A 72,089-nucleotide genomic window follows, 5' to 3' on the forward strand; every position below is an offset into this window, starting at 1 on the left:
TCACTCAGAACTTGTACAAAAGCAGCTTTGGGGTCAGTTGCGGTGGCCGCTTCGGTGGCTGGAACGGCTGGGACATCCTCTCAACGTCAGCCTCGCCGCAGCTTGGCTCGTCCCGAGACAATCTACGTCACGATTGTGGCGGATGTGACGTGCTCTCCGCTGGCTGCTATCCGAGCGCTTGCCAGGGTGGGCAGTTTATAACAAAAAACAATACAGCTATCAGGCTCAAATTATTAACGTGCGATTGTCATTTACGGATGTTGTGTATCGTATTCAGCCTGCTTCTGAACACGACGCGTACATTTCAAATTTCGTTGCAGTATCTCATTAGCGTCTCATCCCAACCTGGCGGTGGTTTTGATCGAGACTGGGGGCAACTTTTATCATCCGTTTGCTCTACTGACTGCCAGCTCCATGTTTGGCCCAGTTGGGAGGGCTCTCCGGGAGTCTCGGAGAGGTCCCGGGATCAAATACCGGACCAGACGGATACTCTTCAGCTGCCAGCCACTAGTCGCCTAGAGGGTACGGCTTGCGCTCCGTTTCAACTGGAAGGCAATTTATTCTACACGTAAATCTTCTCCACTTCGAAATCTTTCCCTAAATTAATTCTTTCGTGCCAAACAATTCAACGTTGGGATTGTGCCACCCGACTGAGCGGCCTGGGCGTCACTGCTCCCCCCCAGAAGATCATGTGACATTCTCACGGCATCGGATTGGTTTAGAACGGCTCCTAGCGTCCTCCGCGGTTCATCGTAAGATAATGGGGAGTACTGGAGGGTAAACTCCCGCACCCTTCCTCTCGTTCCCTTCTTTTCTCCCCATCCAAGAGGTGGCTCTCCCGCTTTCGGAAGAGCCGACTCGGTTCCCATCGCGATTCATCGACGATCACGGGCGGTTGCCAAGGTACGGGAAACTTAATTCGTTCCTTTCTCTGACCACTTCGTCCCTCCCAATCTTCCCCAAGGTTTCCTTTTTTTATCCTCTTCGCTTCTTCCTTCCCTGACCGCCACCTTCTTTCCACACGTCTACACCCTGCCGGACGTCGGCGTGCGTCCAACCCGCTAACGGACATTAATCTCTTCCCGCGCTCTTTCCCTAAAGCGGGGGAAGCAACCGCTTATCTCTTGCAGTGTTGTGCGGAAAGGCGTTCGAAGGAACGACGTTCCCGGAGCGCGTTCTTTTTTAGGAGGAACGGATGAACGCCACCGTTCCCTTTAGGGTCGGTGGAAGGGGAACTCCTTACATCTTCGAGGGAACGGCAGGAGGAACGACGTTCCTTTCTACAATTTTAGCCGAACTTAGTAGGCATTTAGGTTTTCATTAACGACTATTTCAACCTCCGAATTCAAGGGATGAAAAGTGTCCAACTGCTTTATTTACGAATATCCGACGCAACATTTTAATACAATACGCAAAGGTAACGTGAAAGCAACGACCCGTTCCACTCTTGGACATCTAAAGGGAACGCGTTCCTTTTGAGCCATTGGAACTCAGTGTAACGGAAACTCGTTCCAAGACTAAAAGGAGCGGGAAACAAGCTTTCGTTTTTTTGTTGGAGGAACGTGCACAACACCAATTCCTCGCAGTTTCTGAAGTTCCCAGTGCTAACTCACAGGACGACTATGATCAGCGTCAGCTACTTTGTGCTACATTGTCAAAGCTAACGCAGCTTCCAGTGTGCAGCAGTCCCGCACTGCTGCAAGAGGAGCACGCGGCTTTGTCTTTTGCGCCTCATTTGCATGCGCAATTAGCTTTGAAAGAGTTGTAGCACTGTGGAGGCTAGGCTAGCTTTGACGAAGTTACGCAATATAGTTGACCTCGAGTATATAGACGTTTTCAGGCAGCTGTGCATGGGAGCCACAATAACCGACCTTCAGTTTTTGTTGACCTCTTATTCCTTTCCCATCACTTCATCATTGCCACAGCAGGACAGGTCATTGCCACTTTGAGTTCTACTGTGTCCTCCTACCCAGCATAGGCCTTCGTGGAGTCTCGTCAACGGTCGCTTCAGTGGCTCGGCATCTCGGTAAAGACAAGAGAAGGTCGGCTATGGCGGCTCAATCTGGCGCGGATTTCCGTTCACCCGTAAGCTGAGACCAGAAGCTCCGCCTCCAGCCCTTGCCAACGCAAGTGTGAACGCGCAGGCACGCGCAACCAAGTACTGCGGAAGCCATTCTAGTCTCAGCTTAAGGCTGAACGGAGTATAGCTGGTCACGCTTCTAAGCTGAAGCTATTAGCGAATTTAGGCGTGTTCTTCTGCAGCGTGGTATTGCTTGCATCTTCGGAAGCTCACCCGTAAACAGACACGTGCAGTCGGTGAGCGCGCTGAAATTCGAAACATACCAATATTTTTAATTATTTGGGCTCAGTGCCGTAAAAGGCTGAAAGCCCTTTACGGACGCGTTTTGCAGGCTGCATGGCCGAATCGGCGACCGGATATGACGTAGCCATTGACTTTAAAATTTTTCCGAGCGCACATCAGCTGGCTAAAGGGCGATTTCCTTTGTTTTGAGCCGCCTGCTCAATGGACGCGGTTACGCTAAAAATTGCGAAACAACGATCGGATGCGCTTGAAAACGCCATCACTGACCGCCCTATCCACCGTGGTGCATGCGAAGCGTGTCACGTTTTATCTCTCTTTACGACGGCAAAACCACTCAAACGCAAAAAAAAAAAAAAAAAAAATATTGAGGGTTTTAAATTTAAAGTGTGAAGGGCGCACACTCCAAAATCACGTTAATTAGGGGGAAAAAACAAAACAAAAACAAACAAACGTGACAGTGATTTAAGGATTAAAGCATTAAAAAAGAAGAAGCATGCGTTTAAAAAACAGATTAAAAAAAAATGCACTAGACGAAAGGTGGCACCCTACCGGCTCGCCTTGGGATCGAACGTAAATTAGTGAAGCTTTTCGCGTCTTCTTTCTCCGTCCTTCGCCTCCCCCCCCCCCCCCCTTTCTTTCTTTCTCTCTCTCTCTCTCTCTTTTTCGTCTGGATATATCGACGTTGATATTCAAGAAGATCTTAGGACGGAAACTGACAAAATAAAGAAAGGTAAAAAAAAAAAAAAAGTCGAAGGGATATAATGAAGGAAAAATATGATACGGAGGACGGCAGTAATAAACGCTCGCGCGGCGAAGGCGGAGGCACACGAGCGGCGACTGCGGCAGTGGGGTGCGCGGTCAGGCGGGCCCGAGCCGTCGTAAATCGGGAGAACGAGAGCGGGAGAGATCGACCGACGCGGCTGCGCGCTCTACGGGAGGCATGAACTGACCTGGGACGCGGTGGTCCGCCGTCCCCTGCCTCGGTCTTCGTTGATACTTCGTGGTGCCGATGTTGGAAGCGCAGAGGAAACGACAGCCCGATCCAAAGAAAAATTCTTTACGCGTGGACCAACTTACTGTTAGTAAACGAATACCCATGTTCAAAAAACACTGGGGCACCGCAGGTGCGGAGGTGCCCGGTTTTCCCAAAAGCGAACGACCCGCGCTTGCGCCGTCCCGCTGAGCAACGTCAGAAAGATGACTCGGTGTGTATAGGTTCAGCACGTACCGGAGAGTTCGAGTTGCCGAGCGATGAAAGTTTCGCTGGCGTGCCTTAAACAGCGGTGCCTGTGGTAGAGTCTCTGACAAGGTGGGAATGGCACGGAGGATGCTTCAGCCGTCCCGCCTCCAGCGCGGGCTTTTCCTACTTTCGAGAACGCTTCGACGTTTCGTACACCTCAAACTCGTGCGCTCGTCCAAAGCACGGCAGAAGACACGGAGTCCGTGCTAGAGGCCGGGCGTTCGAAAGACACTCCCCGCCTATCTAATCCTGCCAGTGACCATAGTTGGAAGGCGTCTCAGATTGGTGTGCTTAGCGTCCAGCCATTCCGCTTTCTCATTGAAAGTGGTTCCAAAGTGGCAACAAATGATGTCCTAGACAACACCCGACATCCTCAGGACGTCCTTGAAAGGTACAAACGTCCTCAAGGTTTTCAAGACGTCCTCAGGACATCCTGAGAACGTCAGTCGCTGGATCATCCTAGAAACGTCCTTCCGAGGACTTATTGAAAACGAACGATACAAAGTTAGAGGTAATATATACGTCCTGAATTTGATGGCGTTTTTAAACAAATAAATGAATGAAATAGCGGCAGTATACACAGTTCACGTTCACTGCTTAACTAAATTTCACATACAAATTATTACATGTAGTTGCGTAAGTTTAGGACATCTTTTAACTATAGTTTTGATCAAACCATTCTTTAATAAAACCAGGACGCACTACAATTATTATTAGTTTTGTACTTGCGCAGTATTTCGAAACTCAGTTGCATTGGCAACATTCTATCTAGGTGGCGCAAGCTACCGCCTACTACAAGGTGTAGTAGGCGGTAACGCAGAGGTTGATGATAAATAGCGCCGAGGTTGATGATGGCTTGATAATGTGGATGCTTGGGCTAGATGGTAATATATGTTTGGATGGAGCAGCGCAGATACAGTCACACTCACAGGCACACAAGAAGGAAACAAACTCGCAGCGCTGATTAACAACTCAGTCATATATTTCTTCTTCCTCATATCGTCATCTTCTCCTCCTTCGCCGTTAATGAGAACATTTAAAATTTTTAAACACCAGAAACCAAATAGCCAATAAACATTAATAAATAAATAATAAATAAATAAATAAATGACAACTAAAAAGAAATAAAACTTAAAAAATAAACGAAATAATTTTTTTTTAAATTTCATTTTTTAATTGTAATTTATTTTCTAAAAATATTTTTAACTTTATTTTTATTTTTTTTAATTTTCTTAGTTTTATTTACTTTTAGCTGTCATTTATTTATTTATTATTTACTTATTAATGTTTATTGGTATTTGGTTTCTTGTGTTTAAAAGTTTAAAATGTTCTCATTAACGGCGAAGGAGAAGATGATGACGATTTGAGGAAGAAGAAATTATATATCACTGAGTTGTTAGTCAGCGCTGCAAGTCTGTATATCTGCGCTGTTCCATCCAGATTGATGATGGCAGCAATGCAAGGCAGGAGACAAAGGTTAGTGTGTTTTTAAATGAATTCTTCTAAATGGCGGAAAGCAATGAACGGCAATTTCAACGGGAAAGATGCCGGCGCGTAAACGAAGGCTTCGAGCTTTTCAACTGTGCGAAAGTAGACTCGGTAACAAGTATATCTTCCTCGCACGAACATTAATTGTGATTTTTTCCTAGACCATCTTAGTTTTCTGCTGTGACTGTCATCGCAAATCAATGTTTCAGGGGCAGTGAAATCAACTGTTGAGTCTACAAACAAAGCTGACGTGGAGACCATCATCAGAGTGTAGCTGCGCCACGCTGGAGAGAAGCTGAAAAAGCTGCAGTCAAAAGCCAGAGATGTTCAACATGATGGTATTAAGTTTCTCACATGAGCTGTTTTTATTAATAATATTTATGGAATTGATTTTTTTTCTAGATCCCCTGACTATTCAGACTAGTGCTGGCCAAGATGCGAAGTCAGACTGCACGTCTGGTGCAGACATTGAAAAAAGTCATGTGTAACATTTGCTCTGCAATAAAGTATTTCTTGAACAGTATTTCTTGATCCTTTGTTTGCAATAATGAATGGCACGATCATGCTCATAGTTACAGGCTAAGAACATAGCGCAAAGAAATACGCAGAGGAAAAAGCCGACAGGATGCTGGAGGGGAGAGGTTTTTTTTTCTCCTCTTCAGCATTCCGCCAGGCCCAGCTTTCTTCCTCCTTTCCCTTGCCCTATGTTCTTAGCCTCTCACTGACTAGTGATCTAGAATTAGTGTGTGAATTTCACTTTAGAATAGTGCACAACAAAGCATTTTTTTTCCTGCAGGCAGCTCTTGCAGGCATCTTCAGGTTCAAAATCCAGTTGGAGAAAACCTAGAAACAATAAAAATGAAAGCATCCTAACAGCTCAGTGAACAGCTGCACCTGCAGTGTATTGTCCTAAAAATGTACTAGAAAAATCCTTGGCTGCCCTCCTGAGGACGTTCTGAGGATGTCCTGAGGCCGGACAATAGGACGTTTTTGGGATGTTTCCAGGATCATTGGAGGACATCCTCAGGACATCATAATGTCCTCAAAATGTTGTCCTGAGGACATCCTGGGGATGTCCAAGTGTTTTCTGGGGTTACTTGAGACGGCGTGTGATTTTGTCGTATGTCGCAATCATGACGGTTGGTCGTGGATGTTCGAGCAAAATGGTGTCGCTGTCGTGGTGGTGTCCCAAGTCCTGGCTGCTTCTGTGGACTGTCAAGCTCGAGAGCGACCAGCTGGGGGGGGGGGGGGGGGGGGAGGGGGGGGAGCTACTGTACACATACACTCCGGGGCTGTGCCTCCACCGCCAGGATCGCGACATGCAACAGCACATCACTTATATGACGTCAACAAGCGGAAATCGGACTAGCACATTTCATGACGTGGTGAACACACCAGTCGGAGACGCGTTCCAGGTACTACCCTACGTAGCAAGCGTTGTAGAAAAATCGTTCACGTTACCCACTCAGGTTACCCGCGTCCTGTATGTGAAGGCTTACGTACACTCTGAAACAAAATCCGGTCGTAAAATATCTTTAAAGATGGGGTCGTACTGCTCGTAAATCGTACAAAAGACAGTCTGCCAACACGAGTTATAGCAATATCCGTGTTTCGAACGCCTGATGGCAATGAGTTCAAGGGGACACTTGGCGGGTGCAACATTCGAACCACGAAGATTGCGGTGACTTGTGTTTGCAGACTGTCTCTTTGCATGCAATATGAGAAGTGTGACCCCGGCTTTAGGGTTTCTTCGGTCTCTTCATATTTTGCACCTTAAAAGGGTTCTTCGTGAAAAACCTACAGACGTTGCTTCAAGCTAGTTTTTTTTATGCGAAAGAGTTTTTTATCGACCAGTGCCTTTCCAATCCGTTTGGGGGCGATAGTACTCGATGCGAAACCGTTCTTTACGAGCTGAAAGGGTTCTTGAGACGTCAAAAAGACCTTTCAAGAACGGTTTAGGTCTGTTCTCTCGCTGAAAGTGTTTTTGTTCATCCGAAGTGATTTAATAATGGAAGTTCTCTTTTCTGTCTTTTATACATTCGTCTTTATAAACCATGTAAGTGTATCGCAGATGGATCAGTGAACTCGCCAAATGTTGAAGCAATATAAACAAAAATTCAGAAATCCAGCGTCGTTGAATCGTTGGACAATAAAACTGATGATCTACATCAATACCTAAACTACAAAAGTAGAAGTTTTAGTGGCGCTGATAGAAGCTTACTATTAATATTGTGATCTGTTGCATCTCAAGCGTGAAGCCACGGCCACAGTGCTCATACGTCATCCAAAAGACAGTCTGCAAACACGAGTCACTGCAATGTCCGTCTTTCGAATGCCGCGTGCCAATCCTTGAACTCATTGCCACGAGGCATTCGAAGCACGGATCTCGCGGTGACTCGCGTTCGAATCTGTATGCAGACTGCCTTTTGTATGATGTATTCGCGGTGAGGTGCTCGCTAGTGGCGCTTCTGTTTACCTCACTATGGTAGTGCACGTGCTACCCACGCGGTTATGTTTTAATTCTCATAGTGCATAGTGTTAACTCCGTAGACGTTTTGGGTAAAATAACTGAGTTTATTGTTAATACAACGGCATGTTGCACGTCCGACCTTGGCCGCCGCCCAAGCGAGTCTGTTCTTCTCTCCCGCTGGGTTTGCGCAGCGAGCGCGCTTTCGCTGATCCCGGCACAAGTACCGCCATCTCATATCTAAGTGGCGAACCGCGGGTTACACTCGGCCGTCCTGCTTTACCGACCGTCCCGGTCGGAATCCTCGTCGGAATCTTCGGAGTCGAAGTCGTCTTTACTCCAGGGCTTTAGCTTGTCCACAGGGGCGACGCTGCAGTAGTGTCTCCGTGTTCGCCGACTACCGGGGAGGTCTTCGATGCGGTAGCGGTCGTTGGGCAGTCGCTCCGTGACAACGAACGGTCCCTTGTATTTTTCTCGCAATTTTCTAGATTCACCGCTGGCCGTAGGCTCTCGTTCGACGAGCACCACATCTCCCGAGTTGTAGATCGGCACTTGAGACCGCGTCTTGTTGTAGCGCTCTTGCTGTTTTCTTTGGTCGTCACGGATGTTTACAATCGCCGCGGCTCGCCTCGCTTCCAGCTCGCGGTCAAATTCTTCCGAAAGGGCGTCTTCCACGCAGTCACCGGTAATACTCCGTGGCCGGCAGTTGAAAAGGAGTGCAAAAGAGGTAGTCTTAGTCGCCTGATGGAACGTGTTATTAATCCCCCACTGGACTTGAGGCAGTGTCGAGTCCCAATCCCGACCGCCTTGGTCTTTGGTCAAGCTTGCCACCGCCGGAGTTATCATCCGATTGTAACGCTCGACTTGTCCGTTCGCTCGAGGCGTATTGGTTGCGTTCTTGACGTGCGTAATTTTGAAGGCTTCGCACATTGCCTTGAATTTGGCACTGGTGAATGCGGTCCCTCGGCCTGTGATCACCATTGTCGGCGGCCCGAAGGTGCTGACCATATCCTGTAGAAACTGTGCTGCCGGTCCAGCTGACGTGTTGCGAACTGCTCTCAATTGCACGAACTTCGTGAAGCCGTCAACGGCTACAATTATGTAAGCATTTCCGCACTTACTCCTGACAAACGGTCCGAGATGGTCAATGTGGACGGTGTGAAAGGGTTTCGCGACCTTCTCGATGCTGTGCAACTTTCCGGGTTTCTTTCCGGATGTCGTCTTGTGAAAGAGGCACTCGATGCACGCGGCGATGTACCTTCTCACGTAGCGTTTCATTCCTGGGAACCAGTACGTTTCCCTGAGTTTTGCCAGGGTCTTGTCCACAGCGAAGTGCCCAATGTCGTCGTGGCACGACTTCACCACCCTCCAACGTGCCTGGCTCGGAACGACCCACAGGAGTTTTTCCACAGAGTCGCTGCCTTGGAACTTCTTGAACACCTTGCCGTTGCGCAACTGGTATTCACTTTGAACGCGACGGTCTTCTTTGGAGAGGTGTTGCTTTCGCCCAAGTCTCTCCTTCAGTGCCATGATCTTGGGATCATTCTGCTGGGCAATAGCGAGACAGTCTTCGATCCCGACGTTCGTAGCGAGGATCTGCAGGCCACTGACAACTTCCATCTCTTCGGGAGGGTCGTAAGGAGAACGACTTAACGCATCGACGTGCGCCATTGTTGTGCCCTTTCGATATTCGATATCAAAGGTAAACTCCTGGAGACGAAGCCACCACCTGCCAATCCGTGGCAGTAGAGTTCTCTTGCTCATCGTTGCACGCACTGCATTGCAGTCGGTCACCACCTTGAACTTTAGTCCGATCAGGTAGGTTCGGAACCTTTCGAGTGCCCACACAACCGCCAACGTTTCCAGCTCGTGCGAGTGGTATCTCTCTTCGTAATCTGTTGTTCGTCGACTTGCGTAGACGACTGGGTGGAGCTCTCCGTTTGTTTGCTCTTGTAAAAGGATTGCTCCCAGCCCATCTTTGCTGGCATCAGTGTGAACCTCTGTTCTTGCATCGAACGAGAAGTGCGCCAAAATAGGTTTCTCGACCAGTCTCTTCTTGAGCTCGTCAAACGCGGCATCATGTGTATCGGTCCATTCCCAGGGTTCGCCCTTGGACGTCAGCCTCGTTAGAGGTTTGGCAATGGTAGCGAACCCCCTCACAAATCTTCGGAAGTAGCTCGTGAGACCCAAAAATTGACGTACCTGGTGTACGTTTGTGGGCTTCGGGAAGTCAGCGACGCACTGGAGTTTGTGACTTCCCGGTCGTACACCTCCCGCGGAAATGTCGTAACCGAGGTAGTCCACTCGGTCGTAGAAAAAGTAACACTTGCTGAGTCGTAACGTTAGTCCGGCTCCTCGAAGGACATCCAGAACCATCCGCAAATGATCGAGCCCCTCCTCTACGGTTGCCGTTGGGAGCAAGACGTCATCCATGTAGGCAAGTGCCACAGTGTAGCGCAAGGGTCCCAACACAGCGTTAATCATCCTCTGGAATACCGCCGGGGCGTTGGCCAATCCGAATGGCATTCGTACGAATTCATAATGACCGTCCGGTGTGACAAACGCAGTCTTGTGTCGCGACTCTGCTGACATGGGGATCTGGTAGTAACCCGACGCCAGATCGAGGCTCGTGAAGAAGCACTTCCCTCGAAGACGATCTAACTGGTCGTCAATCAGTGGCAGTGGGTACCTGTCCTTCTTCGTGAGACGATTCAAGGCTCGATAGTCCACGCAGAGTCTTTGTTCTCCCGTCTTCTTTCGTACCATCAGGATAGGACTCGCATATTCTGAGGTCGAGTCGACGACGATCCCCGCTTCCTTGAGTTCTGCGATGACTTCCTTCGTGTGAACTCTTTCCGCGAAGGAGAGTCGATAGGGGCGGAACTTGACTGGCTCCTGAGATGTCAGCTCGATTTTCATTTCGGCCATTTTCGTGTGTCCAATCTCGGAGGTGTTGCGCGCAAAGCAGTCGCTGTACTCATCAATGAGGCGTTCGAGTACCTCTCGCTGCTCCAGAGTGACAGAGGGTCCCGTTTTGATCTCCTCGCTTGGCACAGGGCGTCGTTCAGCCGTGTTGATGTTCAGCTCTTTCCTCGGAGAGGGCTCGTCGTCTGGATAGCAGACCACCGCTCGTGCTATCCGCTCGTTCTCTTTGATGTCGAGGTTGTGATCCGACACGTTCATGATTGGCAGGCGAGTTTCGTTGTCCTCACTGACGTTGAAGACACAGCGTGGTATGCAGTGTTCGCGTCCTTCTTGGCCCCTGAACTGTGCGTCGACGAACACATCCGTATGGGGTGCACTGCCCGTTACGTGAAGTTTGACGAATCCCACATACTTCGGGGGAACTACCGTCGATTCCTTTGCCCAAAGGCAGACAGAACGCTGCGGCAGATCAGGGATCTCAATAGAGCGCAACGTGTCGTCGTTCTCGTGAACGTTCTCGCGCTCCTCGAAAATCCTCACCGTGTTTCGACGTCTGACAACCGTTACGTGAGGTTGCTCCGTGAAAGGCTGTCCCACGAGAAGGGGTATAGACTGCGAGCTGCTAGGCACCACAAACAGCTGAACGTCCGCCGTCGCTTGATCGATCGCGATGGTAGCACTTGTCTCGCCGCACGGTGTAACACGTCCAGATCCGTACCCTCCGATGGTAAACGGCACTGCCGGCTCTGAGTAGGATATCTTTAGGCGGTCCGCATCTTCCTGCCGCAGAGTAACACACTGACTACCCAGGTCGACATACGCCCGCACTTCGTGGCCATTTAGTTTCGCAGGCATAAAGTACTTTTCCTTGGCAGCTTCGGCGGCGCGGAAGTTTGCATCGACCACATTCTGGGCGACCCGCGGGCCGCTTTCTCGCTTTTCTCGACAGTCCCTTGCGTCATGACCCACGCGCTTACAAACGCCGCACCGCGCCTTCCGCTGGGGCGAAGGGCAGTTCATGGACACGTGACCGTAGTCGTCGCAGTTAAAACAGAGCGTTTCACCCCTTTCGTTGAAGAGCGGTTTCTTCCTCGGTCTGAGCGGAGGAGGATCCACACTCTCACGGCGCGCCTCGGACTTCGACCCGGTCGCTCGGTCGGCTCCGTTCTCGAAACGGCGCCTGGAAGTCAAGGGCGAACTTGATGCCCCCTTCAACGCCGGGGAAGCCGAGGACGCCATGTTGCCCAAGCGCTCTTCAAGGCGTTTTAAGCAGTGAAGTAGCTCTTCTGGGGATTCGTACGTGCGTACGCTGACTGCCCTGATAGCGCCTTCATCGTTTAGTCCGGTTATGATGTACTCGATGCACGCCTCGTCACCAAGGTTGCACCGACGAGCCTTTGAGAGCTTGTCGTAGTAGTACGATTCAATCGGCTCACCTCGCTTGCGACGCCGATCCTCCATGTCACGATGCAGGCGTTGCATCGATGTTGCCGACGGGAACGCGCGCCTGAGTTCTTCCTTCCATTCCGTCCACGTTTTATCTACCGACGACAGGGAATCGTACCAGCTCCTCGCCGGGCCCTCGAGCTTCGTAAGTGCGTTGCAGGACGTCATCCTGTCAGTCCACTGATAGATGTCGGCAAGGTCGTCGATTCGTCGGATCCACGTGTCAACCGTCGGGCAGCTTAATAAAAGCGGGTTGAAGGACGGTACCAGCCGCGCCGTCTCCCCCACGCCGGAGACAGGCGAAGCAACCGCTTGAGTCTGGAGAAGCGCCATGCCGCTGACCACTTCTCTCACCGCTGTCTGGACTGCGGCCTGGACAATCGCTGTTACGTCCAGCGCTGTATCAGGTCCCGTTGCAGACGGAGTCGGGAGTTCGTTGCCGGTCTTCTCCCCTTTGTCCTGGTTCCCGCCATCTTCTTCGTTGTTCGTGACGGTCGAAGATGCTGCGTTGCGAGTTACAGGACGCATCGTTGGGGTACGCAGGCGATCGTTTTACGTTCGGGGCGTTCGCAGTTGATCCCACTTCTGAGTTGTTAACTCCGTAGACGTTTTGGGTAAAATAACTGAGTTTATTGTTAATACAACGGCATGTTGCACGTCCGACCTTGGCCGCCGCCCAAGCGAGTCTGTTCTTCTCTCCCGCTGGGTTTGCGCAGCGAGCGCGCTTTCGCTGATCCCGGCACAAGTACCGCCATCTCATATCTAAGTGGCGAACCGCGGGTTACAATAGAAGCTTGGCACTGCACGTGCTTGCACCAACAAAGGAAATTGAAGTATCCTCACTCTGGGTTGTGAAACCATTACACCAGACGGCGATGCCCAAACTTATTGCCGCGAATAAAGCGCCGTTCACACACATGCAGCCGAGTAGAACGGAGAAAGACAAGACCGATTTTCAAGCCTCTTGCGACGGCGGACGACCTGTTCCGCAGCGGCGCATCCGGTCCTCCGCCATCGCAAGAGGCTTAAAAACCGCTCCTGTCACTGTCGGTCCTACTCGGCTGCAAGTGTGTGAACGAGCCTTAACGAGTGTGACCCCGACTTTAGATTTAACATGATTGCAAAAAATGAAAAAAAAAAAGTTTTATCTAAGGAAATTGCGAAGGATCGACGAACATGGCCACGAAGTACGAGCGCGAGGCCTTTGCACCGGAAAACAAAGACCGAAACTCGGAAGTAAACTCCCTCCGACGAAGCGCCTCGCGGTATCCGGCCGTTGCCGCATGGAGCATGTCGCGAGGATTCTCGCGGTCCCCTCCGGCACGCACGCGGGCACTCCGGCCAGCCAAACGACGGCCCGGTCGTGCGTGACCTGCGGCTGGCGGCCGGGGGACCCGAGACTACATCGATTCCAGATCGGCAATCATTGCGGTCTCGGCCTCCGTGCGCCCCACTGCACTCCCTACCCGCTGCAGAGCGCAAGAAGACGAACCACCATCACCGTTACGAGTCCTCAGAACCAATCCGGTGCGGGAAGAGTACCACGTGACCTAGCGATCGCCGCGAAGGGTATAAGTTGAGTAGGATGTTTCACGTGACTTCGTTGCCGGCGTCTGTTTCGTACATTCGGCACTCCTAGCGTTTGGCAGCAGATCGCGGCAGGGAGGAAACAGTTTAGCCGCGTGTCTTCGATCGCGCACGAGTCAGCCCAGGAACCCGCTGCGTTTGGGACTCTTTCTTTGCATGCCTTCGATTCGGCTTCCCATCCGCCCTTTTAGTTTTCCTTCTCACTTTTATGTGCGCGTGCTGGGATCGGAATGGGAGGGGGGGGGGGGGGGGGGGGGGGAGGAGAGCCGTTCCGGCAATCCTGTTAATCCTTTTCGCGAACTGCGCGGTTTCCCGAATTAACGGCTTGCGGGACTGCTTTTGTGCGGCCGGGGAGCGACGGCTTCTTCTACACGCGTCGGTAGCCTGAGCCTGAATGAATTACTCGCTGAAGTTGGGTCGCCACCTGATATATGGGCGCTTCTTCTAAATCTAGTACATGGAGCTATTTTATCTCGCGTCATAATTCGATGTATTTTTGTTTGTCAGAATCACTGATCTCTATGACTATTTGCCGGGATCGCGTTTGCCCAGCTCCGCCTATGCACAGGAATATGGCCACGGTCGGCTATCGTTTCGGTAGAGATATATTATCTCTAGCCGTCATAGTAATATGGTGGACTGTGCTGTGACGGCAGGCTGCCATAAAGATAGCCGTGGATTTATAGTACAAAGTAACTTGGGCGATATTCCTTCTTGTAAACCGTGAGATGGGGAACGATAAAAAAAAGAACGGACGAACACAACAAAACAATTATCGTTCCCCATCTCAGGGTTTACAAGATGTCAATTATTTACCAGCTCGTCTGCACTCTCTCACTGCTTACGATATTTCTTGCTTGATTGAAGTCGCTCGACGAAGCACATTCTTCAACTCAGTGGATGCGACGGAGGATGGTCAACTATGCCGTAATGTTGTGCGACGCGCTGTTCAAATCGCCCCGATCGCGAAAGGACAAGAACTTACCATCGGTAATTATTCAGTGTTTTGTGGCTATCCTGGCACGCACGGATACCTCTGATGATAAATATTTATTTGTTCCCAAGGTTTCCACAAAGCCGCCCCGCGACCCTTCAGCTGTGGGTGGAAAACGTCGAGAGGTGGGACTGGGAGCCTTCAGAGACGAGCGTGGTCAGCTCGTATTACTTAAAAAAATGATTTGACAGGACAGGGGAAATTTTGCACCTAAGGGAAGGTGCAATACCCACTGTGTTCAACCTGCCTACAGACCTCGTCAAGGTAATATTCTACCCCTGCTTCTAAAAATATAATCTTTATGTAAAAAAAAAAAAAAAAAAAAATCAATGTGAGGTACTTTTAAAACAAAAATATTCTCTATTTATTTATTAAAGTTTAATCTATCATTTTATTTTTATCGGCAATCTGGTGTATGCCAAACGCGAGCACTTGAAGGATTCTTTCAGCAACATCACATGCGTATTGCACAGAAGCTTATAGGTCCCTCCATGGTGAGATCTTGCAATCACCTAACTACTATGGTGCGGCTAGAAGTAATATAACTCTAGATGGGCCGACCGTGGCCGCATTCGCGTAGCGGGAAAACGCGATTCAGCAACTAGTCATAGAGACCAGTGGTCAGCATTCACTTCAATGCAGCTGTGTTCATTTCAGTCTACTTTGCTCCCAGATACTCGTAAAGCCGCAGTAACAGGTACAGCTCATACATCATACAAAAGACACGACGTTTCCTGCAGGCAAGATGACGAATTATTTGCGGACATATCTTAAACATGTTTGGAGCATGTTTGCTTCATACAAATGTATGTTTCAAACATGTCTGCTGATAGCTTCTGTATGAACAATGTGACGGAACAGTCTCACACAAGCGATACTTTCACCTCTGTACCTCAAGGCGCCTACGGATGAAACATAGGAACACAATTGGAGAGTTTGCAACCTAGTGAAAACTTTACAAATGCCATTCTGGCCATCGATAGAAAGCATTTTGCAGTCAAATGCGCCACACCCCTCCCCCCAACACAGGCTCGGTCAATTTTAATTATAAGAAGTTTTATTCCGTACAATTGATGGCCGTTGTCGACGCGAGGTGTCGGTTCACCATGGTAAACATTGGAGCAGCCGGAAGCCAATCTGAGGGTGGCGTCTTTAGAGAGTCAAACATTGGTAAGGGAATCGAAGTCAATAGCCTCGACATCCCACACGTTGCACAGCCGTCTGCACCTCATGTGCATCCTGGGAGACGAGCCTCCTTCCCATTAAAGCCGTGATTGAGGCGTCCTTTCACCGAGAGAGGAATAGACGGACGTGTGTGGTGTTTCCCAGGGTCATGCTAGCGCATGCCCGAAGAATGCACCGATGGATCTTCCTGTAATATTTTACCTCTCCATTTTTTGTGATGTACAGTTGTGGAAAGAGCCAGCAAAGCCACAGGAGCGTGTGGTCTAGAGCTACGCACACACGTCGTGCTAGCGGCGAGAGGAACCACACAAACCGGGCGCCAGCCGGTTGCGAGAGAAGCGGCTATCAACATCCGGCTGTCCGACCTTGCTATGTTTCATAGCGCTGAACTATTTTAATTCATACTGCTGGGACGAACAATTTAATACCAAACGTAGCAAGGCAGGGTAGCCGTATGTTGATAGCCGCTCATTTCGCAACCCGCCGGCGCCCATCTCGTGTGGTTCGTCTCCGCCGCCAGTATGGCGTGTGTGTGTAGATCGAGACCGCACGCTCCTGCGGCTTCGTTGGCCCTTTCCACCATTGTACACTTTCACTTGTATTCTGTTTCCTTAAAGCGAAATATGCTGAAAGAAACGTTTTCCCCAAGCTTTTTTATGGTTCTGGGCTTGCTTTTAGATAGATTGTTTTCTAAGGTTTTATACAGCTTTATCAGATAGGGTTGCGCAGTAGGTTTTAGATATATTTAGCAGTAATCGTTCAAGACGTTTGCATGCCTTTCCGATATTTTCCATGGTAAATTTACGTATAAATACATTTTGGTGCACCATTTTACGCTGGCACCTATTCTGTTAAAGGTTGACCAATAAACAAAGAGGAGGAAGCTCAATTCCTCCTTTTCATTTTAGAAAGAGGGAGACTCTCCTCTTTTCTGCGGGGAATAGCTCGGAGGCCCGTTCCTGTAGGGAGAGAAGATTACGAGAAGAAATGTGGACAATCGAAGAGTACAGACTCAACAAAGAATGTTTCAAGAATTCGTATTTCCCTCGGACGATAAGGGAGTGGAATAAGCTGCCTGAAAGCGTAATTAAATCCAGAACGGTTACGGATTGTGTAAAGTGCCTCCCTTGTAACCAATAGACTTTATGTTACCATTTTTTTCGTACTTTTGTGCTTTTTGATATGCGTATTAGGTGTCGTAGAGTCCTTCATTTTTTGTCATTGTCTTCTGCATGCCTATTACATTGTTTATTTTACTCACTTCTATCATAGTCCCTGCGGGGGACTGATAGCATTATGAAATAAATAAAGAAATAAAAGGAAACTGGCAACCGGTTTAATTCCCCGCAGAAGATGATTCTCAAGTGTTTCCGTGCTTTGCCAGTGTTTAGCAAAGACTTTTTATAGTTGCCATGTCTCACCGATAAGGATACAACTGGAATTGAGTAACGCTGCTAGTTTGCACCTCCACCCCCACGTACACTTTCAAGTGGCCGTCCCCCAGTTATTCGAGACTACGTTAAAATTTTGAATGTGTTCTTGCTCGGTATATTCCTTTTGCTCTTCTGCTGTTCCCTATCAGTGTATGCATATTTTTAAAATGATCTCTCTTGTTTCATGTTGTGCATCACTTTCTTAGGTCAAGTTCTGGTTGTGGAGCAATACAAATATAAACATATTATTTTATAAACTACAAGGCGCATCGTCGCATAAATCGCAGTGCCCTATATTGATACCTTTTCCCGGAACGATTGGTACATAAATCGCACCATTGTATAAGTCACACTTTTTTGCATCGCGAAACCACGTTGATAAATGCATGCGTAACTGTCCTCGCAATATATCTACAAGCAGGAGCAGTTTTCAGTATTATTTTAAAAAAGAAACTAGCCCGCAATAATAAACTGAGCACCTCAACAGGAAGCTGCCATATTGTGCCGAGGTATAAGGGAAAGACTACCTGCGGTATTTCCGGTCTCTGCATGCCTTTCAAACGCGGTGGAAAAGAAAGACTGCAGCGCCTCTTGGAAAAGGCAACGCCGCTTCCAATTACGTAGGAAAAGGAGCGCAACGAAAAATGACGCGTTGAACCAGTTAATCCTAAACAAGTCAAACCAAAGCAAGCATCCTTCGTCAAAGGCTGCCAACCTGTTCCATTATCTATCGTGCCTTCTTACAAGTCGCACCGTTCTTTAAACTGCACACAGAACAACAACAACAACAACAAAAAAAGAGTCCTATACATTGGGAATTATGGTACACTTGTTTTGTTTTCGAACAGACTATGTCCACTTTGTGATGGGCATAGATGACACTTTTTATTCTGACCATTAAAAAGGCAACATGTGTAGAAACAGAGAGAGATGGTAGAGTGCGAGGATGCCAACGCATCGAACCCTGATATGAATGATTAGTGGGTATAGACGCAAAGCTGTAGCTGTCTCTGTCTCTACTCACTGTTCGAACATGAATTCTGAAAGCTGGCTTTTGGGATTTGAAGAGACAAAAAAACAGAGGGAGCTTGCTACGCTTGTACCCCCTAATCGTTCCAATCACAGCTCGGTATTCTAACCTCCCCGTGCGCTTTAGTATCATTCCCTCCCCCAGTTTCTTTCTGCATAACACGGCCTGCAGAGGGGGCACCTCCCCGTACATCACACGAACCAGTGCAGTCAGGACGAACCGTTTGGGCACTCGGTGGCTTAAAGAAGAACGCCAGTTGGACGGCATCAAAAGTGCAGGTAAAGGAAAGTAATATAATGCACGAAACGCTGTGAAACTCCCTGGGAGCAGCATCACTTATCTAGGAGGTGTTTAAGGGAGGGGGAAGGAGAGGGAAGGGAGGAGAGAGGTGGGGTGAGGCACTTTGGTGTGTCAGGTGACAAATATTTTCCCGCTAAATTTAGCGGAGACTCTGAATGGTCGTGTAGGTCACGTGACGCCGATTTCGCCCCGCTAAATTTAGCACGAAAACTATAGTCGGTGACAGGTCAACAACGAAGTGGAAGCTCCTCCCACCTCTTTCCACTTTAGCAGAGCGAGCGCTGGAGTGGAGGCTCCAGCGTTCGCTCTGCTAAAGTGGAAAGAGTTGGTAGGAGCTTTCCCTTCGTTCTTGACCTGTCTACGACTATAGATGGATGTCTAGGTCACGAGACGTGAATTTTCCCGCTATATTTAGGGCGTAACTGAATTGTTGTAGAGGTCACGTGACGTCAATTTTCCGCCAAGTTTAGCGGGGAAACCGAATTGATGCCTTGGCCACAAGACGTGAATTTTCCCGCTACATTTAGCGGGGAAACTGAGTTGAGGTATAGGTCACGTGCCGTCAACTTCGTCAAGGTCGTAGGTCACGTGACATCACGTGGTGCCACTTTACCCGCTAAATTTAGAGTAGAATGCACGGACGAATAGACGGACAACATTTTGAGATTGAGGGAGGGTTGCATTGAAAAGCATTTGATGCTTTATAAAGGAACAAACATAGTACTGCATAAAACGAGCACTAGCGCACTGATAATTAAAACACGTCCCCCCAAAAAAGCTATACCAGAGCACTAAAAATGAAAGAATTACAAAAAAAGAAAAACACATCAACACTTGAGCAGAGAGAATGGAAGGACTGCATAAATAAGAACATCAGACTAATGAAAACTAAACAGTCATCCCTTGGGCACTATCCTCGTCACTTGACAAAAAATCGTCGAGGAATCCGGCGCCACGCTCGACCATGGTGCTGGCCAATCACGGTTGTCGAATACCTTGCTGACTTTTCTGACAAGTGTCCAGGTTAAAGGCCCATAGAATAATAAAATGACACATCAATTAAGAAAGAAAAGAACGCCTTGCAGATATTGTACAAAGCATCAGTGGCTCACAACACAAAATCCCACCAGATGACAAAAATACAGGCAAGTCACTGTTTGATATCATTAATTAACCCGAGACCTATACAAATAAAGAAACCGACAACCTCAAATAATTCCTTAAGCACAGCTACTACAACGTTTTATGCAAGATATACCCTTTTGAAACAAAGTAGCAGCCGTACTCGAGACATTGTTCGTGGTTTTCCATTTCCAACATTCGGCCTAGCCTCGGGTTAATTCGAGATGTCATACTTTACAGTTTTTACTTATTTTTCTTCTGAAACTCAATTTCAGATTCGAGAGCCAACTGCATTACTGCCGATTTAAAGCGTGCACTGGTTATAGTGTCCCAGCGATCTAAAGACTGGGCTATAGAGTATCCAAATGCTTCGTTCTCTGACATTCGCCTACTGAGGTGGCCGAGGAGCTCTTGCTCCACGGGGTCGGCGGGCCTGACCCTCTTTGCCTGCCTGGTCGTCGCCGGTCCTGGTCCGGGCATCGGTGGTCTCGAGCTGGAGCTGGCCGGCATAGGGGCGTCAGTAGCGTCGAGGCTCTCCGGGTCGTCCAGCTCACCGGGCTGAGTGCCCGTGAGAATGGTCGAGTCCTCCGGCGACCACTCGATCATGTCCATGTTGAATGCCTCCGGTGTGCCGCATTCCGACGGCGCTCTCACGTGGCTCGCTGTTTTGCTGGGTTCCGAACAGAAGGCAAAAACATTTAATTAAGCTATACAACACGGCTTTATTCTATTTTTAGACACGGTGAGCTCCTTCTCTGAGCGCGCCAGTGCAGTGCAATGAAGCTCGATGGGCACGCACTGTCCCAAGTGCCTGCACATCACCTTGTGTCTCAGCTTCTCTATGCATTTTCGCCCGCGGACTTTACGAGTGCCCATCCTTCAATTTGTCACGATTATCTGAAACTTTTCAGTGGATGCGTTAGCTCTGCATTTTATGGTATAGTGAGAAAATAAAGATGCGAGAAAGAAGTTCATACGTGAGACAACATCCGAAATAAGTTTACACGATGCTGCCTAGGTGGTTCCAAGGCAAAGTGCCGGCCTACGGATCCCCACTTGGCGGGTTCGAATTCTGCCGAGCTGCCTGAAATCTGATGGCGTTTACTACGGAGCGGGTGCCGTATAACCGAGATCTCGGTGCCATGTTCGAAGGAGTCCAGGCGGTCGAAAGCATTCCTCCGTCGTTCACCGACGCGTATAGACGATCCAACCGAGAGCAGGGAAACAGATACGCGAGGCCTCCATAGGGAGTAAACCGCCGCCACCATCTTTGAACGCCCGGACAGTATGGTCCCACGAGCTGTTGTCAACTTCGTCGGTTTCCTTTGGGCGGTTTCCGATCGTGGGTAGCTAGCTTTACAGAGGCACGACCAGTCAAACTTGGATCGCTGAATGGGCCACTTAAAACACGACAAGTTACGGTTGCAACAATAAAGTGGGGGTTGTATTGTGGGTCAACATTAAATACAAATATAGATAATAATCTTCTTTCCCTAAAAGTGGGTTGTTTGTATAAAACAAAAAGGCTAAAAACTAACATCTTGACTATAATACTGACTAATACTAAACAAGGATAAAAGTTGCTTTACTCTCTTGGAACGTAATGTGTTATATCCTATCAAGATAAATAACTATCATGACAACATACCTCTCGTATTCGTACCACAAATCTAGACACTGAGTAGAAAAGTGCAAAACTGTTGACATACTTTCTTGGTCGAGCATGGCACTTGTAGAAACTCATGACTTCAAGAAAGCCCAAGTGCTTCTTGCGTATGCAGTCAGTTCCATTTTTCGTGGCTTCTTCCAAGACGCGGAGTTCCCTGACGTACCGGTCCCTGAGCCGCTTCCAAGCCCTCTTGGCTTCGTCAACTGAAAAAAAAAAAAAGAGAAGTGAACATCAGCTCCCGCGTATGCTAACTTTTCTCAAAAGTCAAACGTAGCACCATAGTTAAATAAATAAATAAACCCTACATACAAAGTTGGCTAACATGCCCGGTCGGTTTTTAACAGACTTGAGGAAATATTTACATGTTAATTTAAATATCTCTGCAAGTCGGTAATATGCAAACAATGACTATATGTGAACTACTCTATGCGGAAACATTGATCGATTATTAAGATTGAGAACTTTGTCGAAAGGCAGTAAGTACAATCAATTTAGCTGCGCGCTAGGAACCCGGGGGCGGATTGCCAGCAGGAGCCACGCTGCCATCTTGACAAGTGTGCCAATCAGCCGTTCGCTGCTCTACCTCGCGGTCCCGAGAATGAGCAGGGTGCGCGATACTCGTCGCGTTCCAGGCAAACGCTCTCAGGTAGCTTTGCCTTTTACGCCCTGCCAGAAGACCTTTTACAGCGTAACATACTGCACAATAAAAAGTGTGCTGCGCAAGGTGCGCTTCCGCCTTGCTTGCAAGGCATCAACCAATGGCACAGGCTTGGCACGTAGACGTAGTGGAAGCAGCCGGCTACGTCTGGATCTCTCGACGAAGCCAGGCAGTTCCGAAGTCAAGCATGACAATTTACAAGTTTAGGGATTTGAGCGACGATGTCCATCATACTGTTTCAGAGAGTCGCAGTTTGTCGCGGATGCGGCAAACTGTCATATATTAAGGGCTGTTGATGCTCCGACGTGACGTCGACGAGCGTAGCGTTGGCCGACGCTGACTGCGAACGGGGGTTTGCACTCCGTCGTCACGCGCAACACGACGAACTGGAGCGTAGCCCAGCGCGCGTCGCGTCGTCGACGACCGCAGACCGGTGACGGTGGTTATCCAGAAGCTCTCGCGCGAACGCTCCATTCGCGAATCCGGATTTCGGGGCCAGTCGGAGTGCGCGAGATGCTCATTTCTGCGATTTGAAGCTGCCGTTCTTGCCGTGTGACGTGTGTCATGTGCTGTCTTCGTGCTCCCGTTTTGGTGTGCATAGTTAACATTCAAGCACTCCACTGGGCGAGTGTGTGCGTGGACCTGGACTGCTCCGACGATGCGCTCGCCTTGAGGCTCGTTAAGCCTATAGGCAAAATGAGCCGGTGGTGGTGGGGTGCCGGCAAAACCTGGAAGCTCGATGACGCGCCAAAGATAATAGTTAATTATAATTAAGTATGACCTAATGTGTGTGCTACACCTATAGACCCTCTTTTCAAGGGCGCCGCCATTTTGAATTGTCGTCACTTCCAATATGGGCGAAAACATTGTTTTGCCGCCGCCACACCAGTAGAAGACACTTAGGAGATAAGCGTAACCGTCACACATTCTCGTTTTGCTTCCCCTTTATTTTTTTACTAGTTGCAGGCTGAAACGTTTTAGTAATTTTTCGTTGCCCATACCGGATACGCCTATTAGGTGGCTGAGGACGAGAGTACAGAGAAAAGGTCTATACGATCATGTGTTAGTCGTAAGTACCGGTAGCCGTTCGTGGTCGAAACAACAGGCGCCGGCGAATGTACGGGAAAGGCGAATTCAGTGAAACACCTGAACTATATTTATCAGGCCAGAAAGTTTCCGTTGAGCTGTCTCAGTTGTAAAATAAAAAGAAGACGACTTGGGGATTCTCGAGTCGGGAAGAAGGAAGGGCAAACGACTTCGAAGACGAGCCGAGACCGAGGCACGGCGCCCCTTCCCAGGGAACCGCGGGGGGGGGGGAGCCGCGGGGAGGTCGCGATTCGCCGTGGGGGTCATAAAACACGAGCCCTCTCTTTTACCGACGCTTGGTGCGGGCTTCTGTTATACTAAAAAAACGGGAAACGGAACAAATGGTTTCGGAACAAATGGTCCCGGAACAAATGGTCCCGGAACACATGGTCCCGGAACAAATGGTCCCGGAACAAATGGTCCCGGAACTAGTGGTCCCAAGTACAAACTAGGAAAAAATGGTCCCAGAAAAATAGCGCCAACGTGGCTTCTGCGTCTTGGGATAAACTCGATAAAATCCAATGACACTCGCCGAATTTCGAGGCTGTCGGTTGCAGGAACTTGACCGGTTTTTATATTTTTCTGGGAAGTTCAGAAATATTTTGCGCTATGGGAACCTTACGCACCTGTAAAGGCATCGAGCTCCGCTCGTTATGTGTGCAACCACCACGTGTCATCACGAGGTGGGAGTAATTCGAGTTTCATGGCTTCAACACAGTGTTGTGCCCGTTACCGAAAAAAAGTAACGAAATAGCGTTACTCGCTAGTTTGGTAAAAATTAACGCGTTATTGAGCTACGCTACTCTTTTACAAACGTAACGATATACCGTTACCGTTACTTTTAAAAAATAATGAACGTTACTTTTACGTTACTTTTGTGTTCGAGTACATATGTTTAACAGAGATGTGTTCGCTTACAAACATGCCTTCGGTCTTGTAAAATAGAAAACTATTCAATATTAGCCAACCTGCTTAATATATTAGATTATAACCATGGTCGATATGTTTGCGGAATGCGTTAAAGAACTTATTAAGAAGTTCTGGGAGCGCTAGCACTGGCATAAAGCAACGAGGGCAGTGAAGCAACAGCAAGTTCTAAAAAATACCCGCGATTTGTGAACATTATGAAAAGCGGGCTGAAGAGAAAACTAACTATAATCGAGAAACGTACTCACCTTGATGTGCTTTTTTAAGTTAGAACTAGACGTATTTGATGCGCGAAGCAGCTTAATTTTCGGCATGCAGAGTAGGCATTGAAACTGTAAATTATGTGATTCCGTCTCCTTTAGTTGATACATTTCCTTCAATCCTGGCCATAGCGACGGAGTTTCGTTATTCATGTTCATCTCACGCGTAGAATGAGTGGGAGATGGTAGTCAATCGGCTTTTATAAACTACAGCATGCGAACGGGGACTGCTGGAACACAAACCGCCAAACAACCCCTCACCTTTACGCCGATTTTAGTAGAAGTCTGGTTCATACTATTACCAGAGTCTGATTTACTTCACTATGTGGAACAGGACACCGGTTTCCAGAACACTGGTTATAATCACTTGCTGCCTCCTACCAGCAGTATATACACTCTAAAACAATCCCGTGCGTCTACTTTCCCGCACAACACTCGGAGACCAATCAGCACAACTTACGGAGGCAGCTGGGCGAATGACGATGCCGAACCAAATGTTTTGACCAACAAACGTAGTCTGAGTTGTGACACTAAGCAGTGCGAAACGTCACGCTTGCATTGCTTAATGTCACAACTCGGACTGCGTTTTTTGGTCTAAAGATATGTTTAAGCATTGTCATTCGCTGAGCTGACTCCGTAATTTGCGGTGATTGGCTCTTCGAGTGTTGTGCGGGAAAGTAGACGCAGAGGATTTTTTAGAAAGTAGCTCTAGTTTGTGTGAAAAAAAAAAAAAAAGGTTTCGTGTTTGTAAGTTGTCTTTCCAGGTTTAAAACTTTTTTTTAATTTTTTTTATGACCCTAGTGAAGTAAAGACTAATGAAGCGAAAAATGCTTCTGTGTACAAAAGCGGGTCAGGAACCTTCAGGCAGCGAGGGGGAGTGCGAGGATAAAAAATTCCACAAAGACAGTTTTTTTTTTTTTTTTTTTTTTTTTTTAACTAGAGAAACGAGCGAATCACTTCGCCATTAGTTGTCCACTGTTTTAAACGTCTCTCCCCCCACCCCCGCTGTCACACTCTGCCAGAAAAAAAAAAAAAAAAAGCAGAGGTGGAAGAGGAGGGTGGGGAGGGGGCAGTAACGCAGTCGTTCGTTCAAGCCTTGTGATTGGTAACTCTATGAAAAAAGAAAAAAAAAAGGATGGAGGACGAACGGAATTAGCTGGTAGCCGAAAGCTTGCTTCGCCTTCTAGAAGCGAGATAATAGCGAGTTTTAGTAGACCGTGTTTCCCCCTCCCCTAAGCCACTCCGCTACCCGGAACTCTACAGCCAAGGCCATCGCCAACTTTTTCGCCAAGTGTCCAGATAAGGGCCCCAGGACGAGACACTATGGCTACGTTTACATGGATGCGACAGCAGCGCATCGGATCCAGCTAGCGAATCGGATCCACTTCTACCACTAAGTTTACATAAATTCGGATCGACCAGCAGCGGCACCTCGTGTCGAAGGATCACAACGCAAACCTCGTGACCTTCAGATTGTTTTCGAGGTGACCGGTTTGCCTAGCGGCAGGCGAAGCGAAGCTCCCGTAATCCCTCGCTCGAGCACTCGATTCGATCCGCTAGCGTATAGACCGTTTCATTTTAGTAGTTGCCTCACCGGCGGACAGAGGGCGCTGACACACTCGGCGCCATTAGGTTGCTTCAATTTGGTTGGTTTCGGTTTGAACGTGAGCGCGGCTATGTTGCTGTTTTACGCTGTTTTTGCTTAGCTTTGCGATACAATTATTCTCCTGGTAGCACACAACCAATGAAACAGTAGTATTGAGCCACTTCGATGGCTACGAGGTGTATTTTAGCTTAAATTGTGGGCTCCTTTTACCAACTCCTTTGATATATCTGATTATGGTCGGTTTCGAAACGCCCGACTGATGTACAGGGAAGATTACCATCGTGTATAACCGTACCCGATGACACCAGTTCCCAGAAAAACAAACTAATAAAGAAATTGACATGTGATGTAAAGGGGGGAAGCATATCGACAGCTTGGTTAGCAATATTCTGAATCGGCCAGAACAGATGAACTCGCGAGTTTACAACTCACTGTTTGGTTTTTGTGGGCACCCAGCCTTTTGTGAACTTCGCAGAATAAAACGTATCGTGTAATGACGCAGATAATTGATATAAACATATAATATCGTCTCGGCCTCTTTTTTTAATTTAGTACTCGAGCATGTTTTGACAGGCTGAGTAAGAAATTTTTTAAATTATCAATCCTGCTAAAGTACTCATCAGCTGCATTTCGCGATATTCGCCCGAGAAAAAACATTTTTTATATGAACATTTGCTTACTCAGGATATGATATAAGTGACAGGCCCTTCAAATTAGATCTGGCATTTGCCTTCCGTAAAATTGGCTAAATAAAATTAAAGAGCGCAGGAGGAGAAACACCTCGGAAAGTTTGGCTGAATTCTAGCGCTAGGCACCAGTTGACGGACCTGTGTGAACATATATTTATTTCTTAGCACAAATTCGCTTTATAAATTTCGGTGTAGCCAGCCACAAAAGTAAACCTCTATCCGCCATCGACAATCCAGGACTCAAATATTGTTATTAAAACGGCTCTTCTTTTTTTTTTTTTCGGGGGGCGGGGGGGGGGGGGGGGGAGGGGGGGGATTTTAGATACTGGCAAAAGATAAAACAACGTAAGAAAAAAAAAAAAGAGAAAAAAAAGCGTGGTCGATATTGCGCATGCGCCGAACCGAAACCGCGTTTTAGATTTGCAAATAGAAACGACGTTATTTTTTGTGCACGCTGTTGTAAAAATCGCTACCGTTAAGTTGTCTGTGGCAGTTTCTTACGGGGGAAGTCCCAACCTTTGTGCTAAGTAAATTAAGTGGAGGGCGTTAGTTATCTTAATGTAATCAATAAATCATTTAAATGACTGTCAAAATGGGAGCGAGCATGGTATACAGTTTCTTAAACTTCCTCGTAAACCGGCCAACCGAATGTCTACGTCGAAAAAGGAGATTGTGAACCTCATACACATGTAGGTGTGATATTTTGAACAAACAAATCGCTCGATGTTGACTTACCTTTACCTTTAGCCTCAGATAAAATACAAGTTAAACGTTCGTTGTCTACCTCCTCCGCGAGTTTCCTCACATAATCAAAAGAAACTGTTTTCGATATATTATGAATACAAAGAACGATACTTTCAGGAATACAGATAGTCTCCTTGTGCTAACTATTCTTGGCGCCTTGCGATCCTAAATGCGCTATATAAATATACGCGCTTCTTACTGAGAATGTTTCGCCACTATTAGTAAACAAACCTCAGGAGTCATCGAGTAGACGTATCGGACTACCGTTTCCGAAGTAAGGCAAGCAAGCGCGGTGAAACGCGACGAAAAACACGAATACAACGCATCCCTCAAGGCGCGGAGGGGAGAGCGGAGGAGCAAGTTGAAGCAACCTAATGGCTGCCGCGTCACGTGATTCCAAGATGGTAGCGCCCATGCGGAGGAGGATGAAAAGGTCTATACATGGAGAGTCTCGATTCGGATCGACCATCTCAAACCACCCCGTCCCAGCGGATCGGATTGGATCCGATCCGATCCGAGTTGTTTACATGGACCGATTCGATTCGTTAACTGGATCCGATGCGCTGCAGTCGCATCCATGGCTACGTTTACATGGATGCGACTGCAGCGCATCGGATCCAGGTAACGAATCGAATCGGTCCATGTAAACAACTCGGATCGGATCGGATCGGATCCAATCCGATCCGCTGGGACGGGGTGGTTTGAGATGGTCAATCCGAATCGAGACTCTCCATGTATACGCTAGCGGATCGAATAGAGTGCTCGAGCGAGGGATTACGGGAGCTTTGCTTCGCCTGCCGCTAGGCAAACCGGTCACCTCGAAAACAATCTGAAGGTCACGAGGTTTGCGTTGTGATCCTTCGACATGAGGTGCCGCTGCTGGTCGATCCGAATCCATGTAAACTTAGTGGTTGAAGTCGATCCGATTTGCTAACTGGATCCGATGCGCTGCTGTCGCATCCATGTAAACGTAGCCCATGTAAACGTAGCCACTGACTGATTGCATGACTGCTGCCGACCACGCAGGGGAAATACAGTGTAGAAACGATGCGGTTGCCACGGAGGCGCACATATGCGCAAAGTGGAGCAGTTCGTCGGGGCGCGCTGGGCCGCGCAGGGGTTCTAACGTGGAAACTTGGTTTAAAATTCGGCAAGAAATCTGGCGGCCGCGATTGACCAAGGCGCGGCGCTTGACCTTGGCAACGTCCAATCACGACGGTCGAATTCATCGTAGACGTCTTCGTCAACCCTAAGCTGATACTGCAGGCGAATTCTCGTTTGAACGGGAATGCGCCTCTCTTTCCCACGTCATCACGCTCCCGGCCATACCCACGCGCGGACGCGCGGAGAGCTGGATCAGTTGATAGGAAGGAGGCGGCTGATTGGCCCTACGGGCACGTGGCTCCCGCGGTAGTCTCAGACTCTGAGCGGAGAATAGACGCTTTCAGCGAGTCAGTTACTCGAGCTGCCACCAGTCGGCGCGCCCTTCGCGCGCTTTCCGGGCCGCCATAGCCGACCTTCAGTTCCTCGCCGTTGCTCCGCGTTGTGTGCTGCACAGGCCACTACCGGAGCTTCGTTTTCGTGTTTTTTTACGTTCCGCGTTGAAATCTTGTATTTTCTATAGGTCTTTTCTATACTAAGGACTTACATTTAAAAATTTCATATTTATATTTCGACATAGCTCTTGTATTTTCTTAGTTATGGAGTGGAATCGGACAGCGAATGGGTCGACGATACAAGATTATGAGGCTTCAATGACCATGTAAGTTCATCTCATTCTTACGTTTTGGTCGCTAATAAAGGGAAGTCAACAGTATTACGACATATGTAAATTACAACTGACGCAGTGAGGCTATCGCAGTCGTGCTTCTCGCTGCATGCGCACGCTCGTTTCTGTAAAGCCGACCCGCATATAAGCGATTTAGCGTGCGACGAGACGAGCAGCGGAGATTTTTCACTGTCGCCCGTCGCATTGCTCGGTTTTAAGATTTCTAGAAAACGTCGCTCACCGTCTTGGTCGCTTGCTCCGTCGCTTCCATGCGGTTTGCTTCGTCGCGCGACTGACTGAGCGACAGCGAAGCGGGTAGCCGTCGCTTATCTGGTCGCTCGCCAAATCGCTTAAATGCGGTTTATACTCAATTAATTCCCATTCACACAGCACTGAAGCATTGGCGCCTCGATATTAAGTATAAACCGCATGCAAGCGATTCGGCGAGCAACGAGCCACATCGACGGTGACCCGCTTCGCTGTCGCTCGGGCAGTCGCGCGTCGAGGCAAACCGCATGGAAGCGACGGGAGCAAGCGACCAAGACGGTGAGCGACGTTTTCTAGAAACCCAAAAAACCGAGCGATGCAACAGGCGACAGTGAGAAATCTGTCGCTGACTCTCGTCGTTGTCGCCGTCGCTCGTTTCGTCGCACGCTAAATCGCTTACGTGCGGGTCGGCTTTGCAGAAACGAGCGTGCGCATGCAGCGAGAAGCACGACTGCAATAGCCTCACTGCGTCAGTTGAAATTTGCATATGTCGCAATGGTGTTGACTGCCCTTTATTAGCGACAAAAACGTTAGAATGGGATGAACTTACATCGTCTCTAAAGCCATGATCTTGTATCGTCGATCCATTCGCTGTCCGATTCCATTCCATAAATAAGAAAATACAAGAGATAATGTTGACATATAGATACCAAATAATTAAATGAAAGCTCGAAATATCGAAAATACCTAAAGAAAACACACGATTTCAACGCGGGACGTAAAAAAACGCGAAAACAAAGCTCCGGTAGTGGCCGGTGCAGCACACAACGCGGAGGGACGGCGAGAAACTGAAGGGCGGCTACGGCGGCAGGGTCACGTGACGCCAAGATGGCGGCGCCCATGAAATGTTGCCTGAAAGGGTCTATACATGCCTTGCACCTACGTCATTAAAATTGCATGCTGGGAGGGCTTTCGCCATTACGCAGTACACAATCGTCATCGCTGCATAGGAAGTTCCCTGGGGTTGCCGTCAGTTTGCCTCGCTGAGCGAAGGTTTCGCTACGTAGAATGGTTGCATGTGCGGTTATTCATTGTGCAAACAGGATTAAGAGCAACAAGCGCCGTGATCGTAACGCCGTCAGTGATGCGAGATGTTTCAAACTACCAAAGGTGATCTCCGCTCAGTGTCGGCAGACACACGAACTGTCAAAGAAGCGAAGGAGTATGTGGTTTGCGAAGATTAACAGGGCCGACCTGGTCGCGAACGTGAACACACAGGTGTGCAGCGAGCACTTTGTTACAGGTAAGAAATGCTTCTTGTCGTCCTCCGTTTTCGGGACGCGTTCACCCGGTTGCTGTCGCAAAATTGAATGTAAAACTCGGCGCAGCATTGTCTGCTGCGCCGAGTTTCGCGGACGTGAGCGCGTCAGCGAATGGCGTTTTTTCTTTGTTTTACAGGAGCTCCTTCTAAGTTGTTCGATGACACGAACCCTGACTTGGCGCCGAGTTTGAAGCTCGGTTACACGGACGAAATAGATCGCTCAGCCCCGAGTCGCAGCGCTCGAGGCTGAGTGAGTTACGTTAGGGAAAAAGGCGGCGTCAAATGTCGTGTCCACGCCGACGCGAAGTTCCACCTTCTTCGCGTATCTCGCTCTCGTAGGCCCAACGAGCTCGTCCAAGTTATCTCCACAGAGCGGCAACGTCCGCTCCTCCGGCGACGGTATATTTAGCCCGTAGGCGCTGGTAACAGTAGATTAAAACGATTAGTTTACAAATTGTGCAAAAAACAAGAAACACTTTCACAAAAAAAAAAAAAAAAAAAACGCTACGCTTTTAAACTGCGTAAACACGTCACAGTCGGACGAACCACGCCGTCGACTACGCTTTGTAGGTTCTCGGTCCTCCGGTGGTACGGAGCAATGGCGATCGGGGGCGGGGCATCGCGGCGTGACGCCGGGCGCAAAGCATGTATACACCTTTCAAAAAAAAAAAAAAAAAAAAGCGCTCCTGGGCCGCCGTTTTGTGGCCGATGACGATACAACTGGTGCATTCGAAGTTTTCCGGCCTGACTTGAAAGTTTCCCCTTGATTTTTCTTGTGCATGCTGCATATACCCTTTTTGCGTTCTTTTCCACCCAGAGAAATAAAGCTGGTAAGTGCCTGCCATTCAAGCGCTTCCTCTCAGTATTCTCGGGAAATAAAGGAGGGGAAGGGCGTCGAACGACACGATTTTGCCAACAATGACAACTGTTCTCCTCCCCCCCCCCCCTTTCCCCCTCCCCCCCTCCCAGAGATAATCCGAGTAGGGTCCTTCCTTCTCGGCCTCGCCAAAAATAATTGTTCGGGTTGGGGTGGGGAACGGGTCAGTCGCGTCAGTTCCTTTGCCTTAATGCTAATGTGAAAAAAAAACAAAAAAAAAAACCACTACCCAAAACGTGCCCCAAAACGAAGTCCTCTTGGATTCGGTTCGATCGTCAAGATGTGACTGTCGTCGACAGGGTAGTGCCGTGCCATTTTAGGTCTTTCTCAAATAAATCCTTTCGGATAACGCTATACCGTGTGGTACCTACAATATATCGTTCAAATATTAACAATTGGTAAATTACATGTCCGAGTCCTGTCCATAACACGTTATTCGTGCACGTAAAATACGCACGCTTTTCGGCTATCTTCTGTTGTCAATTATTTTCGACAGCTAAGCGCATTGTCCTTTGACACGCGGCTGAGCGGGCGGCGCCGTCAAAACTTATTGTAAAATAAAACAAACATTCGTTCTGTTGAGTGCATACGCAACATAAATAGTTTAGAGTTCTTGTTTGTTTCCAACGCGGTACAATGCTTTCTCAATGTCTTAAAAAAAATACACAACTAAAAACGAAAAAAAGAACTTAAAAAAAAAAAAAAGGAAACCGCGAGAAGACAGATTTTTAGCCGCCAGCAGTGTTTGAAATTGCGCCTACGCAGGTTGCGCCCTTCGAAATCACAGTCCACTCGGTTAGGTTTAGCAAGGACGCCGGTGGGAGACTAGCCTCAACCCCAGTGACAGGGCTGTAAAAAGGGCCTCTTGTCCATGGGGTCGAGTGTTTCTCGCTGGACCGTAAACACGGTCGTTCGGGCGCTTCTCGGCGCAGCGTGACATGACGCAGTGGCCGACGAACGTCGGCCTGCGCCGGCGCGCGTTCCGCTCGTCGGCGTTAGAGTATAAACAGCCCTTAACTTACCGGTCTTCATACGGCAGGTCACCCGAACGGCCTCCCATGCACTTTCTTTCCGGTTCGAGTATCTATATTCTAGGCAACTCGAGTCGTATAGACAGGGATGATCTCTAACTTCCTCGATGAGGCGTTCGGCCTCCTTGGTGGAGAGGTCACTGTCTGCATCCCGCCCTTGCGCCATCTTGCTTTCCTGCTCGCTCCGGCACATTGTCGCGCTTGGCGGGTGCGCGCGCGAGGGCTACTGGGATAGCAACCGTCGCCGAGGCGCGATCGTCGACGTTGCGAACGAGCGGACTCTACTCCGCCCTGAGCTACGCCGACGCGCGCTGGGCTATGCTGCGCCTTCGCCACGTCGCCTTGCGCATGACGACGGAGTATAGACTCCCGTTCGCAGCCAGTGTCGGCCAACGCGATGCGGCGTGTGCATTTGACAACGTTACGAAGGGCTATAAACAACCCTTTAGAAAAAAAACGAAAAAAAAAAAAAAAAACGCAAGAATTTCATTCAAAAACCGAACGCGAACGAGGTTGAGAAAGGTGCGGCACTGCTGCCGCCATCTGGTGAAGGCTGGTGCAAGTAACGGAGTCAGTAGTTCCAGAAGGTTCCAACAGGTTCATAAACGCGCTAAAATTCAATTGGAGTAAAAAAAAAACCTCTGCAAGAAAATAAAGTTATCGGGTTTACGCTGCACCTTTTCCACACACACACAAAAGAAAAAAAAAAAAAAAAGAAAGAAAGGAAACACAATTAACGAAAGAATAATTGACAGTTGCTACGGAAAAAACCGGCGGGACAAAACATGCTGCCTAGATGTCGCGGGACGCGGCACTGCTGTCGCCATCTGGTGAAGACTGGTGAAAATAACGACGGTTTGTACTTCCAAAAGCGTCCAACAGGCTCATACGCGCGGTAAACTTGAATTGGATTAGAAAAGGAAGACAGAATAAAAGTTATCGGGCTTAAGGCCACACCATTCACGCACACACAGACGAACCCCCGAGAAAAAAAAAACGAAAGCCACAAGCAAATATTATTTCTACCCTACATTTGGGGGATCGGTGGCCGAGTGGTTTAGCGCACACCAGCTCGGAGCACGTGGAGCGAAAGCTCGCGCTGCAGAACCCAGGGATCCTGGGTTCCATCCCCACCTCTGCCCTTTTCGATCTGGATGAGCATCGTACCGGCGTGCGGTCGTGTATCACAACCGCTTGGGGCACGTTAAAGAAACTGGCTGAATTGCTCATTTACAGCTGAGGGACAAGTCGCCAGTTGAGGGAGACTACGTTCAGGCTGTATGAATATACACACACTACAAATTATTTTTTGAGCAGTGGAAAGAGCACCGTCCAAGCAGCGGCAGTACGTTCCCCATAGACCGATCTCACCAGCCAGTTTGACTACGCCACCGCTGCCGCAATGCATCGAGGGAAGTTTAGTCTTTCTGCACGTGCGACAACCTCGCTGGAGCTCTACGCGTGTGGAGCGTGAGGCGGCACAAGCCGTCATGTGCACTGCTGCCTGCCTCCTGCGAACTAAAGTTATGGCGGCGTCACGCATGCGCGGAACGCTCGTGAGATCGGTCTATTGGCCGTGTGAAGCCAAAGGTGTTGAATGGCGCGCTTGGCGCTGGTGTCGAAATCCCGAGGATGCTCGTCCTGCACGCGCTGTGCACTGCTGCCGTGATGTGCCCGCTGAAAATAAAATATAAACAAAAAAGAATGCTTGGCACCGGCTCGCGATTGTCGTATGCGAGCGAGGCGAGGCGGGGTCGCCCTTGTTGGGAGGCGCAGTCGGCTCGGCGTGATGGGGAACAGGGCCGGCTTGCTAGAAGTAATGTCTCAGTTGAGACTGTTCAAAGAAAGCGCTGCCAAGGCTCGGGCGCGCGCGCGTCTGAGACTCGGCTTAAGCTCGAGCGCTAGCCTTGACAGCGCTTTCTTTGAGCAGTCTCAAGTGAGACTCTGCTTCGAGCAAGCCGGCCCAGGTGTATCACTGGAGCTCGTGTTAACCTCCCCGGCCCCCACGCCAAATTTTCATTCAGGTTGGTTTAGCTCACAAACCCGTTTCTCACCACAGTGCCAGACTAAGTTTGTCGGTGCCGCGCCCCTTTGCCTACGTGATTTGCTGTTTTGAAGCGAACAGTGTTTACGTGACTTGTGTATTTTGTTATGTAGCATCTATAGATAGAATGCTAGAAGTTTTGGAGCTACTGCTGAATATACACAAACCACAAGATGTACTCTTAACTGTTTGGAGGCAATTAAGCAAAAACAACGTCAATCGATGAAAAGCATACGTCAGTGTTTACAACGTTAGAATCGCTTAAAAAAGGCGTTACTTCACTATGAATCTTTCAAATCAAAGTGCAGCAGATACAAGTTTCATTGACGGCACTTACTGAGCAGTTGAACAAGTTGGCAGACAGTCATGATGGCATTGAAAAACACTCTCGGAGAAATAATCTTATCTTCTATGGCATTCTCGAGGAGGATAATGAAACTTGGGCAATGTCAGAAAAAAAGGTTCTGCAGCTGTGCGATACTGTGCTCGGCATCAAACTTGATAATTCACATGTGGAACGCGTTCATCGTCTGGGCAGATTCACAGCAGAAAAATACGGGCCAATCATTGTAAATCTTTCCTCGTTTAAAACAAAACAAAATATACTATCCCTGACGTCTTAGCTAAAAGATAGCGAAATATCTATCAGAAACGAATTGTCTGAAAACGTGCGACATGAAAGAAACTAGCTTCTGGAATTGGCCAGGACACATAAAAGTCATTTTCAACTACGCTACAACAAACTAATTATTGGCAACAAAACATTTTACTATGACCACATCGACCAGAGCGTAAAAAAAAAAAAAAAAAACAATAATGAAGCAACCAGTTCAAACTTCCCAGATCGCCCTTAAGAAGACCACAGCTGTGAACGAATTTGATGCAGTCCTCGTAAATTACCCTTGCGAAAAAAAAAAAAAAAAATTAATGCTTTTGCGGCGCTTATCAATGTGACAAGGCCCGGCATTGCATTTGGCTCATAGTCATGGCTTGGCGACTCAATCAGTATTGCAGAAGTTTTTCCACTCGCCTATGCTGCTGATCGACGGGAAAAGGAATGGGCATGGTGGCGGCGTATTCGTGTTGAAGAAACACACAGACAGCGCCCTGTCTGTGTGTTTCTTCGTCCTGGTCGTCTGTTTTTGAGCTGTTCGCACCAAATTTAACAGTGTGTACCACCAACTAGCCCAACCACATGCCTTGTTGATTAATGACAGTCTGCAAAGTACAGCCATGGACATTTCGCGATTTCTGTTCGAATCTGTGTGGTGCAGGGGGGAGTTTCGAAATGGTGAATTCCTTACTGTTGGATCTTTCCACAGACCGCCTGCATCTGGAGACGATTCAATTCTTTGTTTATCAAATGCACTTTCAACAATTTCTTATAAATACCTTGTGCTGGAGGGAGATCAACTATACAAATATTAACTGGGTTCAAGGTTTGCCAAATAGTACAACCTTATCCACGCCTCACAGTACGTTTACTGACTTTGTTTTTAGCGTTTCCTGATACCAACACGTCAAATTTCCTACACGCTTAGACTATAAAACAAACAGCACGCCGGACCGGATCTTTAGGTACGAACTTTCGATTATATGATCTAATTTAGCTCTTACTGGTATCAGTTATCAGATGTAGTTGTTGGAAAAATGATATGCACAAAGGAAATAACAGTACGAACAAGTCGAGAAAAGTTTTTTTCTACGATCGAGGTATAAAAAAACCGCATAACTACTCGGCGGTGGCAGACGAACTCTTTGATTATTTCCCTTATTTTAAAGAATCCAGTCATCACTATGATGTGAAAACACTATGGGATATGTTCAAAACTAAATTGAAAGCTCCAGTTGATATTCATATTACCTCCAAAAAATTTCAGCGATAGAAAACGAGATGCCAAGCCATGGATGAATAGAAAATTACGAACAATCATTAAGAAGAAAAGGTGTGTGTACGTAAATATAGCCGAAATGGAAAACAGAGCTCCCTGTTCCGTCTAAAGGATCAGACAGCGCCTTCCAAAACTAAAGCGTCACACTTTAAAAATAAGTTTATTTCTTCTCTTGATGACAAGTTAAAACATAACCCGAAGGAATTTCGGAGATATGCGAGAAGCTAAAAAAAAAAATTAAAAAAATGATGGGACAGGCATTCCATGTATCACTGATTCAGGACGGTTAGTAGATCGTAATGCTAACAAAGCAAACCTGTTTAATGGCTATTATGAATCCGTATTTTCGCCACCTATAGCGGGTCACCTTCCTCATACTCCCGCACGTCTAAAAGACAGTATGTTGGATATCAAACTTTTTTAGGATGGAATTCTTAATTGAATCAAGAAAATTGAGTACACAAGGCTACTGGGCCTGGAGGACAACCTTGCCGTATATTGAGAGTGTTCCGGTATTTGTTTAGTTTTTTTTTGTTTATTCCATTTGATAGTTCGTTTTCTTGTGGAAAACTGCCAAATGAGTGAAAAACAGAGCACGTTGTTCCAGCTCATAACAGTGATAAAAGAAGAGTGTACAAAACTACAGACTAATTTTTCTTTTTTGTATGTGCTCGAAAGGTTTGGAACATATAATCTGCAGTCGCTTGATAAAACATCTCGACGGAAACAACTTTTTTATTTCTTAACAGCATGGCTTTCGAAATGGTTTATCGTGCGATACTCAGTTGATGGACTTCTATCACGATATTTCTTCTTCTTTCGATAAAGGCGTACAAGTGGACTGCTTTTTTTAAGCCTTTAAAGTGGAGTGGTAGTTCCATCACGACAATGTCCCAGCACACGCTGTCGTATCAGTGCCACAATTTTTGAGCAAAAATGGTACGACACCGCTTCTCCACCTCACGGCCGTATTCACCGGACCTCGTCCCGTATCACTTTTCTCTGTACGCCGGTATGAAAGAAGTCATGAAAGGAAATCGTTTTGTGAATGTGGAACGTCCTTCATATCAGACATTGCAAAAAACGAGGAATGATATTAAAGCGCTTGGGAAAAAAATCCCAACATGCCGCTAGATCCTCAGCAGACGGCGCCGGTATGTAAACTGACTCGAAAAGGTTGCCGCTAAGCGCTGCTAGGCGGAACTCATTTCGGTTACTTTTGTGTCCCCCTTATACTTTTCGTTTTGTTGAAACCTTGGTTCTATGGCCCAGTATCTTGATTGGCGTAAATCATACCCCTTTTTGTGTTATACGTATTTTCAGATATTTTTTAGAATGGTGAACTGACTTTAGTGCTGCATGTCTTGATTAGTTATTATGATTGTAATGCATACACAACATTGATTTCTGGTTAAATGTTACCGGTTTCCATGTAAGTTTATTGCTCTGTTTCATATTCAAAGGTAGCAATAACAAGGTGGGGTCGAATCCTTGCTGGTCACCGTAACGAGAGGTTTTCGATAGGGATGCCCCCTCTCCCCATTCCTCTCTATATGTTCTATATGGATCTGGATTGCAGGAGTGCCTGATCCAGTCAAAGCTAGGATTTCCAATGACAGATATGGAAGGAGAATCAAAGGTGAGGTGGATGCTACCGGGCCTCACCTATGCTAATGATATTGAATCGAGTGCGTAAGGGTCGAGGATCTCAAAGATTACTACGGATATGGGAGAATGAGGCGGCCACGCTGGACCTTAAAGGGGCGTGTAATCAAAATGTGGCTCTTATTTTTTTGTTAAGATATGGACTATGTTATGGCGGCAGCCCAGCAGCATTAGTGGAGAATATTGTTTCTTGGCTGCAGGCAGAAAAGTCAAGACAACTAATTTTAAAACGAATGAACAGAGGTCAAGATTGCGCCAGGTTGGCGGTCTGTGAAGCTTCATTGGAATGCCGCCACGTCATCGGCCTCTACAAAACTGCGCCAGTTCGCGGCATGGCTCTTTCGTGTAGTTTTTCAGTCTTCAATGTGACCTGGCGGAGAATGCTAGCGAGCCTACTACGCTAGATATGTTAACTTGCACAGTACTTCTGCAACATGCATTCGCACCATCAGGATGGCCCTTCTTGAACCCGATGTTATAATGACGCTTGAACCAGAGGATATAACGAAAAGTATGTCGCGTATGCGGTGGAGCAGACGAAATCCCTCGGAATATCGTACGGTCGTGCGCCGGATTGCAACCGGCTGTACCAGCGGAGTGTCAGCAGATTAAAGCCCCTTCATGTTTTAAAAGTAACGCCAGGGTGCGTCGATGCAGGAGGCCTTGGGAAGATCATGGCGGCACAGCGCAGCACTGAGCTAGATTTCAGACGCCATGTTCTTCCCAGAAGTGGCGCGCGGAACGTGTCCCGAGCATTTCCACAACAATGAATGGCGCCACTTTTCCCGGGATGGAGGGGCTTTACAGCAGATTAGACTACCTGTATACACTCCGTGCGGGAACTATAGGGGGCGCTTTGAAAAACGCGCGCAGCGCCGCTAGCGGAGGAGCTGGCGTTCGACTGCGAGGCGCGTTCAGCAGCCTGCGGCGCCTTTTCGCATGCCAAGCTGTGGCGGCGGAAGCGCGCACGGACGAAACTTTTGCTTTTTGAGCCGATAAGTTGAGGGTGACGTTGCATGAGTACTGGGATAGACCTAAGAAGGGCATCTAGCTGTTCTCCACTTCTCATATATTGAGTTTGAGTCGTTATTAGGGGTAATTTCTCTAGTTGCGGCCGAATTCCGAAAAACAAGACGGCCGCCACCTTGATTGCTCTGGGTGGGAAATTTATTTCGCTTGTCGCTGTAAACCTAGGACTGCTGGAACGATGATATTTGGAGGCGAGTGAGATGTTCACTAAGTTTGTGCACGAAGAGTGCCAAGTTTCTTTAAGACAGCAGGTGTGAAAGTTAGGTTTCTAATGAATAAAGAAACAAAGCTGTACGGGACATCCAATATTCGACCCAAAATGTTGTGTTATAGCGGGCTGTGTAAAGCGCAGATTTGGGCACACAGGTGCTTGGTCTTGACAGTAACATGACACAGCACTTATTACACACAAAAAAAAAAAAAGGTGGCGTAGGGAAACCAGGTGAAAATTTGGTTTGGGCGGCGTAACTCAATGGGAACCGGTCTTGACCATGAAAAGGCTGTCAAGAGAATATCACTGGTCGGGGGAGGTGGAGACTTTAGAGGTAGGAAGGGACTAGGGTGGACTGTACTTCCAATTGAAACAACTTTACGAAAGGTGGTTCCAAAGCCGAGAAAACAAAGTTGTCGGCCAAAACACGGTTTGGCCGCCAAGGTCTTTCGCGGTTTGCTGTTGTGTAATAACCTGTTGTGCGAGGTGCTGATTTTCGGCGCACAGGTACTTTGACATGACCGCCACTTGGCACAACACTTATTATAACAAAAAGAGTTGGCATAGCGAAACCAGGTGGAAATTTAGTTTGGGCGGCGTAACTAAATGGGAACTGGCTTTGACCGTCAAAAGCTGTCAGATAATACCACTCATCGTGGGAGGTGCACACTTTACAGGTAGGAAAGGACCAGTGGACGGTAATTCCACTTCGAACCACTTTGCAATAGGTGGCTCTAAAGCCGAGAAAAAGATTGTTGTCTACAGAACTCGGGGTGTCAGTGTTTCCACATCCAAAAGGAGGCTGATCAAGAAAGAAAGCACACTACATAAACTTCCATACTCAAACGTCAATTCTCCAGTGATTCCGAGTTTCATTGTTGTTTTCTTTAGATTTACATTTGTCACTTTTTTTACCGTTCGAATCTTTCTTCACGGAGTACAGATTGCGTGCCATACTTGTCCGGAAATATCATCGACACGGACGATGGGGACGAAACTTCTTTGGAGGGCATTCCTCCAACGAAATTGGCACTGCGAACCCGCGAGTGTGGGATGGCGTTTCCGTTCGTCCCATCGGCGCTAACATATGTAGGCGTTACTGGTACGAAAACAAACGCAGAGCGAAAAGCGGCAGTGTAGCTAGAATATGTCAGCCGTGCCGACATAGTGGCAGACATGATCGGGAGACCAAATTGCTCGCGTCGTACGGCACGGCTACATCGTTGTCGCTTTTCCACAAAACATCGGCGAGGTGAAAAACTGTGAAACTTTGTCTCCACGAGATACGACGCATAACTATTGAAGCACTTAATGACGCAGCACAGGCAGCAAGCACTTCATGCTGTGAACCCAGCGCAACCGCACCACTCCGACTTGAATGCGTACCAACGTACGCGGCGTGGTTTCGGTTTCGTTTTCTCTGGGGTTCTCACTGCCTACCTTCGGTACCGGCCGCGCGGCGGCGCGCCAGTCGCGTCGCACGGAGTGTATTCGCGACTCCAGCGACCTATAGGGGGCGCCACCACACAACAAACATGGCGGCTGAGTCCAGGTCGTGGCGGCTCGGCCGGGCCGCCTGAATGGGTGGCGCGTTCAATTTAACAGATTTTCTTTTGTTTAGTGCCCAATTTTATAGGTATTTGAACTGAGACGGTGAAGTGTAGCCGGTGCAGATAAACTTGCAAAGCATAGTTTTGTTTTGCCGGTGTTTTTTTGTTCTTTTCGTGTCAAACTTTCGTTTCGGAGATTTCGTTCAAAACCGAAACTATGGGCTCCGGAGAGACGGTAATATACTAATCAGTTTTGATCATCTAAGGGAAGCGGCGATGACTATAGAATTGTTCCACAGATAGTAACTTTTCAGCTAACTCGCATGCCTCGACCATGCGACTTATCTGTCCGCGGAATCGAGCTTTTGTGCGTATCCGCGTTTACGAAACAGCTCCAGTCGTCTGCTCGGCCATCAACACAGGCTGCAGGAAAATTACGAAAATTAAGCAACCGCTTTTTGAGCCAAGGACCATGTTAACCCGCCGGCGCCCCACTAAGCAGCTGATACTTGTATTTCAATTCAGGTTTTAGTAGCAATCGAGAAGTCATTTTGACGAGCGGGTGTATTATATTACGTACTGGTCCCACTAAAGCGATATTAGTACAGGGTGTCACAAAAGAAAATTTACACCGTCTTTTTTACCGCAAAAATCAACTAGGCATCGCCGAACGCTCATTCTCCGCCCAAAGGTAGAGCTAGAGGTCACAACCAGATGCCAAAGTTTCAGCCCGATCCGATAACTTAATCAAAAGTTATAAGTGATTTTCTGAAAATTTCAATGGGAAAATGGCGGCCGACGGAGTTTTCAAACACATGGGGCTCTATGGCACCAGAAACCGAAAACAGGCAAAAATGGGCTCCATTTTCCCATTGAACTTTTCAGAAAATCACTTATAACTTTTGATTAAGTTATCGGATCGGGCTGAAACTTTGGCATCTGGTTGTGACCTCTAGCTCTACCTTTGGGCGGAGAATGAGCGTTCGGTGATGCCTAGTTTATTTTTGCGGTAAAAAAGACCGTGTAAATTTTCTTTTGTGACACCCTGTATATCCTTCGGGTTGAAATATGAGCTAAGTTGACTAGCTATTAGGTGAGCTGCTGAATAAAAGTATATTTGACAGACGAAGACATACTACTTAAATTTAGCCAAATGGTTCTATAGCCGGCAGCACGGAGACAAACTGAAGAGAGTCTTCATTGAAGATCCACGCAGAACCTCTCTGCATTGAACTTTGCTTCGAATCCTGAACGGAGAAAATTAGTATTTTTTTTGTGGCGGTCAACCTGATCAATGTAGACGTATATTACTGCTGGCTTCGACGTCCTGGTAATATAAATATTGGAAGCGCGATAGGTCAAAATGCCGTGGCAGCATCTAACGTTGCGAGACTTGTCTCCCATCTTTTGAAAACAGATAATTTCCCTCATTCATCATTTGCAGCGAGCAAGTTTTCCTGAATCAAGTAATTGCGAAATCAGCCCAACTCCTTCAGTGTGGTCCAAAGGCTTTTTCGGCGAAAAGCAGCCAAGATGAATAGCCAACGCACCGACCGGCGTGGGTGGCTCAAACTTTAAGCTAACCGAACACAACCAAACTCAAGAAAAGCAGCTATCGACCCTTCCCATTCACTTGACTGCAACATTGATGTTCCCTCCAGTATCAGTTACCAAGCAGTCGTCACTTTGAATGTGATTCGAGACAGACAAGAAATCAAAAAGGTTTTTCCATGATTCCTCCCCATCCAAGAAATCGAAAGCACGCGACCGTGTGCTGTGGAGTAAACGGGCTTTCAAACACGTAATAGAAGAGGACAATTTACTGAGGCTTCACCACAATAATGATCACTCAGGCAAACTTAAGAAATATTCGAACCTTCGTCAAATTACATTGTTCGCCACCGCGCCGACAACACGTCTCCGCGAAAGCCACCAGAGACGCGGAGGGGCGCGGAGCGACCTGGACCGGCTGGTTCCCGGTTTTCCCGCTTGGCGGCGTCCGTTTTGCTGGAGTCGCGAATAGGCCCCGCTTGCAGAGCCAAGGTATCGCGTTTTTTTTTCTTTCGCCACCAACTCTCTATTGGCGGAGAGAGCGCGGTTAAGCGCCGTTCACACTCTTGCGACCGAGTTAGACCGAGGGAGACCAGACCGGTTTTTAAGTCTTTTGCGACTTCTTCCCAAGCAGCACATAAACGTGAAGAAAACGTCGAAAGAACGTCGAAGACGTCTGTAACGTGACGTCGTAAAACGTCGAAGGTCCGGACGTTACCTTCCTTCGACGTCGATGAAACCTTTAAATGTCCGCGAGAAAAGGTGCACAGAAGGTCGAGGGGACGTTCCAAATGACGTTTGTTGCACGTCACATGCACGTCTCAGTAGGTCGTTGCGTCCTCCCTCGACGTTTATGGTACGTGTGTTTACGACATCCGGACTACCAACGACGTTCACAGAACGTCGAGAAACCTTCCCAAATTACGTGCCCTAGCCGTCGTAGGAAAACGTTGTGTCCCCCCCCCCCCCCCCCCCCACACACACACACAAAAACGTATTTTTTTTTTAGTATTATTGCGAAGGCAAGTTGCTATCATGCAAGTACGATGGAAGTAACTAAAACACAGGTTTGGTACGAACTGTTTATTTGAGCATTTTCCGACACGAGATACAGTACGGAGCGCCTCCAAAAGACGTCCCTGGATGTGCCAGCCTCAAAGGTATAAAAGAACAAACAAATTCACGTAAATAAATGAACAAGAGACGATGTCACGCAGTGCGGAATTTTTCACCGCTTACCTCGTTCTGCTTCTGATTAATGCCCTAACACGCGTGCTTTAGCCGCCCCATTGCGCGTAGCTGGTACTCTCGCTGCGTGCACGGGAATGGTTTCAGAAGGGGGATCCCGTCCGCTGGGCGTTCTTGATTGGGATCGTCGGAGGCGTCTGAAGGGTCTTGATCGGAGACTGGACTTGACGCGCCGTTATGTGCACTGCCACTTGTCTCTGGGAGGCGTCATTCATATCCTCACAGGCACCTTGATCCGAGCAGTAGTACGATTCAATGTGTGAAGCGTTATGGGCTTGAAAAAGGTCCTCGAGCCGTGACTGAATACGACGGCGTTTTTGGCGATTACCGACTTCTTCATGGGGGCGACTTGAACGACTCATCCAATCGCAGCACTTATACTGTATGCAGACTCGAAAAACAAAATCACGGCGACATAGCAGCCTGCCTCGTAGACCCGTAGACGTGACGGCCGGTGCGTGACGGCCGGTGCTAGTGACTGGCTTTCGGAAAAAGCTGGACCGGGTCCCAGAGCTGTTCTCTCTGAGCCAATTCGAAGAACATAACATTCAGTGAAATATTTTGGCGACTGAAAAAATACGTGCAACCGGAATTTACGCTTGTCAATTGTTCGTCGTCGCTATCTTCCCACACTTTTCTCTCGCCCTCTTCTTGCCGAGTTTCCCGACGCATCGCATGGATGCCACTGGCATCTCCTCTGCCTACCTTTCCCCCTCTCTCTCGCGCCGTGCCGGCTGTTTTTTTTTCTTTTTTTGTGTTTTTTTTTTTGGCAAGTAAGTGCGGACTGGGCTTGAACGCTTTTTGGACCGTCATCTGGGTCATTAAGGGTTGGCATCATGAATGTCAATTTCCACAAACCGTTGACAGTAGGGAGCCTTCATGTGCGCTTTGCTAGGGAGATGCCACCCTTTGTAATACCACTCGCCGACAAACCAGCAGCCATTTTGTTCCTCGGCGATAACCCGTGGGGCTTATACACCAACTCATGTTTACAAACAAACCGGAGCGCCCCTAGCGGACGTCACCGGCGCCGCGCATGCGCCGTGGATGGTGGGCAAGAAGCCCGCCGTCGCCCATAAACAAACCATTGAATTGCGTTGTTGTCGGCGTCGGTGGGAGTCCCCGTGCTCTTTTTCGCGTTGGAATTGTTGATTCTACGTCCTCCTAACAATGTCTGACTACTTGAGCGGCTTTAGCAAAACTATCGAGGCAAAACTTTGCGTGAATAATGTGACTTGCGGCGATTCATCTCACGTGGACGCCGCAGAATGGGCGCTAAAGCCTGACTCCCACGTCGAGATTCTGCTCGCTATTTTCAGTCGCGACGTCGCTCGGACTGCAAAAGCGTGGACCGTAGCTGAGATGGTGGACATCGATACTGAAAACGTCAAGTAGAATCGGGCATTACAAGTTGGTGATGACCACTGGTAACAATGATCAACAACTTCTTGTATCTGTTTACACTTAGCCGACTTACCCCAACCAACCTTCAAAAGTGTTTTGAGGCCTGCACTTAGTTCTTATCGCAATTACCGGGTCAATGTTTGGTTTACGAGCCGCTGTCGTTTGAACGAACTGACGACAAAAAGCAGCCAAGTTTGAAAGAGCAGACGACAGTTGGAACGCACGCGCAATGGAGTACGGGCAAGAAGCACCGCGTCCCGCGTCAACAAACCATTCGAATGTCACGTTGTCGGCGTCTGTGTGAGTCTGCATACTCTTTTTCGCGTTGGAGTTGTCGATTCTACGTCCTCATCGCAATGTCTTACCACTTTAATCGCCTGAGCGAAATCATCAAGGCTCGTTACGCTGCTAAACATTGCATAAATAATTTGACGTGCGGCGATGTATTTGCATGACCGCCGCAGAATGGACGTACAAAACCATGATGAGACTCTTCTAGCTATTTTCGGTCGCGACGACCCTCGTGCTGCAAAAGTATAGAAGGTAGCGGCGATGATCGACGTCGATACTGAAAATCGGAAGCGGGAACAGACAAAGCGTAACAAGTAGGTGATGGCCACCGGTACCAATGATCAACATCTTGTATCTACTGCTTACACCGAGCCTACTTAAGTCTTTTGAGGCCTGCTGTTACTTCTTATTGCAATCACCGGGTCAAAGTTTGGTCTACGGGCCGCTTTTGTTTGAACGAGCAGACGACAAAAAGCAGACAAGTTTGAAAGAGCAGACGAAAGTTCGAACGATCAGGCGGCCATGTGAATTTGAAGACGCACTGAATCCGTGGGTGGTCCGGACAACTTGGGGGTTTTCTCTCAGTCACGTTGGAACAAAGCAAATACATCTGGCGACTACAAATTGTGGCCCGCACACGCAATCGTAGTTCGACAGCGTCAGGTTTGCCCTTTTCACGGCTGCTATCGACGTTCTCGGACGAACGGAGGGTGCAAAAACACATGAAAACTGATCTTCAAACCTTCCCAGACTCTCTTTGTAAAGCCCCCATCGCAGCATTTTGACGAGAAGGCAGGTTTTTTGTCTCGTTTCTTCCAAAGGAACACAGGAATGCATGTCTGGCACGGCGACTTCTGCCCACCGCCCCAGACCGGAAGTGCGTCCGGCGCGCCACCACCGCGGCGTGACGTAGGAGAGTTGAGTTGGTGTATAACCCTCCCGGAAACAAGCACCTTATCTCAGAAGTTCGGAGCAGCGTTGTGGAACCCACGGAGGGAGGATTAGCATTTTCCCCCTCGGATGGGATTACCGATGGACACAAAGGCCACTTTCCGGCGCACGGGGAAACAATGAGAGGAACAAAATGGCGGTGGAAGAGGGTGTGGGAAAGGGAAACAGGCAGTTGGCATCACTCTATGCGAAGCGCACATGAAGGCACTCTAGTTGACAGTATCTACCGGATTTCGCCATTGCCGGGCCTTTTTTTTTTTTTTTTTGAGTCAATTCCAAAAATGCGCAAGTGCAGTGAAGTTGTGCTCTGATATTGGGCAGGAGATCGAACTATTCGCCTCGAGATCGAACCGTGTCGCCAACGTGCGGCCGAAATGGGAAACGCGCGAAAGCGGGGATACCGCCGTGCGTCGTCTGCTACGGGCGCACGCTCAGAAGCATGGATCTCGACGACACAAGCCCGTTTCAGGCTGAGCTTGACATTCCTTATTAAATGTTTTGTGTTTTTGTTGCCGTTTCTTCTTACTAAAGGTTGTGTTGTATCGTTTCCCATGCGTAGAAATTCAGCAAAGCAATTATTATTAAGTCGGAAGCTTCGATAATCTTTGTGCGTTGGTTTGTATACAATCGCTGGTCCCAACTATTTTTGTTATCTCGCACAAACCGTGGTTTCCATAAAGCATTGAATGTCGAGTGGGTCTGTGGTTTGATTCGAAAATTAACCCAACTGATCGCTATCCCTTTAATAGACTAATCAATCAATAAATCCGTATGTTGATTTTTCGCCGGTAATATTGCGTGAAAGGCGTTAAAACTGCACATTTTTTTTTTACTGGTTTTACTATGTCATAAATGGCAAATCGCATTTCCATTCTAAACTTCACTGACTCGTACAGAAATATGAACACGGGAAGCCATTTAAAGTGAAGTATTTTTTTAAAGTTATTATTTAAACAGTATAATCACTCTCGGTGAAGTGACAAGCACGCTGAAGTGGTTTACCGTGCAAGCCTGTGTCACAAAAGAAAGACGTCAAAAATATTAAAGCAGGCATTTTTTTACTCCTTGTTGACTTTCTCCAGCAAAAGACTCCAATTGACCGGCAAAAAAAAAAAAAAAAAAAAGCAATTACAGCATTACTTGAATAATCTGAAATTTAATCGATGAACTGCCCAGTCCCGATATACGTTAGGTGAGGGCGGAGGGTGATCGCAAAGTCTCGTGAAGGTCGCTAGCCTTCACCAGTGAAAGAGTATCACTGCTGCCGATGCTGTCTGTGTCGTGGCGCGCGTTGTTTGTTTGGGTTGCAGAGTCTACTGTGTTTGAATGCACGATTATTTAGCCAGAAATTTATAGTGTTAGCCTCTTGATATCCGCGGTCCTCATCAAGAAAATTGAAGCGGGTGAACCCACCCTACCGAGAACAACATTTAATAACAGGAACATTGCTGCGTTGCTTGGTTACACTCGTTTATTACAGTCACGGCAGATATATTAGAACAGTTTGTTTCACTTGCTTCAGTTGTCCTGCCAACCGTGCCGTTTGCAGGGGGGCTATGTTCGACAAATGTTTCGTTTTTTCTAAAAAGAAACGTAAGTGACAGAAGTGATGATATCGCGTTTGATTGGTTAGGAGTTCAAAATGACGAAAAAGTAAACTTTCATCATTTGAGCCTCTAACCAATCAAACGCGATATCGTCACTTCTGTCACTTCCGTTTTTTTTTTTAGGAGAAACGAAACATTTGTTGAACATAGCCCCCCATTTCTTAACTAGAAGAGACACACCCTCCTCATAGCAACGCAGTAGATTTGTTCATACTCCAAAAAACTTACCCACACTATGGCACAGTAAAAGGACAGAGGAACTCAATAGCATGGTAATTTCCAATACAGCGTTAACTTATCTTCATTCCAAAATATTTATATTACTGCAAAAGCTAGAAGTTAAAAAAAAGCATAGAAACTGCGATTTCACAGCTCACAGTACCAGTATTATGCTATGTGGGTTGGGATTGATTGTTTCTTTTCTTCTTTTTTTTTATTCACACGTTGATGAGCCGATACACCTATTTTAAAAGAAACAAACATTTAACACAAATATTCCAGTTCAGCCGGAGACAGGCATCAGTCGGGGTGATCCATGCTTTCCAACGTCTGCCTAGAGCAGACGACGCACCCACAGAAGCGATTATATAAATTTAGGCCGCACGCTGGCAACACGATTCGATCTTCACTGAAGCACCGAACAGTACCGCATCCTTTTCCGCTAGAATTGTTTTACCACCGATAGTATGCGACAAAATAAACGCAAGAATCCACGCCGTCTCGCGCGCGAGCGTGGAGAGCCTATGGGGCGGCCGTTCTCCTATCCCCGCTTTGATGATGATGATAGCGCGACCGTAGCGCCACCTCTAGGTCGATCTCGAGGCCAATAGGGGGCGCTCTGACCCGTTTGTTTTCCCCACGCTTGGTGTTTACTCAACACAAGGCCTGTGCACATGCCGACAGGCCTTATGGGCATGGCCATGTCATCTTCTACAATAGAGCGCGGGGCGCAGTTTAATGTAAAAATACTAACAATCGACGAAGCGACGTTAAGTGCCGGATCTATCCTCAGAGAATGCGAGCTTGACCCACTTCGGCTTTTGTGCTGAGCTGGGATCGTGCATGCTGCATTGTTCATGCAGGCCGTAGTGGAAACAAAACAGCCCCTCCTCCCCCTCGCCGGAGAACACGAAGTCCAGCCGAACGCTGACGCCGCGTTCGGTTATGTCGGCCGAACGCTGCGTCATTGTATTTGTTGTCCCCATCCGTGTAGTTGTTAGGTTAACCGCTTGGGGCGTCACGGTCTGTCCTCCTCCCCAATAGTGTGTGCTGGCATGCGATTTTCGTTTGGGTACGTCACCGATTACGTCCCAATCCGGCTGAAGCCTCAATTCGGCTAGTGCCTCAATTCGGCTAGAAGTTTCAATTCGGCTGGACGTTCCAATTCGGCTACATCCTCAATTCGGCTAGAAGTTTCAATTCGGCTGGACGCTTCAGTTTGGCTAAATCTTCAGTTCGACTACAAGTTTCAATTCGGCTGCATGCTTCAGTTCGGCTAGATCCTTGTTTCAATCCGGCTGGACGTTCCAAGTTGATCAAGCTAGACATCCAAGCATAAGGTGCCCCCAATTTTTTTAGAGAGACGTTAACTATATCTGCATCTTGCCTTAACATTGCAACGTGCAAGCTCAGATCAATAAGTTCAAGCAGCTACGAAGGCTTTGGGCAATGAAACATTTGTGTTTGTGTTGTTTGTTCTGTGGAGCTGCTGTGCAAACACCAGATCTCTGCTTCAAAGAAATTTATTCACTTGCCCAAAGAATGGATTACAGCAGTCCAAAGATTGCTTCTTCCAGTGCTGGCCACTGCTCACGTGAAAGGGACAGGACGCCTTGGCAGCTCCTACGTCGAACTGAGTTGAAGAAAAAAAGAAGATACCTGCATCAGTTATGAGACAAAACAATATGGTAGGGGCTCAATCCAGTGATTTACATCTTCAGGAGGCTAAGAAGAATGTAACAGTATACCTGTAATTTTTTTCAAGGTCGCAAATTTGCCTCAAAATTGGCTAAACACACCAGTAGCTATGACTGACCTCGTAACCAAAACCTTACGTCCGCAAAAAATTGTTTGGCGACATTTAACTTTCAAATTCGGTCCTCATCTTATTTTCAAAGTGAAAGTTTCTACTGGCAGTATTAAAAATATGGAGGCTCGGGCAAGCTGGTGTTGCATACTCCTCCACGGCGCGAACAATTCGCAACCAAGCACAGGCACACAAAAAAGGAAAAGACATTCATGAAGCTCTGACTTGCAACTCAGACTTGTATTATTTCTTCTCTGCCTGCGCCTGTCTTTTTAAACAATAAGATTTTTTTTTGTTATTTTTGGTTTTATCTGGATGCAAGATAATATAATTCTTTTTTGTAATAAATCTGGACAAGGTTTAGTGACAGTTTTCTTCTAACCTGGAAATCTTTTCAGCTTCAATAACTTCCCTAATTAGTTGATTATTATTTTTACTTATTACGGGGCAATGTTTTTAGTTCTGCTTGACATCTGCAATCTTGGCAATGTATGCCTTAGTGTCCAGAAGTGATTCTGTTTATGTTGTAGTCGTGTTCCCCTTGTCTATCTGACATCTGTATTTGTGACGTCGGGGTGGGGAGGGGTTGGGTTTTGACAGCAGAACTTGTTTCCAACTGATTAGAAGAATTTCGATGGCAACAAATAAAGCCTGCGGAACCCCAACAATAGCTCAGCAGCACGAAAGAAATATGTTCCATTCTGTTCTCTGATGTGGTTGTGCTAGCCATGCTCCAAACAAACAAGAGTTTCGAACAAACCATTTGGGCTTCGTAACGCGAAGAGGGGTACAGTTTCTATGATGAAGGAAACCATTAGCCCGCAGATTTTATGGGACGAGCGAAGGCGGCGGAACTTTCTAGATTTCACACTTCACCCCGCACAGCCATGCAGCACGGCACATTCCCGTGGCACCTACAGCTGTGAGTAGCAAGCAGACTTGTACGTAATCCGTTACAAGTAACGAAATTACTTGTAATCCCTTACATGTATCGGTAATTTAGTAACGGAATGATTACACATTTTCTAGAGTAATTTTAAAGTAATTCCCTTACATTTTTGACGTAACGGATTCCTTGTAATGCGTTACATTTTTTTGTCAGAACCAACACTCCCTCCCCCCCTCCCCCAATTCTAAATAATTCTTTTTTTTATTTTTGTAAAGTCGAGCGCAGTGACACTGTCACGCGAATCGACCAGCGCAAAGGGAGGCTTGGCACTCTTCAGTTCCGCAAACCCTTTTTTTGCAACACCAAGCCTATCTTCTATCTACCTTTTTTTAGACCCTAACATCAATGTCAAAAAATCCAAATAAACAATTCTACAGAAAAGAAAAAAAAAAGGGGGGGGGGAGGCAAGTCATTTCCGCTTTTTTTGAGTTCCTTTTTTTCGTGTCCTCCTCTCCCCGAAGACGGGGAAAGGAGGACACCAAGTGATTGTGCGACTCTTCGAGAAGCTCCAGGCGGTAAGTGCACTGAAAAGAATTAACAATGTCCTTCTCGGTTATAGTGACTAGGACAATTTTCATAATGTCACAACACGAGACAACGCTCCGTCTACCCTACCCTTTTTTTGAGTTAGCTTTTTGCGAGCACTTATAAAATGGTAATAGTCTTCCTTTCTTCTTCTTTCTGTTTTGCCCCACCAGGACGCATCTTATCTCAAGCAGATATGTTTACAAATAAAACATAATGGTGGCTGACGTAGACTTGATATTCTGGGCTTGAGGAGAGAGTGAAATTCGTTAGTGGGGCCATAGCGCGGCTTACGTAGTACTCTGCCCTTTGTTGGCCGTGGCATCAGCGGACGTCTATCTGGAGAACACCGGAGTAAACGGCAGTCGGTCCGTGCTCCGTGCGTTTTTGAACGGCACCAAGGAAGGTACACACGACAAACGTGCGTTTACATTTCCTTGTTTTAACCGACGTTCTAATTGTTGTTATGAGTATCCTTCTTTTTCGTTTATTACTTATATTTATATAATGGAAACTTTTTTTTATTCACCAACGTCTTAAGTGAGGCTCGAACTGTTCAGAACCAAAGGGAAAAGAATATTGAGCCAAACCTTATTTATTATTTAATTATCCCCTTACTGTTACAACTATGTTTTGCTGTTGATGACTTCTACAGCTTCGCGATTTAGACAATGGAGAATTTTAGTAGATCGGTCCGATGACTCCGATAATGATATCCGATACTTCGTCGCCGTCTTTGCGTATGCATCATATCGTTATCGGCTACCGTTATCGCGGGTATCGGAGGTTTCGGAAGAATCTACTAAATCTCTCGAATAGCAGGCAACGGCTGCAACGACGAAGCTTTGCTCTACATTCGAGGTAAATAGTACTTCCCTTGCTTCGCTGAAAAAGCTCAATGCAGAGCATGAAGCATTCGTGAGGAACAATATGCCACTCCCATCCAGTGCCTCAGTTCAAATGGTTTTCAGCGTAGCAGTCGACGTATTGAGTAAGAAATAACGCAAAATGTCTGACGAGACTTTCGAGAGCCAGCTGTTGCTCAAAATACTCAAGGTCATTAAATGGAACACGTGGCAACAATAAGAACTTGAATAACCCTCTTCCCTTTGTTTCTTACAGGAGGACAATAATGTTAAAAGTAACGCCACGAAAGTAACGGATTACGTTTTGGGGTAACGGTCAGTTACTTTCATGGGAGGGTAATTGTAATTGTAATAAATTACAATTTAGCCTCGAGTAATTGTAAGTGTAATTCCTTACTATTTTTCAGTAAAGTGTACAAGTCTGGTAGCAAGTATGTCAGGGAGCCTTTAAAAAGGTGGGTAAAACAAAGTTTTTCAGTGACCGAATCGAGGAGACTGATAGCTTAATGTACCGACACCTGGATGAGTAACCCTGTTGTTGTTGTTGTTTACGGGTTTTATGGCGCAAGAGCTCCGACGGCCATACTGCACCAAACTAGGTAGGATAAGTAACCCTGGTTTGCAAGTTTTGTCGTGGGAGAGTTGGTATTAACTGGGGTGCACTGCGAGTTGTAGAGGATCTAGAGTCACACCGCCATATTCAGCTCAAGAAACCTCGTCTAGGCACAGGCAACTCCTTCCGTAATCATTGAGACTATAAATTAATTAATACTTTTGTGTCTGGTTACTATTTCTGTTTCTTTTGACTTTCTGAGAATCGAGAAACTCAGCAACCAAATTTAATATCTAAATTATTCGGAAAAACTGAGAATTTAATCAAAACAAGCTCTGAGAAATATCAAACTTTCCAGAAAGGTAAACTCCAGAAAACACCCTCCAATGCCGCAAAGGATTACAATCTTTTCCCCTGTCTTTCTTCTCCGACATTGTTTCCCTGCTTTTATCAGTCTCGGGTTTTCTACACTATGATCGACAAAGGATTAATTCTGGAAACACGGAATGCCGCTTATAGTGATGCTGCTATATGTCACGCTAGGGGTAGCCAGGCAGGCTCTGGTGCAACTTGGTTATGACCTTCCTCGCAAAGGGAAGTTTTGGCATTGCATATGAGGCGATACTTGCCCAAGCCTAGAGGTTACCTTGGCAAGGTTATGGAAGCACCCATGCTCACAAGTATGGTAACTGCACAGGTCACCTTGGAAGGTCTCAGCACACGGCAGGCACCAACGTCTGTCGTAGGTATGATGTGCTGCAATGTCTGATGACACAAACTGCAGCAAAACAAAACATATTTTCCTGTGAAACAGTATCCCTAGCTGCAATCTCCGTACCAGCACACTGCATGAGTAGCTAATCTCATTGTGCACTTCTTTCTACATTAGAAGCACAGTTTAGCCTGAAGGCGTCGGCATATTTCGGTTCCACGTATAAAGTCACTCATACAGATTTACGTCAAACAAACATATTTCGCCACGTCTGTGGCTGTGGCAGAAAATACTAAGAAAGGCGAGATAAATGTACGATTGCATGCTTCAAATGGTCAGAAATGGGAGGGAAAAGCCCCGAGACACTTCCCTCCCATTTCTCCTTCTTTGTACAGCTAGGTCGAGGGAGCCCACCAGTGGTGCAATCGGTGGTTTGTACGCGGTGCTCGAACGTGATTAATTTACAATGTTTAGATACCATCATTTCAACCATGTAGCGATTACATCGATACCTTAAGAACTATCAAACGCTGATTGAAAAAAAAATTGTACCGGCTCATTTACGGCTTTCTTAGCTTTGGTTGCTCCCATTACGGAATAAAGGGTTTGTTCACCAAATAAACAACGCACTCCCGAGCTTCATCCAGTTTGTCACTGAAGGCTTTGTTCGTGTTCGAAGCTAGATCTTTGCTCAAAAAGCTGTTTGAAATTACAAACAAATCTACAACGACTCTCTGCAACCCTTGTCTCATTGAACCGCAGCGCAGTTTCCACCCAAAGGAGCCACAAGTAACGACTCTTGAGAACAAAATAATTATCTATAAAAGCTAGACACAATGCATGGTTCCGGCACTTGAGCACAAGGTATTTGACGTCTTTCGGAGAACGCTACAAAAGCTTAGCATTCCAACAAGAGCTTAAACGTCAAAAAATTTCAGTTTTCCTCGTATCTGTCTGAACTGGGCGGAGCCACCCGAACGACCCGACGTATGCAAGATCCAAAGCATGTGTCGCAAACTGCTGTGTGCAGCACGCCGGAGCAGCCATCTTTCCGACTGTTTGCACGCTGGCTCACATTGTTTCGATGCACATGTGTCTTGCGTTTAACTTTTCGATGGCAGCCTTTCAATTTTATGAACAAAGCGTCAAGTGCTAGCCTGGCTGTCACTAACACTGTTCACACACACAGTTGCTCAATGCGAAGTGTAAACAAGTACGCCCATGAAATGCTGGAAAGGACAGCCTGGCGCCTATAGGCAGTACGGCCACGCAGGTCCAATCAAAGCTCGCAGGATGCTGTACATAGACTGCGCGACACTGTTAAGCACTAGACACAACAAAGAAATAAATGCACCTTGATCCTACAAGAAAACTCTGATGACACAGAGTATAGTAAGACTTGCGAAGCTTGTAACTGGGTTCATGAGCTTTTAATCACTACCGCGACACACACCTGCACACAATGTGTCATCCGAATTTACCCATTGGATCAAGGTACATTGAATTTTTTTCCGCTGCCAAATGGAAGGGAAAGAGCGACAACATTATCCTTTTGTCTTACCCTAGCATGAACTAGCTGGTAATGGTACAATTACAAGCGAGTTGCTTTCACTGGCGTCCCTCTTGCCCGAGCTCTCGTACAACCAAACCGACATTAAACGCAGGGCGCTTGCCCGCACTTGTAGCCACTCCGGCTAGTCCATGCTAAGACGCGACAAAGCATGGCAGGAAGCTTGCCACTACAGCACGTCGGCCGCCGGGCATGACTGGCGAGTGCAAGCGCCACGTGAGTCACATGAATGTTCCGCAATAGCTGCGTGATTTAAAAGAACCCAGATGAAACGCCGTTCGTTGTGCCATTCAGTGGTGCAGTTGTAGAACATCGGGCTCCTAATCAAAAGGCTGTGGGCTCGATCCCCCATAGGGGAGACATATCATTGATCTTCTTTCATTAAGTGAACCCTATCTTTGCTTTTATTCTCTGTTCTTCTCATTAGACGTGCTTCCGTGACCGACTGGGTAATCCATGTTGATCTACAACAACTGGATCGGTCGTTGCATGCTCTCAACCCTAGATATATAACAAACCGTATAATAAATAAAACAAGCGTCCCGCAATGCTTACCATAGGAACCGTCACTGGCATCACTAACAGTGACAAGGTGCAACGCAACATCGCATCGCTCGGATGTAGCCCATCAAGAAAAGATTGCGCAATCTCCCAGCTGCAATCCATTGGGAAGCAAAATGGCCTCCCTGTATGTTTCGATTGAATTGGTGCTGTAGGCGGACTCACTGTTCTATGTGCGAGCCTAGCATCTGTGTATATCTTTGCTGAGTGAGTACCCTGGGCTGCACCGGAAATTCTTTTCTCGCGTCCATTGTTCTCATCAAGAAGAGCGTCACACTATCACCGTGCTCCTAAATAGCATGGATGCATCACAGCGTTCAATGTGAACGCTTTCACACGCTACAAAAATATTACCCTCTACTAGTGCAAAAAGAGAAAACACCTTCGGAATTTCCCTAAAAAACATATTCTGAAAACATGGAACCCTAACTATAGCCACTCCAGTGTATTATATACTTGGGCAGGGGTGGCCAGGCTGACGCGGCCTAAGAGATGCAAACAAAATCACAAAATTTTCAAGAGCCGCAGAGGGAGGAGGGGGGGGGGGGGGGGCGCGGCAGATTTTTGTTTAGAGCAATAAACGAAACTCAAACTAATCTCGGTCTATCTTATCTGAGTCAAAAGCAGTCCAATTGTGCGTAAGGCAGCAGTAGCACATTTAAAACGCGTTTCATTTCTCTTTTAGGGGAAGTGCTCCGGGAGAGAAGGGGGGGGGGGGGGGAGAGAGAGAGGAGGGATAAGGGCTCTAAAAGCCGCTCTTAACACGCTCTCCGCGTGTTAAGAGCGGCGAGCCGCACTTTAACACGCGGAGAGCCGCAGCTTGGCCACCCCTCTACTAGGGCATCGCCATGCAGGTTCTCAAGGAACTTGGGAACGGCCTTTCCCTCTTAATTAATTCCTGGCATTGTATACTAGGCGATACCTGCTGTCGTCTATGGGTTACCTTTGCAGGGAGATGGAGGCATCGATGATCACACGTACGGCAATTGCCCATGTCGCACATCATCATGGAAGGTCTTCATGAAGCAGGCAACTTGTCCTGTCGATGGAGACCCACACATATCCTGCATATGTGGGTAAAGTGTCTAAAATTTAATTTAATTACAACTACAACTACTTCTCTCCAAAAGCAGCATGACATCAAAGCTTGTCGCTTTCCATAGATGGGGCTCGCTAGCACAACCTGGCCTTTTTCGGTTGGCCAGGGCGTCGAGAGTGTTTTGTAGCGACCCGCCAAACGCCCTCAAAGTTGAACTTGTGTCGTATTCAAATTTCGGAAGAAATGCCTACTACCAAGTATGATAGAATTGTAGCAGGGGGTCATGATGTTAGCTCCGTAGCCCCCGCAACCCAACCTCCATTATCGCCAGCCCCTTTGCCGTCTACTTCCTCGTCCGTCATGACTACCCGTCATCCCTTGTGGTTGACGCTTGTTCGTAGGGAAGGACTGGCTGGCACTGCTGGGCTCTGCGCCGCTACTCATCCCAATTCCCAAATGGAGACTGCGGCTGAGCGGTGACATCCGTCGTCTGCTTCCTTTCTTCGGTACTTTGCTTCGGTTAAGGAACTGCTTTTTGCAGATAGTATAACGTGTTGAAATCGCTTACCTACTAATTTCAACGGCAATTCATCTTGGAAGTGCCCGCGCAAAGCTGGTGTCGCGATGTGTGGTGATATCAAACGCAGAGAGTGCCTGAAAAATTTTGAGGTTGCTCAAACGATTTGTGGATTTGTTTGGACGCACTTTATGACAAACAAATCAGCGGCAAGCAGCTCATAGTCAGATCTTCTAAATTGCCAATCGCGACACTTCCCTGATGACTTGCTAAGTGCTTGGATATGATCCAAAAACTTCCGAGTGAAACATATTCCTCAGACTACGGATGCGGAAGGCTCTGCTTCCCGGGGCGCGATGACCCAGGTCCCCTCTACAGCCGATCGAGCCTTCGGACGGCGCTCGAATGCGTGCTCAGAGTGCAGTCCAGTGTTACTTTGGTGTTGTCGGACGGCACTCAGATACAACCTGGATTAAAACAGTTCGCTTTTATTGTTATTGCGGTCACTGTGTAGGTCACTCACTGAGGTGAAGAGGAGGTGAGACGGGGTCCAGTCACGGCCGCGATCAACGACCGAAGTCCAGCGGTTCCGCAGCTCGCTGACCCTCGTAAAACCAGGAGAACTGCCCACAAATTCACTTTACTGCGAATTGTATTATGTTGTGGGACTTAACGGTGAAATGTAATGCCTGCGGAAGAATAATCTCAACGGTCCTTGTAGCCGCGCACACTGCAAAGCCCCATCCTCGCCCCTCCGACGCGCGATGCCACATACTTTCGATTCCTAGAGCTCGCCTGTTCATCGCAGTTCGCCCAGTCTGCCGCTCACGGCTGCGCTCGCTATATACCTTCCGTTCTGATAAAACCCACTAGACAGAACGAGTGAACGGGTGTGGTTTCGCAAAACGTAGTGTCTAGAAAACTGTCCGATGGCACTCTTGCAGAGCGTTCAAATGCCGTCCGACGGTACTCCACTCGCGCGTTGAAGTGCCGTCCGAAGGTCTCGTATAAAACGAGTTCTCAAAACGACTTTTACGAAGGGGAGTGTGGCGTAGCGGTAAGATGTGTCACATAAGCACGTGATCCCGGGTGCGATCCCCAGTGCGGGCTTACTTTTTTGTTTTTGTTTTCTCGAACATTTTATTTTGCCGACGCATTTGGCGATATGTACATTTATTTTTTTACCATTAACACAGGAAAAAAAAAAAACGAATGTTGTCGCCGAAATTTCGCAGAACGAAATAGTATGGTACTTCGTTTCCGGAGGTGCATCGGGTACAGCAGGGCTTGGTTTGCCGGCTGGACGCCGCGAAGTGGCGTGTACGACAGGGCCAAATGGGTCAATAGTTTTGTAATTAGTAGCCGCATACTGTCGCCGCGAAGCGGCGTGAACGCAGGCGGGGGTGTGTGTTAACGAGCTCCCTAGGGATACACGCGCCGTCCGACTCTCGGACGGCACTTTTAAGCGCGATTGGAGTGCCGTCGGGCACTGTAGACACAGCCTTCGGAAAGTGCTTTGTGGCCCCTTCCCGAACTTGCGCTACCATGCTTTCGTGGATACTCACCTTTGATGAACGAACTGTGAAGTGGAACCGGTCAGTGATTCGGTATTACTTTCGCTGCAGTCCGAGGCGTTGATTTCAACCGCTCGTTTTCGAAATAGGAGCCCTGTCTTGAACAAAACCATCCAATAAATCAAAGGCCGCAACTACCTCGCACACAACGCACCAACCGCTCCACATGCCTTGCTATGGATATGGATATGGTGGCTTAACCCTTTGTATCGGGCGATCACAGTTTTAACAAAACTGGATCTAGCCAAAAAAAACAAAAAAAAAAACCTTAATTTGATTGCCTTTGCCCCCCACCCTCCTCACAGTTTTCCCCCACCAGTCCTCCAGTCTTCGCTTTGCGATTTCAACCACCCCTAGGCCGCCGACATCCCCCCGCTGACTGCGCTGGCCACCATGGTCTCGACTTCCCACTTCATTGATGCACGTCGTCTGCGTCGTCTGCCCCTGCCCTGTCGATGGTGTCGGTCCCAAGTCCAACCTTTTCAGACCCAGTGCAACCGCATAATCCACCAGATGTGGTGGCATCAGCGGTCTCAGCTCTCGGCACTCCATTATGATATGTTCAGCTGTCTCCTCCTGCTGGCCACATAGCTGGCATGTACCGTCCATCCCCGGCGTGTACTTGGACCTCAGGTGGCGTGTCCTCAACACTCCACTTCGTGCCTCGCACAGCAGCCCACTGCCCCTCGAGTTGTCGACGAAATCCACGCCCACAATGCTCTTCTTTTCCGCACCGTAGACGGCGAGGGACGGCCGCGCGCCTACCGCGGCGACCCATCTGGTCGTTTCTGTCTCCTTCACGCGTTTCCGCACCTGTTTCGCCGTCCCCGGAGATTCGACCTCGCACAGCAGCACCCGTGGCACGTCATATCGCTCCGTGAGCTTGTTCACTCTCCTTACCCACCGGGTGTTGATGCTTCGAAGGTGGATGTACTTGAACACCTGGCGAGCCCATCGTTGTTCCGGCAAAGTGCAAAGCCGCCGCTCGAAAATCAGTTTGCTGCTGGCCTCACGGGCCTCAAAGCAGGACCAACCCATGTCGCCCTGGACGTACTCACTGGTGGTGCTTCGGTGTGTTCCCAGCGCCAGGCGACCCACCTCTCGCTGCCTCACTTCCAGATGTTCTCGTGTACGTGCCGACAGGCACAGTACGGCATTGGCAAAGGTCAAACCCGGCACCGCCACCATTTTCCAGAGTGCCCGCACCGTCTCGTATCGGCTGAAGCTCCACATTCCCCTGCATCCCAGGTAGCCCTTGCGTTTGTTCGCCGTGGTCCGCAGCTCGGCCTCATGTTGTTCGAGGTACTTTTGTCCCGACTGCAGCGTCACTCCCAGGTACTTATATTCGGTCCTCCACTCTATCTCTTGGCCCTGGATGTTCACTCTCTGCGACAGCTGCGTAGAGGCATCCTCTGTTTCCTGTTGCTCCACCCCCGCCCCAAGGACTCCAGACTTGCTGGGGTTGAACGTTAGCCCCAGGGTGGTTCCCTCTTTTCCACAGATGTCCAGTAATTCCTGAAGTTCCTCCAAGGACACCGCCATAAGTACCACGTCATCTGCATAAATCAAGGCAGGGATCCTCTGATCCACTTGGCTCCCAGTGTTGCCAGGCGGGGGAAACAAAAATCCAGGGGGGTAAAGGTGGGTGAGGAGGAGTGGCTAATCCCGCGCGCCGACATCCTGGGTCCCGAATGAAAGATCGCGAAAGAGAGCGACAGAACACGAGAGAAAGAAACCAATGTTGCCAGCTGAAGGACGACAGTCGCAATGGTAATCGCGAAGACTGAAAACTCTCAGCAATATAAACAGTGATGATTTAACGTTTCAAACTAAATTCTGAGCTATTCTAAGGTTTATAAAAAGCAGCATACTCATTACGCTGCATTAACTTCCCTTCTGTTGAAATCTCGATAATGTGGTAGTTGCCCGGTTTCGTATTTCCGGGCGCGGCCAACCACGCCCGGAAATACGAAACTAAACCAGATAACCGGAGCCGGTTCTCTGGTTTAGTTTAGTGTTGACGGGAGGCCGTAAATCTGCGTACTATGCAAAAAGAAAGCTTCCAAAGGAGCGCGAATATCTTTCCACCGTAAGTTCGTGGATTGTTGAAGTTCATGACACTGCTCTGATGATATATTTGTGAAATCGAAGGCAGTTGGTAACCATGTGGGACCCAGGGGGTCTGCTTGCATGCTCCGCCGCTTGCGGCAGCCAGAATGCATGGGAAAATGGCGGACCTTTTCCTCTAGAGTTAGTATGTATGATCTCTATGCAAAAATCGGTGGATGGAACTCAATCGAACTCTTAAAAATCAGTTAATAGAATTATGTACTTTTTGTACTCCCAGACTAATCTTTTAGCAAATATCATAAACTATAAGATGACAATTTAGCTAAAATTGTATGCCCAAATTGAGCTTTAATAAAAAAAACTTTCCTATACTAAAATTATTGTTATTTTGTTGCGTCACTTTGTTGCAATGTCCAGCAGAAATGTTTTAACGTCCAAAAGTCGCTTTGATTGTATCAACTATTCCGATGACTTGACTCAACGCTGCAATACAAAAACCCAAACCCTTCTGCGTGAAAACCAGGGGGGTAAAGGTGGGTGAGGAGGAGTGGCAAATCCCGTGCGCCGATATCCTGGGTCCCGAGTGAACGATCGCAAAAGAGAGCGACAGAACACGAGAGAAAGAAAGCAACGTTGCCATGGTAACGCGAAGAGTGAAAACTCTCAGCAATATAAACAGTGATAATTTAATGTTGTAAACTAAATTATGAGCTATTCTAACGCTTCTAAAAAGCAATAAAGTCATTACGCTGCATTAACTTCCCTTCTGTCGAAATCTCGGAAATCTGGTGGTTGCGCAGTTTCGTATTCCTCAACCGCGCCCAGCCGCGCCCCACCAACGAAGCCGGGTTTATGGTTTAGTTTAGCGTCAACGCGAGGCCGTACATCTGCGCGCTATGCAAAAAGAAAGCTTCGAAAGGAACGCGAATATCTTTCCACCGGTAAGTTCGTGGATTGTTGAAGTTCACGAAACTCCTCTGATGATGCAACCGTGTTTGGGACCCCGAGGGTCTGCCTGCATGATCCGCCGCTTGCGGAAGACAGAATGTATGGGAAAATGGCGGACCTTTTCCTCTAGAGTTAGTATGTATGATCTCTATGGTGAAAACGGAACTACGTGGATGCGAGTTGCAAAACTTCTTTGTGGTCTGGAAACACTGTACGGGCGGCCGTCTTGAGTTTCGGTTTCTCCGCATTTCCTTCCAGGGCATGGACGCTCCGCCACTGAGTGCGATTCGGAAATTTTATTGTTTTCTGACTTCCGACCGATCACCCGACGTGGCCAAAGAGCTAGGCCGTCATGCGCTTCATCTCTGAGGACACTCTTCTTTCGATGCGAACACCGATGAAATCGTACTGTTTAGCGGTGGACTGCCTACGGTGTTATATGCAACTCAAAGTTTTTATTTATTTTTTTTTTTTGTTATTGGCAAAAGTGTTTTTTTTTTTTTTTAGAAAGCTTTGTGTTTTAATGGAAGCTGTGCCCTGGGAAATATTTTTCAGACGTTCCAAGAGCTTAAATTGGTTTCAGATAGCACTTACCTCAAGCACTGTTGACGGATGTTTCGCTATTATTGAAGATTTATTCAACCCTGGCAGGATAACTGCATTGACTTTCTCAAGACTAAACACCTTTTTTTTTTCTCCTCGGCGCGACAAAAAAAAAAAAAAAAAGAAAAACGATCTAAAAAAATTAGTGTGAAATGAGGTTGGCACCACCCGTGTTGCTCCACTCGACGTCCGCAACGAAAGTTTTCGCCGCCGCGGCCGTCGAATTTTTAGCCACTGCGATAGCAAAATCCCTTCTCCATGAATGGTGAGCAAACAGACACGTAGTCTGTGTCTGTTATGTTTTCTATTGAAGAATATTTCAACTACAAACTTCTGTTTTGTTTTAGATGTGTTTTACAAACCTCGTTTACCGACGCCAGATAAAGTGCATGGAAACCGCTGCCAATTTATTGAGGTTGTTTTTTGGCTTTCCAAAACATTAAAACGAGGGCTCTGTGTTGTAGAAACTTTTTCTCAAGATTTGTGAAACAAAATATCAATAATAAAAAAAGCTGGAACAAACGCGCGTTCCTGCTTACATAAAATTAAAATAAAACAAAGGACAAGCACAGGACAACCACTTTCCTTCGTGAAAGAAAGTGGTTGTCCTGTGCTTGTCCTCTGTGTTTTATTCTTTCAATTTTACGTATTCATGTTCAACCCGCTCGCCTTCAGCAGTCCTGCTTACGTCGAGAAGTTTGGGAGTGGTAGGATCCTTTTCGCATCCCAAAACAAGATTGAATCGATGCTCTTTTTTTTTCCCCTTTTTAAATGTATTTTTTCACAGATAACGCAGGGCTATCTGGCTACGTTAGCGCTGAATCAACATTAGAAACAGGGACATAGGTACTTCGCATGAAGCGCAGCAACAGGAGCAACCTAAATGCGGACACGGCCAGACATGCCGGGGTGACTCGGGGTTCTAACATGAAAGCTAGATCGGTGCTGTATGTGGGAACAAAAACATCAGCGCTTGATTAGCGCGTGTAGCCGCCGCAGTGAGGTAAAGCCCCCCATCTTGGGAAAAGTGGCGCCATTCATTGTTGTGGAAATAATCGAGACACGTGCCGCGCGTTACTTCTGGGAAGAGCATAACGTCTGAAATATTGATCAGTGCTGCGCTGTGCAGCCATGATCTTCCCAAGTGCGGCACGTGCCTCGTGGATCCACGCACCTTGCTCTACTTTTGAAACGTGAAGGGGCTTTAGAGTGAGGATCACTGAAGCGCCCCCTTACGTGCTTCTCGCCGGGAATACATTTCGTGCTATCTTAGTGCGGACAAAGCCCCAAAGCTACGAGCGCGAGCTCCTAGTGTGACAGCGGCACGGCTAAACGAGCGCTCTAGCTGCAGGACCAACTGTAAAAATTATTGACAGCAAGTATAGGATTTCGAACGGAGGCTGATAGCGCGTGCTCAATTTTTGTTTTCTTGGTTTAAATCTTTTTATTCATTAGCGCGCGTGGATAGACGCTGTAGTGCCGCTTTATATTGGCACGCTCACGCCCTCGCCAGACAACACGGCCGCCGCTCCGCCATCGCTCCCTCTGACCAGACAAAGGAGCCCCGCAAAAGATGGGACGTTTGCAGTATTGATCTCTATGAAAATATACCTAATACTAAATTACCCAAGCATCAAGGAGAATGCAGGGATTCGTGTTCCAGGCGCCGCACGCGCATGCCTTCCCCGTGTAAAAGATTCGAAGTAAATAACCAAAATAAAGCGTTGACGAACGCGCGTGTAAGATGCAATTTGTTTTAGGCATCTGCTTTGGAAAGTTACTAATGTGAGGCCAGCACGTGCGGCGCGTGGAACACCAATCCCTGCATTCTCCTTGATGCTTGGGTAACTTGGCGATAGGTCTATTGCTGATCGCGCAGAGCCGTATATGTAGAGGGTTTGGTCAATGGGAGGTGCAGGCAGAGCCAGGGCGTGTGGCAGACTCGGAAAGAGGGCTTGGCATACTCTCTTGACCAATCAGAAGCCGAAAAGAACCCCCTAGCGGTGGTAGCGAGAAACAGTTCTGAGCCGATCGATCATCGAAGGTCTATGTTCGTATATGGTTTTAATGAGTGCGTAAGAGTGAAGTGTAGTAACTCTTTGTGGTTGAAAATAGGGTTCACGTGTTGTTTCATCATGATCATGCAGAAAGATGTAAGAAACGAATGCGCCACTCAACTCTGTTTTGCGCGGACAGAGTGTGACCGCTCTGACGGCAGGTTCCCGGCGCTTGGCGTTTGGCGTAAGGATTATGTCGATCTTTCCGCTAGTCGCACTCTTCCACCATCATTTTAGATGAGTGTGATTGAAACATCACGTGTACCATATTTTCAGCCATCGAGAGTTACTCCAATGCAGTTATCAGGTTTGTTTTTCGCGACCACCGCCAGGGTATTATTTCCGGCTTCTGGTTGGTCACATTCGAATTTTTGAAGACGCCCTGGAACACGCCCAGCCCGCTTTCGGCCAATGGCGCCGCTTCATTTGTCTCCTATACTTCCCAACGAATGGCCAAACTGTGATCGCGCATCTCCGCTTGGTCGCTGAAGCGCTAGTGAAGTCACCGGGCGGCCATCTTGCAAATAGACAGATTGCGGTTTTGCTAGCGTTACAGAGGCAGCCGGCAGCGTGCTGGAGAAACGTTTTCTACTCGTTCGTCGTTATTCGCAAAAGAGGTTTTCCAAGACACTGTGTAAGCTTTCAGACTTACTGTTGAGAACACGTGGAAAATTTTAGGAAAGTGCAGGGTCGCTCGAAAAAGGCACAATTCGTCGAGAGCAAGTTTCACCGGTCTCGCGACGTAATCAAAATTTCCTTGTCACGCCGAAATGCTACGTCTCTGCGCCTTCGTACGCTTGGATACCGATCAAGATTCGACGTCATGTGGGTGTGTTTTACTAGTACAATGTGCATGAAGGTGTATGTGCCTCTACAGCAGCGTTTTACTTGACTCTGCCGACTGTATTTGTAACTTGCGACACTCGCAGTCCAGAAACGAGCTATATCCAGCATTAAGTGGCGACGGAAGAAGGGGGGGGGGGGGGGGAGGTACGTTTTTTTACGGGTTACGGGATACCAAGGAACAGCAGCTCATCACTGATCAGTGGTCTGACTCATTATCAACAACTGCACGTGACATCAAGTTTGAGCGCGGCTCGATTAATTATGATTGGTGAACGGATTGCACACCGCTTCAAAGATTTATCTCGCCGTCCTGTACTTTTGCCTTCTAAAACCATCCTTGCTAAGCAGCGTTGCTCTATTAGTTCTGCTATGTCATCTATTAGATATCAGTGCTGCAATATTTTGCGGGGCGCCCATGTCTGGCTAGAGGGAGTGCGAACCACCCCTCTATTAGGGTGCCTCAATGTGCGTTTGTCATTGGGTGAAGACACCCATTGTTGTATTGAAAACTGCCTGCGCATGCCGAATGGGCCTTAAAATGGCGCCAAAGCGCCGGGCAGGGCTAAGCGCTCGCTCCGAACGAGATCGAAGCGCGCGCATTCTGGGCATAGAAATGGCCGAGATGCCGCCACCCTAAGACAGACGTGGCGAAAGTGTATGAAGGCACCCTACCCTCTATCCTGGGAAAAGTGGCGCCATTCATTGTTGTGGAAATGCTTGAGACACGTGCCACGCGCCCCTGCTGTGAAGAACATGTCGTCTAAAATCTAGCTCAGTGCTGCGCTGTGCCGCCATGATCTTCCCAAGGGCTGCACGTTGCACGTGCCGCGTGTATCGACGCATCTTGCGCTACTTTTTTTTAACATGAAGGGTCTTTAGTAATGATAAAAGCCCCTTCATATTTTAGAAGTAGCGAATAGCGCGTCGATGCAGGAGGCAAGTGCAACGTGCAGCCCTTGGGAAGATCATGGCGGCACAGCGCAGCACTGAGCGAGATTTCAGACGCCATGTTCTTCCCAGAAGGGGCGCGTGTCACGTGTATCAAGCATTTCAACAACAATGAATGGCACGACTTTTCCCAGGATAGAAGGGCTTTAGTAATGATGCCGGAGCGGCGATGGAACTTAAAGCGGAGCCGTGTCGTCTGGCGAGGACGCGAGCGTGCCTACATAAAGCGGCACAACAGCCTCTATACACGCGCGCTACTGGATAAAAATATTTCAACTAAGAAAACAGAAATAGTGCACGCGCCATCAGCCTCCGTCACCTTAGCCTGGACCAGTAAAACAACCTCATTGCTTTGCAGCTATTTCCATACACTTTGTCTGGCGTCGGTAAACGAGGTTTGTAAAACACATCTAAAACAAAACAGAAGTTGAAATATTCTTGAATAGAAAACATAACAGACACAGACTACGTGTCTGTTTGCTCAACATTCATGGAGAAAGGATTTTGCTATCGCAGTGGCTAAAAATTCGACGGCCGCGGCGGCGAAAACTTACGTTGCGGACGTCGAGTGGAGCAACACGGGTGGTGCCAACCTCATTTCACACTAATTTTTTTAGATCGTTTTTTTTTTTTTGTCGCAGCCGAGGAGAAAAAAAAAAGGTGTTTAGTCTTGAGAAAGTCAATGCAGTTATCCTGCCAGGGTTGAATAAATCTTTAATAATAGCGAAACATCCGTCAACAGTGCTTGAGGTAAGTGCTATCTGAAACCAATTTAAGCTCTTGGAACGTCTGAAAAATATTTCCCAGGGCACAGCTTCCATTAAAACACAAAGCTTTCTAAAAAAAATAAATAAAACACTTTTAAATTAACAAAAAAAAAAGATAAAAACTTTGAGTCGCATATAACACCGTAGGCAGTCTACCGCTAAACAGTACGATTTCATCGGTGTTCGCATCGAAAGAAGAGTGTCCTCAGAGATGAAGCGCATGACGGCCTAGCTCTTTGGCCACGTTGGGTGATCGGTCGGAAGTCAGAAAACAATAAAATTTCCGAATCGTACTCAGTGGCGGAGCGTCCATGCCCTGGAAGGAAATGCGGAGAAACCGAAACTCAAGACGGCCGCCCGTACAGTGTTTCCAGACCACAAAGAAGTTTTGCAACTCGCATCCACGTTGTTCCGTTTTCACGCAGAAGGGTTTGGGTTTTTGTATTGCAGCGTTGAGTCAAGTCATCGGAATAGTTGATACAATCAAAGCGACTTTTGGAGTTAAAACATTTCTGCTGGACATTGCAACAAAGTGACGCAACAAAATAACACTAATTTTAGTATAGAAAGTTTTTTTTTATAAAGCTCAATTTGGGCATACAATTTTAGGTAAATTGTCATCTTATAGTTTATGATATTTGCTAAAAGATTAGTCTGGGAGTACAAAAAGTACATAATTCTATTAACTGATTTTTAGGAGTTCGATTGAGTTCTATCCACCGATTTTTTTTTCCCCCGCCTGGCAACACTGGGAGCCAAGATGGCGCAAGGCATGTGGAGCGATTGGTGCGTTGTGTGCGAGGTAGTTGCGGCCTTTGAGTTATTGGATGGTTTTGTTCAAGACAGGGCTCCTATTTCGAAAACGAGCGGTTGAAATCAACGCCTCGGACTGCAGCGAAAGTAATACCGAATCACTGACCGGTTCCACTTCACAGTTCGTTCATCAAAGGTGAGTATCCACGAAAGCATGGTAGCGCAAGTTCGGGAAGGGGCCACAAAGCACTTTCCGAAGGCTGTGTCTACAGTGCCCGACGGCACTCCAATCGCGCTTAAAAGTGCCGTCCGAGAGTCGGACGGCGCGTGTATCCCTGGGGAGCTCGTTAACACACACCCCCGCCTGCGTTCACGCCGCTTCGCGGCGACAGTATGCGGCTACTAATTACAAAACTATTGACCCATTTGGCCCTGTCGTACACGCCACTTCGCGGCGTCCAGCCGGCAAACCAAGGCCCGCTGTACCCGATGCACCTCCGGAAACGAAGTACCATACTATTTCGTTCTGCGAAATTTCGGCGACAACATTCGTTTTTTTTTCCTGTGTTAATGGTAAAAAAATAAATGTACATATCGCCAAATGCGTCGGCAAAATAAAATGTTCGAGAAAACAAAAACAAAAAAGTAAGCCCGCACTGGGGATCGCACCCGGGATCACGTGCTTATGTGACACATCTTACCGCTACGCCACACTCCCCTTCGTAAAAGTCGTTTTGAGAACTCGTTTTATACGAGACCTTCGGACGGCACTTCAACGCGCGAGTGGAGTACCGTCGGACGGCATTTGAACGCTCTGCAAGAGTGCCATCGGACAGTTTTCTAGACACTACGTTTTGCGAAACCACTCCCGTTCACTCGTTCTGTCTAGTGGGTTTTATCAGAACGGAAGGTATATAGCGAGCGCAGCCGTGAGCGGCAGACTGGGCGAACTGCGATGAACAGGCGAGCTCTAGGAATCGAAAGTATGTGGCATCGCGCGTCGGAGGGGCGAGGATGGGGCTTTGCAGTGTGCGCGGCTACAAGGACCGTTGAGATTATTCTTCCGCAGGCATTACATTTCACCGTTAAGTCCCACAACATAATACAATTCGCAGTAAAGTGAATTTGTGGGCAGTTCTCCTGGTTTTACGAGGGTCAGCGAGCTGCGGAACCGCTGGATTTCGGTCGTTGATCGCGGCCGTGACTGGACCCCGTCTCACCTCCTCTTCACCTCAGTGAGTGACCTACACAGTGACCGCAATAACAATAAAAGCGAACTGTTTTAATCCAGGTTGTGTCTGAGTGCCGTCCGACAACACCAAAGTAACACTGGACTGCACTCTGAGCACGCATTCGAGCGCCGTCCGAAGGCTCGATCGGCTGTAGAGGGGACCTGGGTCATCGCGCCCCGGGAAGCAGAGCCTTCCGCATCCGTAGTCTGAGGAATATGTTTCACTCGGAAGTTTTTGGATCATATCCAAGCACTTAGCAAGTCATCAGGGAAGTGTCGCGATTGGCAATTTAGAAGATCTGAGCTGCTCGCCGCTGATTTGTTTGTCATAAAGTGCGTCCAAACAAATCCACAAATCGTTTGAGCAACCTCAAAATTTTTCAGGCACTCTCTGCGTTTGATATCACCACACATCGCGACACCAGCTTTGCGCGGGCACTTGCAAGATGAATTGCCGTTGAATTTAGTAGGTAAGCGATTTCAACACGTTATACTATCTGCAAAAAGCAGTTCCCTAACCGAAGCAAAGTACCGAAGAAAGGAAGCAGACGACGGATGTCACCGCTCAGCCGCAGTCTCCATTTGGGAATTGGGATGAGTAGCGGCACAGAGCCCAGCAGTGCCAGCCAGTCCTTCCCTACGAACAAGCGTCAACCACAAGGGATGACGGGTAGTCATGACGGACGAGGAAGTAGACGGCAAAGGGGCTGGCGATAATGGAGGTTGGGTTGCGGGGGCTACGGAGCTAACATCATGACCCCCTGCTACAATTCTATCATACTTGGTAGTAGGCATTTCTTCCGAAATTTGAATACGACACAAGTTCAACTTTGAGGGCGTTTGGCGGGTCGCTACAAAACACTCTCGACGCCCTGGCCAATCGAAAAAGGCCAGGTTGTGCTAGCGAGCCCCATCTATGGAAAGCGACAAGCTTTGATGTCATGCTGCTTTTGGAGAGAAGTAGTTGTAGTTGTAATTAAATTAAATTTTAGACACTTTACCCACATATGCAGGATATGTGTGGGTCTCCATCGACAGGACAAGTTGCCTGCTTCATGAAGACCTTCCATGATGATGTGCGACATGGGCAATTGCCGTACGTGTGATCATCGATGCCTCCATCTCCCTGCAAAGGTAACCCATAGACGACAGCAGGTATCGAATAGTATACAATGCCAGGAATTAATTAAGAGGGAAAGGCCGTTCCCAAGTTCCTTGAGAACCTGCATGGCGATGCCCTAGTAGAGGGGTGGCCAAGCTGCGGCTCTCCGCGTGTTAAAGTGCGGCTCGCCGCTCCCTCCCTTATCCCTCCTCTCTCTCTCCCCCCCCCCCCCCCTTCTCTCCCGGAGCACTTCCCCTAAAAGAGAAATGAAACGCGTTTTAAATGTGCTACTGCTGCCTTACGCACAATTGGACTGCTTTTGACTCAGATAAGATAGACCGAGATTAGTTTGAGTTTCGTTTATTGCTCTAAACAAAAATCTGCCGCGGCCCCCCCCCCCCCCCCCCCTCCACCCTCTGCGGCTCTTGAAAATTTTGTGATTTTGTTTGCATCTCTTAGGCCGCGTCAGCCTGGCCACCCCTGCCCAAGTATATAATACACTGGAGTGGCTATAGTTAGGGTTCCATGTTTTCAGAATATGTTTTTTAGTGAAATTCCGAAGGTGTTTTCTCTTTTTGCACTAGTAGAGGGTAATATTTTTGTAGCGTGCGAAAGCGCTCACATTGAACGCTGTGATGCATCCATGCTATTTAGGAGCACGGTGATAGTGTGACGCTCTTCTTGATGAGAACAATGGACGCGAGAAAAGAATTTCCGGTGCAGCCCAGAGTACTCACTCAGCAAAGATATACACAGATGCTAGGCTCGCACATAGAACAGTGAGTCCGCCTACAGCACCGATTCAATCGAAACATACAGGGAGGCCATTTTGCTTCCCAATGGATTGCAGCTGACAGATTGCGCAATCTTTTCTTGATGGGCTACATCCGAGCGATGCGATGTTGCGTTGCACCTTGTCACTGTTAGTGATGCCAGTGACGGTTCCTATGGTAAGCATTGCGGGACGCTTGTTTTATTTATTATACGGTTTGTTATATATCTAGGGTTGAGAGCATGCAACGACCGATCCAGTTGTTGTAGATCAACATGGATTACCCAGTCGGTCACGGAAGCACGTCGAATGAGAAGAACAGAGAATAAAAGCAAAGACAGGGTTCACTTAATGAAAGAAGATCAATGATATGTCTCCCCATGGGGGATCGAGCCCACAGCCTTTTGATTAGGAGCCCGATGTTCTACAACTGCACCACTGAATGGCACAACGAACGGCGTTTCATCTGGGTTCTTTTAAATCACGCAGCTATTGCGGAACATTCATGTGACTCACGTGGCGCTTGCACTCGCCAGTCATGCCCGGCGGCCGACGTGCTGTAGTGGCAAGCTTCCTGCCATGCTTTGTCGCGTCTTAGCATGGACTAGCCCGAGTGGCTACAAGTGCGGGCAAGCGCCCTGCGTTTAATGTCGGTTTGGTTGTACGAGAGCTCGGGCAAGAGGGACGCCAGTGAAAGCAACTCGCTTGTAATTGTACCATTACCAGCTAGTTCATGCTAGGGTAAGACAAAAGGATAATGTTGTCGCACTTTCCCTTCCATTTGGCAGCGGAAAAAAATTCAATGTACCTTGATCCAATGGGTAAATTCGGATGACACATTGTGTGCAGGTGTGTGTCGCGGTAGTGATTAAAAGCTCATGAACCCAGTTACAAGCTTCGCAAGTCTTACTATACTCTGTGTCATCAGAGTTTTCTCGTAGGATCAAGGTGCATTTATTTTTTTGTTGTGTCTAGTGCTTAACAGTGTCGCGCAGTCTATGTACAGCATCCTGCGAGCTTTGATTGGACCTGCGTGGCCGTACTGCCTAGGCGCCAGGCTGTCCTTTCCAGCATTTCATGGGCGTACTTGTTTACACTTCGCATTGAGCAACTGTGTGTGTGAACAGTGTTAGTGACAGCCAGGCTAGCACTTGACGCTTTGTTCATAAAATTGAAAGGCTGCCATCGAAAAGTTAAACGCAAGACACATGTGCATCGAAACAATGTGAGCCAGCGTGCAAACAGTCGGAAAGATGGCTGTTCCGGCGTGCTGC

General features: G+C 47.7%; 1 protein-coding gene and 1 pseudogene across 1 annotated transcript; one reads left to right on the top strand and one right to left on the bottom strand.

The window, feature by feature from the left end:
- Positions 1-17,960: 17,960 nt before the first annotated feature.
- On the bottom strand, positions 17,961-32,805 carry LOC115331873. Its single transcript, XM_029994143.4, has 3 exons — positions 32,375-32,805; positions 21,250-21,412; positions 17,961-20,210 (listed from the first exon to the last, which is right to left on the bottom strand). Exons 1-3 carry the CDS (start codon positions 32,574-32,576, stop codon positions 19,784-19,786), a joined length of 792 nt encoding a protein of 263 aa, XP_029850003.2. The 5' UTR covers positions 32,577-32,805; the 3' UTR covers positions 17,961-19,783.
- Positions 32,806-34,389: 1,584 nt separating this feature from the next.
- LOC121838217 lies at positions 34,390-35,281 on the top strand (annotated as a pseudogene).
- Positions 35,282-72,089: the final 36,808 nt, after the last annotated feature.

Source organism: Ixodes scapularis, unplaced genomic scaffold (assembly GCF_016920785.2).
Source record: "Ixodes scapularis isolate PalLabHiFi unplaced genomic scaffold, ASM1692078v2 PGA_scaffold5__190_contigs__length_132052651, whole genome shotgun sequence".
Classification (NCBI taxonomy): Eukaryota; Metazoa; Arthropoda; class Arachnida; order Ixodida; family Ixodidae; genus Ixodes; species Ixodes scapularis.

Bases quoted from the DNA above. Each gene is read 5' to 3' on its own strand.
- LOC115331873 (XM_029994143.4), bottom strand. From the start codon at position 32,576: ATGTGCCGGAGCGAGCAGGAAAGCAAGATGGCGCAAGGGCGGGATGCA. The intron at 21,413-32,374 runs GTAAGTTAAGGG...TTTTTTTTTCAG, and splicing joins GACCTGCCGTATGAAGACCG to TTGACGAAGCCAAGAGGGCT. The intron at 20,211-21,249 runs GTATGTCAACAG...TTCGGAACCCAG, and splicing joins TGCCATGCTCGACCAAGAAA to CAAAACAGCGAGCCACGTGA.